General features: G+C 37.4%; 2 protein-coding genes and 1 non-coding gene across 3 annotated transcripts; 2 read left to right on the top strand and 1 right to left on the bottom strand.

The window, feature by feature from the left end:
• Window positions 1–18,342: 18,342 nt before the first annotated feature.
• Window positions 18,343–68,235, top strand: MTPN (myotrophin). The gene is made up of 4 exons (XM_003261380.4): window positions 18,343–18,769; window positions 43,474–43,587; window positions 44,412–44,495; window positions 64,975–68,235. Exons 1-4 carry the CDS (start codon window positions 18,698–18,700, stop codon window positions 65,059–65,061), a joined length of 357 nt encoding a protein of 118 aa, XP_003261428.1. The 5' UTR covers window positions 18,343–18,697; the 3' UTR covers window positions 65,062–68,235.
• LOC115838080 lies at window positions 34,309–34,415 on the bottom strand. The gene has a single exon (XR_004033135.1). It is a non-coding gene; the product is annotated as a U6 spliceosomal RNA (small nuclear RNA).
• LUZP6 (leucine zipper protein 6) lies at window positions 66,224–68,235 on the top strand. The gene is made up of 2 exons (XM_003261188.4): window positions 66,224–66,232; window positions 67,541–68,235. Exons 1-2 carry the CDS (start codon window positions 66,224–66,226, stop codon window positions 67,718–67,720), a joined length of 189 nt encoding a protein of 62 aa, XP_003261236.2. The 3' UTR covers window positions 67,721–68,235.
• Window positions 68,236–72,089: the final 3,854 nt, after the last annotated feature.

Below are 72,089 nucleotides of genomic sequence, written 5' to 3'. Positions count from 1 at the left end.
ATGTATGTTTCCTAGTAACCCATCTTTGCATTTTACAGAATTTGATTCCTTTGCCCCATATGTATTCTTCAGTAAGTAAATACAAAGCAAGACATTTCAGAATTATTAGCCAGAAGTGTTACAAATGCAGACATTTCAATGTGTGTAACTTGAACTGAAAATCCATTGCCCTCCAGCTACAGGCATGTGTTTGGAAGTTATCCTTGATGCATCTGAGTAGAGGTTATATTGTCTTCTTATTGCTACTGTAACCAGCACTGACAGGTTATCGATGCCTGCTCATCAAGACAGGTTGCTGTTTAATAGTCCATCAAGATTTTGGCTCTTCCTTTAAGAAGGTTTTATTTGTTCAACTCAGTATAGCAGACTTTGCCATCTAAATCTCTGTCTCCTAAACCACCTGGTTTTACAATGAATCCAGGGTCCATTTCAGCAACTGCTGTCACCTGTGTCATACTGACATTTGCCTTTTCTATTATATATTTAGGAATGCAAAGCTAACATTTCAAAGACTATTCATCTCAACCAGAGATGTGCCCTAAAATTCAGGTACTGCCAAAAGTGACTAGTGGTGCCTGGCACCAGAATCCACATAGCTGTGGTTAATAAAAGAAAAACCAGCACACTTTCCAATTGGTTCTATTCTGTCTGTGACAATACATTTGCCTCTATAGACCAAGGCAGTAAGAATAAACCAATAAGACATGATCAATGTTCCAGGCAATGGATATCCTAAATACCCTGATTTAATCACATTAAATCACACTGCATACATGTATCAAAATTTTACATGTTCCATGTACAAATACATATTAATTTAAAAATAATTAAAAATTTAAAACACCAAAAAACTGAAATATAATTTACAAAAATGAAGAAATTCAAACATCTCGGTAATGTTCTGCTCATAATAAACTTTACAAAAAGTCAGGATCCCCCTTATCTTTAAACTAAACATCTCTGTTTCATCAAGTTCACTCACCATCTTCCTAAAATGATTCATCCTCTCTCAGCTAAACCAGCCACGCTCTGAGTCTGCTGCTGCCACCAGGACCCAATCCTTGGTAGGTAGTTTCTGAAGGATCAGAGCTATAATTTCAAGGCCCCTCACAGTCTCCACCTTCCATAAATTAAGCCACTGAAGCACAGCCTACTCTTGTTTTAAACATGAAGCTGGATCCTTTGAAGCAGAGGTACCTAGGCAGCTCTAGCTCCACATTTATCATTCCAGTTGTTTGTCCAGCCCAACTGTTGTGGCCTTCCAGATTCGTAGCCACACACACACACACCACCTCATCCCACCCCCAACAAACGCACACACAACATGGCCTGTATGCTAAGATCTCTGACTCAACTCAGGTCTTAGACAATTACTGCTCGCTGACTCAGCATCTGCTGCCTAGACCTCAGTGTTGACACTGTACCTTACTTTTAGAGAGCTTAATCAGCCATGGTGAAGAAAAGGGCTCTTTGAGATCTCATCTTAAAATTGTTTAACTAACTATGGCCAGGTGTGGTGGCTCACACCTGTAATCCCAGCACTTTGGGAGGCCTAGACAGGAGGATCCCTTGAGCTCAGGAGTTGGAGACTAGCTTGGGCAACATATCAAGACCTCATCTCTACTAAAAATAATTTTTTTTAAAGAAAGAAGCTGGGTGTGGTGGTATGCACCTGTAGTCCCAGCTACTCGGGAGGCTTAGGCAGGAGGATGGCTTGGGCCGGGCATATTGAGGTTGCAGTGAGTCACGATCACACCACTACACTCCAACCTGGGTGACAGAGAGAGGCCTTGTTTCTAAAAATTAAAAAAAGTAACTAACTATAAATGTCTTGGCTGTTCATGACACTGAATCTACATTTAGATTATGAGCAAACAAAAAAAAGGAAAACAGAAAACTGACTTTTATACTCATGTAGGCTTTCTGTGTGGGTTTCTTGTTTTGTTTTGGTTTGGTTTGGTTTTCGTTTTTGAGATGGAGTCTCACTCTGTTGCCCAAACTGGAGAGCAGTTGCATGATCTCTGCCCACTGCAAGCTTCACCTGCTGGTATCAAGCGATTCTCCTGCCTCAGCCTCCTGAACAGCTGGGACTACAAGCGTGTGCCACCACGCCTGGCTAATTTTGTATTTTTAGTGGAAACGGGATTTCACCCATGTTAGCCAGGCCGGTATCGAACTCCTGACCTCAGGTGATCCGCTCACATCGGCCTCCCAAAATACTGGGATTACAGGCGTGAGCCACCGTGCCTGGCTTCTGTGAGGTTTTAATACCATTTTAGCACTGCAGTTGCTCTTGCCACATTTGAAAACTTTGTCAATAATATTTTATAGGTCATACTTTTTCCTCTCAAGAAAATCCCTGCCAAAAGTGCAGACATTTCAATGTGTGTAACTACCATCCATTCAACAGGTTCACATTACTATCAGGACTTGCCTTCACAGATTTATACCAGCTGAGTCCACCCAGTCCCTGAATCAACCAAGCCTATACCTGCCTTGGTTTTTGCAACAGCTGTTTCTTCTGCCTCAAATGCTCTGGCTGCAGAGCGTTTAGTAGGTTGGTCCTTCGCATACAAGTCTCAGCTCCGAAGGCCCCAGAGAGGCCTTCTTTGACTGCCCTGTCTCGCAGATTTTGCTCCCTGACAGCATGTGCTATTACCATGCCCTTCTTTAGTTTCTTCATAGCATTAGATATTACCTGAATTATCTTATTGATGTATTATTCATAATCTTCCTCCTTTGTGACATATTTATGTCCATGAGAAGAGGGATCTTACCTGTCTTAATCACCATTTTCTTCTTAACTCCTAAAACAATGTTGGCACTGAATAGGTATTTATTGAATTACTTGTAAATTCTTCTTGTGTTGACTGTCTTGTAGGCCTACCTCATTACTCTTTCTTTGCACCTGACTTTTATAAAACTTTTTACTGCAATGACTTGAAACTCCTTCAATTGAATTGGACATAAATCCTGCTCTACATAAGTATAAAATTAGCATTTTTATATAGAAAATTAGAAAACTTAGAAAAGCATCAGGAAGAAAGCAAATGAAAACCATAATCCCACAATTCAGTGAATGCCATGATTAATATTTGATTCCTTCTAGCACTTTCCTAAGTACACATGTCTATACAATACACTTATAAAACCTTTTTTGTTATGTTTTTCCTATCTCACATTAAGAGTTATACCATAGTTCATCAGTTCTGCTGAACGATTTCAGTGGCTGTCTATGGGGAGATAAGTGGGGTTGTGCAAGGAAGAGATTGTGGACTGCAATAAAGGATATTTTCACTTTTTACTCGGTGTACAATGATGTTTTCCTAAATTTTTAAAAAATAAGCGTGCATTCATGCATTACTTTTGTAACATGAAAATAAAAGGACATGATCCCAGCTATAACTGTCATGGCCATCTTTTAAGATAATTCTCTTTTTTTGGTGTTTTGAAGCAGACCTCAAAATTCTTTGGGTTTGAGTAATATGTAGATCCTGTTTGTAGGTGTTGCCTCGGCCCATTGCCATGTAAAGGTGGAGTGACGGAATATTCAGGCATGAATCTTGATTAATTCACATTCTTAATTATGCTGAGGGAATTCTCCCAGGATACCTACAATAAGCACTCCCATTCGAAAAGGGAAAGAATGAGACACAGACAGCCATCATTACTCTGTGGCACTCGGAATCCTGCCCAGCAGACATTGCAAGGGTCCTCTCAACCAGGGTGGGAACGTTCCTTGATTAGGCCTCAATCCTGATCCATGGTACCCCCCCCACCCCCACCCTCGCCACTAGCACATTGTTTCCTGTGGTCTTAGCTCTACCTTCTACAGGGTTTTGTACGGTTTTTTTTTGTTGTTGTTGTTGTTGTTTGAGACGGAGTCTCGCTCTGTCATGCCCAGGCTAGAGTGCAGTGGGACAATCTCGGCTCACTGCAACCTCTGCCTCCTGGGTTCTAGTGATTCTCCTGCCTCAGTCTGTCAAGTAGGTGGGATTACAGGCACCCACCACCACGCCCAGCTAATTTTTTGTATTTTTAGTAGAGACTGGGTTTTACCATATTGGCCAGGCTGGTCTCGAATACCCGACCTCAGGTGACCCACCCACCCACCTCAGCCTCCCAAAGTGTAGAGGGGTTCTTTTCCACTATGAAAAAAAAGTAAAACGTGGGGCCTGATTTACTATGCCAAAAGAGAAAAAAAAACTTAAGCTGAAAGCTGAGTCATGCAAGAAGCTGCCTTTCTTGTTGTTCCTAAACCGATAGCTACAGACAAAAGGTTGAACATCTCCACAGGTAGCCACTCTATGTTCACCATATCTTATATAAAGTGCTGATTTACTGACCACAAGACAAATACACAATTAACTATTGCCACATCTGCTTCTTTTCTCTTGCAGCATGTGGACTATCACACACTCCCTCTTTCCCTTCCAACCACTTTTCACCTTTAAATACTGAAGCCCTCAAAGTCATCTTTGAAGAAAGGCACAGACCACAGACTTCCTGTGATTCCACGTTTATTTGTTCCAGGTATGTCCTTAATCTTGGCAAACTAAACTTCTAAATTGATTGAGACCTGTCTCAGATACATTTTGGTTTACAAATTGGTGACCAACATGGGGAACTCTGAATGGAGGTGGCCCTGACCTTTAACAAATCTATCAATGCTTGGTACCAGCTTGAACTATCTTTATTGCTCAAACCAATGGGACAATTTGCTGAGGTGCAGAGCTTTCCTCTCCAGAGAATCCCTGATCTCCCCAAATTTGGTTGAGATCTAAGGTTTATCTTGCTGTACAACTCCTTTTCTGGAGTTTCACTCACTTCCAACAAGGAAAGTTTTTCTGTTTCCATGTTGATGGAGTGCAGGCAACTCCTTTCTGGATTTTCAGCTTGCTTCCAAGAGGAAAGGCAAGTTTGAGGTTTTTATCTGCTTCTAAGATGGTAGAAAGCAGCCTTGAGCCTAGGCCGCACTCCTGGTAAGTAGCTGAATTGGGATTTTCTCTTGAAAATTCTCCTTAATGACTAAAAGTTAAGATTGACAACCAGCTGGTCTTAATTCCTCTTTACCATTAGAGCGCTCAGTAATTATATTATTTGGTTTGTTATCGTTGCTTCAGTCTTTCTCCCATCAGATTTGACCACCTTTACCTGACTTGGTCAAATCTGAAGGAGAATTACAAATTATGGGAACAAGTCCTCTGAATTAGCTAAAATTCCTCACAGCTGAAAAACAAAAAAAATCACTGTTTCTCTGTTTGCTTCCTTTCTTAAAAAATTGTTCTTTTGTTTACTTTTCTTCAACCCTATTCCTTCTTCCTCTTTTGTCACCTTCGGTAAGAAGTGGAAAAAAAAATCTAGACAAGGCTCCTAATGACTTGGACCTCTTAAAGAACTCAGAATAAATGTGCCACTCACCCTTTTCTGAGGTGTTCTGCTTTCTTTGTGGAGTTTCAAGAGTCATGGACAGATTATTCTCAGGTGTAAGGTTTTGCTTTCTTGTATGGCATTACTTGACCTCTTTGGCTTTTTGGGGATACCGGAGATTACCCTGTACTGTAAGAGGATTTGACCTTGGTGTGTGTAACAGTGGACAAGAGCTACAGTGTTGGGAGTAGCTGAGGATTTTACAGAAAATGACCATTACTACAGCGGACTGCTTGTTTCTTTGAACATTCTCGAATATAAGAAAGTTGTACATGCTCTCTTGGCCCTGTTCCTTAAAAGGCTCCATCCTAAAGCCAGTCATCTAATGAAGCTTCAGTTAAAATACCACCTATCAAACTAAGTTATTTTAATAAAGGAAATTTACATAATTAAGGGAAACCTTTTCTTTTTTTCTTTTTTTTTTTTTTTTTGAGACAGAGTCCAGTTCACTTACCCAGGCTGGAGTGCAGTGGCAAATCTCCACTCACTGCAACCTCCACCTCCTGGGCTCAAGTGATCCTCCTGCCTCAGCCTCCCAAGTAGCTGGGACTGCAGGGATGAGCCACCACACCCAGCTAATTTTTGTATTTTTGTAGAGACGGGGTTTTGCCATGTTGCCCAGGCTGCTCTAGAACTCCTGAGCTCAAGTGATCCCCCCACATCAGCCTCCCAAAGTGCTGGGATTACAGGCATGAGGCACTGCACCCGGCCAAAATCTTTTTTTTAAGAGCATCTATGTCTCTGCAACTAAACCACTAGGAATTTTAACTAAGGGGAAAACAATGGCTTAAAGTTTATATAACAGACCTTGCCTTTGTTTAGATCTAAAAATGTGCTTTTGAGATGTACATTGTCTACCTTGTTTTACCTAAAGTTAGGTCTTTGGAGATCCAAATTTCGTTAACAATTGTGTAGGATATGGAAGAGGTAATCAATAAATTAATAGTCTAAAGTAGGGAAGAGAAAATTTTTGAAAACAGGCAAATAAAAAACTTTAAATCCATAAGATCTGTCTGTCTGAGTCTGATATGCCTATATGTTCATGTATAGTATGTGGAAATATTTCACTACCAATTATATAAAAGAGCTCTAATTAATTGGCCTAAAGAAAAGTAAGCATTTATCAGACTAATAGAAACTAATTCAGAGGCTTTTCAGTTCACATGACTTTAGTAATCTTTGGTAAGATTAATTTGGTAAATATAGTCTCAAAATTCCCTCCAATAATTTAAAATCTTAAAGTCATGTCATGTTAAATTAAGTAATCCTAGGTTTTTTACTGGGAGTAGGGTTACTAAGAGTTAGAATAGACCAGGCGTGGTGGCTCACACCTGTAATTCCAGCACTTTGGGAGACTGAGGCAGGCAGATCACGAGGTCAGGAGATCGAGACCAGCCTGGCCAACATGGTGAAACCCCATCTCTACTAAAATACCAAAAAAAAAAAAATAGCCAGGCGTGGTGGCACACACCTGTAGTCCCAGCTACTCAGGAGGCTGAGGCAGGGGAATTGCTTGAACCTGGGAGGTGGAGGTTGCAGTGAGCTGAGATCATGCCACTGCACTCCAGCCTGAAGACAGAGTGAGACTTGTCTCAAAAAAAAAAAAAAAAAAAAAAAAAGAGTTAGAATAACAGGAGAATAGGATGTTTTTGGTGAAGTTTACAAAAAACATGAATATGTGGTTTTTGCTTAAGAAAATGTAATTTTTTCTAGTTTAGAGGACTTTTCTGTAACCAAAACACCACTTCAGTTTTTCACTGCTTACAGAGTCCAATTAACAAGCACAAGGTCTGGTATAAAGAAAGTGACTTTTTATTCCAAAGCCAGCTTAGGGGAATAAGCTTCCTGCCTTAAGGATGCCACTTTGCTTTTGGAGGCAGAACACAGACACTTTTTAAAGGGGGCTTGACATGAATGGCACACAGGGAAGAAAGTGAGCAGGTGGGGGTCCACATAACTCTTCAGTGCCTTACCTGCTGGGTGGTTGAGCTGACAACTGCTGGCACCTTCCTGGACAGAACTAGGTTGTAAAGGTGCCCAAAACTCTCCAAGTGAGAGAGATTTTCATAGCAGGTATACTTTGGGTTGTAGATTGACCGTTGTCTCTCCAGGCAACCTCCTCATGGGTGAGAGTTCCACCCTGAAGCTTCTAAGCACACAGATGAACTTTCCCTGCAGGGAGTGTCTGGTGAAAGGAAGGTAAAAGGTTATAATTGCATTTCTAAAGGGCTAAGCAGAAAGTAGAGGGTGGGGAAAATGGAGAAAAGATAAAAGAAGAGAAAAAAAAACACAATAATAATTCATTCTCTTTTTCTTAGAAAAATGGAGATCCTTGATTGCATTGCTACTGGTGTGGAGATAAAAACCACTGTTCACATCCAACCATTTTTTTTTTTTGTAAACTGGTGAGTTTGTATTGATATTTCATGGTTAGAGTTCCAAAGTAAAGGCTATAGGATCTTTATTTTTATGGGTGTGTATGTGTGCTTAGGTGTGTTTACATGCACATACATGTGTTTTGTTATGTGTTGTGGCCATAAGGTACCAAACTGGTTTAAAAATAAAGGAGTATTCATTAAGTAAATAAGCCCAAAGGATTCTCAAGTTTATATAACTTAAGTAAATCTTTAATAAATAGGCAGGCTTTAAAATTATTAGTAAAATAATAGTAGAAATTTCTTTAGAATTGTCTACATACATTATTGCAAGCTTGTCCAACCCACAGCCCCTGGGCTGCATGTGGCCCATAATGGCTTTGAATATGGCCCAACACAAATTCGTAAACTTTCTTAAAACATTATGAGATTATCTTGTGTGATTTTTTTTTTTTTTTTTTGGTAATCAGCTGTCACTAGAGTTAGTGCATTTTATGTGTGGCCCAAGATAATTTTTCTTCTTCCAATGTGACTCAGGAAAGCCAAAAGATTGGACACTCTTGCATTATTGTTTAGATTTTTTGGTCAAGTGGTTGTGTATTTATCTCTGCTAAATATTATAAGGTGTCAAGATTTTGCATATAAAGTTATAAATGCAGCCCAAAAGGGAATTATCTTTGTACAATTTTTTTGATAAATAAGGCATTTAATATTGTTGGATTAATGAAAACAGCTAAATCCTGAGTTGTTTGCAAAACACACACACACACACACACACACACACACATTTATTTAACTTTAAGGTTCTTACTTAGGTATAAACACCTGAAATTCACAGGTTATAAAAATGGTTAACAGGGAATAACTTTAAATGATGACTATCACAATTTTCATAAGTAATCTAGGTAAACTACTAAAAAATTTATTAGGCAAATGTAATGGAATAAATGCTTGCAAATAAACTTGTAATATACCTTAGAATCTGAAATTAAATAATAAATATGTATTAAATGTCTGGGTCATTTCTGATTTTTTTAAAAATTACATTATAGGAAACCATTTTTCTAAAAGAAGTGTTCTTATTGGCTGGGCGCAGTGGCTCACACCTATAATCCCAACACTTTGGGAGGCCAAGGTGGGCAGATCACAAGGTCAGGGGTTCGAGACTAGCCTGGCCAACATGGTGAAACCCCATCTCTAGTAAAAATACAAAAAACAATTAGCTGGGCATGGTGGCAGGCACCTATAATTCCAGCTACTTGGGAAGCTGAGGCAGAAGAATTGCTTGAACCCAGGAGGTGGAGGTTGCAGTGAGCCGAGATCATGCCACTACACTCTAGCCTGGGTCACAGAGCAAGACTCCATCTCAGAAAAAAAAAAAAGAGGTGAGGTGTTCTTATTAAAAAAATAATTTTTGTCTAAGTCAAACATTATTTAAAGGTTATTTATAAAACAAGGTAAACAGAACCAGTAAATAAGAGAAATGTAAAGAAAATTATGAATATAAAGGGGGGTTTTTGGTAAAAAAAGTTAAAAGGAAAAAAATTCTATATGAGAAAGAATCTTGTGTGATGAATTTTTTGTCCCAAAATAAAATGACCAGTTATTAAAGAAAGTGGGATGAAACCGGAAGTCCAACCATGTTATAAATGGTTTGTGTAAGTCATAATAAAGTTTGTATAAAGAAATTATGAAAAAAAAACTTTATGTGATCAAGTTGGCTATAATTAAAAGGAAATTATTTATACTAGTCTTTCTAGAGATTTGCCTTTAATATTAAAAATATATATTAATAAACTGAAGAATTGTTTAGAAAAAATTTTCTTAAAGTATTAATTTATTCTTATAAAATTATGAGATTTTAACATTTTTAACCCAAAAGCTCAACTTTTATTGTGTCTCGCTGTTTTCAGCTTTCTCTCCCCTTTGAGAAGGCCTGAGATAATAACTCTCTCCTTCAACTTTTTCATGAGCTCTTATAATTTTTTTCCTCAGGTTCTAACTGTAGTTGTGGCCCAATGCTAAAAATGTTTTATCCCAAAGGTCTAATGAAAATGTCTTCTTCCAACATAACATTCTGTGCTCTTAGCTTTAAACTCTTCTATTAAATAAAAAACTTTCACTTATGACCTAGGCCACACTCTTCCTAATTATTCAAGTCCTAAAAAACTGAGATTTTAAAAACTTAAGGTTATTACATCCATGTAATTTTCTGTATTCTTTTTAAAGTCTTTGTGCTGTTAAGTTACAGGGGTTTGACTCCGGATCTAAAATGGACACCAAGTCTTGCTAATTCTTAAGCACTGACATCAGTTAAAGCCTTATCTTCAGACCTGAGAGAATATGACAATCAAAGTAAACTGCATTCATGAGACACAGGGTCTCATGAAGTTAAAACTATTCAACCCCTCTAGGCCCAGGAAGTAGTGTGAAATCACACACTGAGTGTGTGAGATTATAGGGCTGATTTTGGGAGAGAAAATTAGTTCAAAGTTTCTCTGTAAATTAAAAATTAATATCAACGGCACACTATGCAAGATGAGCATCTGAGCCCCTGTGTCAGATTGACAAGGTTTTCTTGGAGCATTAACCCACTCTTTAATTTAAAAAAAAAAAGGTTATTAAAAAGTTTATAGAAATTATATCTTATGGTCAAGATGATTAAAATATAATGGATTAGCCTGGTGGGGTGGCACACACCTGTAGTTCCAGCTATTCAGGACTAAGCTACTCGGAGGCTAAGGCGGGAGGATCACTTGAGCCCAGGAAGTGGAGGTTGCAGTGAGCTGAGATCATGCCACTGCATTCCAGCCTGGACAACAGAGAAAGACTTTGTCTCACAAAGAAACAAAAACAAAACAAAACCAAAAAAAAAAACACCAAAAAATAAAATGTAATAGATTTGTTTATGAAATTTGAGAGACAGATTTAAATGCCTCATGCTGTCTTAATATTATTAGGGCTTATTGTTTGAGAAAGTAAGTTTCCTTTCTCAAAGAATAAAAGTTTTTGCCTTTTTTTTTTTGAAATCTTTGAGTTATCACTTTGGCTAAATAAATGACTTATTTTACAAGACTTGTGACTCTATTTTGTGATACCAAGAGTTTTAAACTTTTAATATCTGACAGACTTTCCAAAATCAAATGATAAATTCAATCCTTTTGGCTTCATTAATGTTTTGATATTAGGTCCCCTGAAGTCCAAAAGAGACATATTCAGCTTATTTGGTATAAAAAAATCATACAGGAGGCATTGTCAAATATAAAATGGTGTTTAAACTTATTTGGATAATATTTATTTATTTATTGACTTATTTATGAGATACAGTCTCACCTACTCTGTCACCCAGGCTTGAGTGCAGTGGCACGATCTCAGCTCACTGCAACCTCTGCCTCCTGGGTTCCTGCAATTCTCCTGCCTCAGCCTCCTGAGTAGCTGAGATCACAGGCGTCCGCCACCATGCCTGGCAAATTTTTGTATTTATAGCAGAGAGGGGTTTCACCATGTTGGCCAGGCTGGTCTCAAACTCCTGACCTCAAGTGATCCACCTGCCTTGGCCTCCCAAAGTGTTGGGATCACAGGCATGAGCCACTGCAACTGGCTTGATTATATTTATATAAATGTGTCATTAGCATGTGTTCCAAAATTGTATGAGATTCCTGAGGTTCTGATATGTCTTAGTATATATCATCAGTAATAATTATAATTGCTATGTAAAACTGTTGTCTGCCACAGAAGTAACCAAATTTCCTTGTCATTTGTATCTTTACCCATGACCGTTCTAAGACTTTTGTCATCCATGATTGTTTTACTTCATCCTTTTATAGGGCGGTTTATAATCAGCTATAGAACTCTGAGGAGTACTCTTAAATATAGGTTTCTAATATCTTTAGAAAATATGCCATTGGAACAAAGAGAAAGAAAACTCCCAGAACTCTCATGGAGAGCTGATGTATTCAGGAGGATTGCTGATCCAATATCGAGCAGAACAGGAATTAATTGCACGGACTGAACTAACAGAAGATTGAAATCCTCTTTTATGGCTTTTTGTCTAAAACACTTGCTGATTCTTTCTGTTTTATTTTCTAGAGTCAAGGAAGTTTTCTCTTCTTTAAGCTGTTTACAGCTTTTAACAATTGAGTAAAGTATACTCTAATAAGAAAAATTTAAAACAATTCCATTGCAATTGCTTCAGAATTTGGAAACTATTTGGTGAATATCCTTAGTTTATGACAATGTAGTTCTTTGCATAAATTCAATAAGAATCTATTTTCTTTTACAACAGAACATAATTGGAGACACTGGTGATTTTATCAAGACTTTGATTGTAATGACATTTTCAGATGACCTTGAGAAAATGAGGCCGACTTATAAAGCCAATTAAAGCCCCTTGGAAAACCTGGGATCATACATTGTTATTTGCAGAGTCCTGACTTGTGGTAAGTAAAGAATGTCACTTTCTGACAGGCCCAGGAAACTCAAGTTTTCTTGGGACCTTGAAAAAAGAGGAATTCACCCAATTCACACAGGTATCTGCAGGCACAGTAAATTCTTAGCTGGGCTCAAGACTTTTAAAAAGCTTAAATCTTAGATTCCTTATGAAAAGCTTCCAGCAAAGCCAATTTTATAAAGAGAAAGAGAGAGGCTGCATGGCAAATGATTATTCTTGCTGAACTTTATGCAAATAATCAAGCCAAGTAAATAGAACTAAAACTTATCTGAAACATAAATTGGTCCTACTATGATTTTGTCTTTAATAAAATTTGAAAATTGGAGACAGAAAAATTACGTTTCAAACTAAACTATAGTACACCTGTTATTAGATTCTAGTCTTGCCTAATGTTTCTGATTTTTATTATTTTCCACAATTTAGACTGAATTCTAAAATTTTTCCTGACTACAATTCTCCAAACTAATGTTTTCCATTTTTTCCCTTGTTTTTTTCCTTTTTTGTCCACTTTTCCTGACTTGAAATCACTAGGAATTAAGCTGTGCTCTTCTTAAAGCCATGCAAACTGAAGCTAGACAACTTAAACTTTGCAAGAAAATAACAGCAACCTATTTATACACATAAACCACTTTTATACCTGCCTACTGATGTATGGACTTCAGTGTAATATGGCCTATATCAGTTTTCCAAGACTGTTTTCACTTTTTGTTTGTTTGTTGTTTTCTTTCTCTCTTCCTCTCCCATTTTTTTTTCTTTGTGGGATGGGAGACCTTACAACCTGCTAAAAATGAGCTTTCCTAACAATGTGGGACCTGTCTTTCTAGGAATAAACTGTCCTAGGCATGAGAGATCAGACAAAACCAGAGACTCATTTTCTTCTAAAATGCTTTCTCTGAAAGATTTTAAAAAGAGAAGGGCAGCAAAATGTGAAAGGAAAATAAAAACAACTCCAGTTCACAATGCTAAAAGAAAAAAAAAAATTAAGCTGAAAGCTGAGTCATGCAAGAAGCTGACTTTCCTTTTTGTTCCTAAGCAGACAGCAACAGATAAAAGGTTAAACATCTCCACAGGTAGCTTCTCTATGTTCACCTTATGTAAAGTATGCTGGTTTACTGAGTATGAGACAAATACACAATTGACTATTTCTCTACCTGCTCCTTTTCTCCGGCAACATGTGGATTATCATACCCTCCCTTTCTCTCCTCCAGCCCACTTTTCCCCTTTAAATACTGAAAGCCTCAAAATCATCTTTGAAGAAAGGCACAGACCACAGACTGTGCGATTCCACGTTCATTTGTTCCAGGTATGTCCTTAATCTTGGAAAAATAAACTCCTAAATTGATTGAGGACCTGTCTCAGATACTTTTGGGTTTACACCACATTATGCCTGTCCTTATCTTTTTTTTTTTTTTTTTTTTTGAAGACAGAGTCTTGCACTGTCTCCTGGGCTGGAGTGCAGCAGCGTGATCTCGGCTCACTGCAACTTCCGCCTCCCAGGTTCAAGCGACTCTCTTGCCTCAGCCTCCAGAGTAGCTGAGATTTTACAGGCACCCGCCACCACACCCGGCTAATTTTTTGTATTTTTAGTAGAGAAGGGGTTTCACCATGTTGGCCAGGCTGGTCGCAAACTCCTGACCTCGTGATTCACCCGCCTCGACCTCCCAAAGTGCTGGGATTACAGGCGTGAGCCACTATACCCGGCCTCCTTGTCCTTAAGTGAGCACTGGAAAATGTGTTCTCCTTAGAGTCTGAGCAGCATTCTCAAACAACTCTGTCCACAGAAGGTTGAAGCCCCACTCCCACTTGGAGTCTATTTACAGTTTCCTTTAGTGTTGACTGATAGCTATTTTGGCATGTCTCTCAAAAATTTAGCCAGCTTCTTCCATATTTGATTCGAGCTAGCTCCACATACCATGATTGTGTGTGTCTCCACTGCACTAAGTCACAACTTTCTCTTTTACTTCTTTCTTGTGGGTACCTTGAATCTATCAAGCTCTGTCATGGGAAGACCTGTGCCATGTTGTTCAACTGAAAAGATTCATGGGGTACCACTTTAATCTATTCGGAGGTTTTAGTCATGGGTGTGACTATCACACCCGTAATTTGATCCTTGCCAAGAGGTTGAGTTCTAATCAGCCTTTGTTGCTCATCTCAGTTTTGTTTTTAATGAATAATGATGAGAATCACTTGCATCTTCTAAATGTGCATGTCTCCAAGTTTATAGCTCCCTATAATCACTTTCATTCCTAACTGCAAGCTGGACAATTATTTTCTAAACTCATCATTTCCTGTAGTATTGAGACACGAGAATAGGGTCTGGAGGCAGGGAGATTAATTAAATCTTTTTTAATTATCTAAGGCCAATTCACACTGACTTCCTAAAACTAAATCAAAAGGAAAACCCCAACTTCCCATGCCCAAGTAACAAATGGACTCAAGGCTACTTCCTTTGCAACCCCCATCTTTTCTGGGTGGCAGATAAAAAATTGTAAGTACCTCTGACTGGTCCCCTCCTGCAGCCAGTCGGGCTGGTCACAGGCCAAGTCTTCCTTCGCATAGGAGTATAACTTTGTAACTTCACTTCAGCCTCTGATGCGTCACTTTCTGCAACCAATTAGTCGTTTGCATAGGGTGTAACTGTAACTTTGCTTCAGTCTCTGATTGGTCCCCTCCTGAAACCAATCAGACTGATTGCGGGCCACTACTTCATTTACATAGGCTGTACACCAAGTAACCAATGGGAAACCTCTAGAGGGTATTTAAACCCCGGAAAATTCTGTAACCAGGTCCTTGAGCCACTTTCTCCAGCCTGTTCCCATGCTACAGAGTGTGCTTTCATTTTCAATAAATCTCTGCTTTTGTTGCTTCATTCTTTCCTTGCTTTGTGCATTTTGTCCAATTCTTTGTTCACAGTGCCAAGAACCTGGACACCCTCCACCAGTAACAGTATTTTATATAGTCAATAGTTACTGATACATGCAACCAGCTTTCCATTTTCTGGCCTTTTCCTCTAGAACTACTAGAGCTTCCCCATATTATTAGTTTTGCCAAAGGTTTCACTCCTGTGAGTATGAATCACCATCTTTACGGCTTCTCCTATCACTTCCTTTGTTGTGTACTCCCCAGCCACTGAGCCAATGCCATTTATTTAAAGTTTTGGTTCTAGTAACATTCCCATTCTGACACTAATTTCTGTGTTAGTCAAGATTGGTTCAGTGTTCCTCTAGTAATAAACACCACAATTTCAATGGCTGAAAACAATAAAAGTTAAATTCATATTAATCCTATATATCCATTATGGGATGGTGACAGAGCTCTGCTCATTGTAGTTACGCAGGAACCCAGACTGTGTAGCCACTATCTTGCATGTTGCTAGTTGCTGTAGTAGAAGGAAAGAGTTCTGACGGGTCTTACAATGACAAGCCTGGAAGTGACTCATTTCACGTCTGCTCATAACTAACAGGCCAAAATTAGTTACATGATATTATTCAACTACAAGCCAGGAAGAGCAATTCTCTCTTGTGCCCAGAATGGCAGACAAAGGAATTATTTGTTTAACACCATGAATACTTACCAAAACAGGTAAACAAAAAAAGATAATTAAAATACTTGTGATATGTGCTATAAATGGGGGAAAAGCTGGGCTATGTAAGTAGTTGAAGGACCTATTTAAAGTGGGTGGTCTGGGAGGTCTCTCTGAAGGTTTGCATTGAAACCTCAAAAGTCAGAAGGAATGAACAAGACTTAGATGAAGAACATTCCAGAGAAGAAACAAGAAGCATAAAGGCCTTAGGGTGGAATGAGCTTGGTTTAGCTTGAAACTGACAGAAGACAAGATATTTCAAAATCAAAGAAACAATGGGGGTGGCAAGGGAGTGTCATGAGATAAGAGATACTATCACCTACCATCAGCAGTCAGTGCACAGAAGGCCATGAAGGCCATATCAAGTAGTTAGGATTTTAACCTACCTGCAATAGGAAGCCTTTGAAAGGTCTCAGAACAAGTGCATGTTTAAATTTTAAAAGAGTAACTCCCAAAGTGGGGAATTATCTAGAAAAGGATGAGTGAGAATAGGACACCAAATGGGAGGCTATCACAGCACATAGCATCATAGCAGTGTAGACAGAGATGACAGTGGCAGGGGTGCAGGATATGTGAGGGTACAGGGAGTAGTAATAGTGAAGATGGCAATAAATGGACATATTTTGAAAGATGTACTGATGGATTGAATAACAGAAAAGTTGAGAATGGGAAGAGCAATTATGACTCCCATGTTTCTGGTTTTAGTGATAGGGTGGTTGGCAGCGCCATTTACAGAGATGTGTGGGGGACAACTAGGTTTAACATCTACAGGAGTCCAGATCCTTTTCTGGACATGTTAAGTTTGAGAAATCCAAATGAGTAAGAAGTTAAATATAAGAATAGATCACAGAGGAAAAGTCTGGTTAAAGATTTTTTTTTTTTTTTTTTAGATGATCTTGCAGTGTCACTCAGGCTGGAGTGCAGTGGTGCCATCATAGCTCACTGTGGCCTCAAACTCCAGGGCTCAAGTAATCCTCCCGCCTCAGCTTCCCAAGTAGCTGGGAAGGCAGATGTCCGCCACTGTACCCAGCTAATTTTTTTAATCTTTATGTTTTGTAGAGATGGTGTCTCACTTTGTTTCCCTGGCTGGTCTCCAAGTCCTGGCTTCAAGTGATCTTCTAGCCTTGTCCTCCCAAAGTGCTAGGATTACAGGCATGAGCCACTGCACCCGGCCAAAGATATAAATCAAGAGCTCTCAGCATGATGTAACTCAGAAATCACACAGGTGGGAGTCTGTTGGAAAAGAGATGGAGATTCTAGGACTTGCCTAACAAACTCCCCCTTGAGATTTGTTTCCAGAAATCGTATCACTATTGGGTATGTGGACTTGTATTTCTAATTATCATTATCAAGGAGTAAAATTAACAAATGACAATCTAGGGAGCTGTTAATATTTGGAGGGATTTCTTTTGATTTGAAATCTATTTGCTATTCTATTCTAAATGATAGCAAAAAAAAATACATTTCCAAACACTACTGACACCCCCATTTTACACATGTGGAAAACTGAAGCAGAAGGGCGTTCAGTAACTTGCCCAAGATGACACAAAATTAGCAAGAAGTGGGACCTGTATAGCAAACTAAACAATTTGGCTCCAGAGTCTGTTCAGAACCCCTACACTGTATGGCAATGGTGGTAAAGTAGCTTGGTTAATGTGTTTAGTGAGTTACAAATAATAGATTATATATATGAGTTTTATATATAATAGTTATATATGTATATATATTATACGTATATTTCTAGCTCCAATAAGAGCTTTTATTGCATCTATGCTCATGTGCGCATGCCTGGATCATTAGGGTTGTGAGGAACAATTCAAGTGGTAGCTGTGCACTATGGCATTACAACTAAACCCTAGGAAGAACCGAACTGACTTCACCAGGACAGTCCTGAAGTTTCAAACCATTAAAAACAAACAGTAAATTTAAAAAACGCAAATTGTAATAGACAGTTTGGTTTGCTCCACTTTATGGCATCAAACTGAATGCCTGGACGTCATTTACTGGTCAGGAAGATGAGTTAATTTTTTTTTTTCCCTGCCACACACTAAAGTTTTTTGCTCCAGGGAACATTATACATAGTGTTAACACACTCAATTTACATTGTAGTTTTAGTGTTGAAGATTTCCTGGAGGGCAGGAATAGCGTTATTCCATCGTTTTTAGCCCAGTAGTACTGGATGACGGAGAGCGAGAGGGTGAAAGGGAGGGAGGGAAGGGGAAAAGGCAAGGAAGAAGGAATTCAAATCAAACACTCTTACTATACATTTTTAGAAGCTCAGCAAGATGCCCTCCAAGATTATGTCTTTTAAAAAGTAAAGTTTTTCCCATTAATGGTGGTGCAGAAGCGTCCTAATCCCATCGAAAGTACTCTCACTCTTCTTCCATTCGCTGTCTTGACCTCCCCTGAGCCTCCTTCATTCAGCCTCCCAGTCCCGCCCACTTGTCCCCGGCTCCTACCCTCCACTCCAGAGTCCCGGCAGCCTGTACATTGCGCATGCGCATTAGTGGCGCTCGCGCCGCGGACCCAGAGAGGGGCGTTCCGCGGAGGAGAAGAGGAAGAGGAAGTTGGGGGAGGGTCCTAGCGGGGAGTGAACCGGAAGTGTAAAGATTCCTGCCTCTCCTCGGCCGGGCGGAACCTGCTCTGCTGGGCCCGGTGGCCGCAAAAGAACTTTCTTTCTCCCGCCCGAACGGTCGCCGCGGCCAACTGCCTCGCCCGCCTGGCAGCCTAACCCGCCTTCTCTTCTTCTTCTCTCCGGCTTCGCACGGCCCTGCCTCCCTCTCGCCCGGCGGCATCCGCTTGCTGCTGCCACCGCCTCCTCATCTTCTGCCCGGCCAACCGGCCTGCCCCGCTGCAGTGATGTGCGACAAAGAGTTCATGTGGGCCCTGAAAAACGGAGACTTGGATGAGGTGAAAGACTATGTGGCCAAGGTAAGCGAGGATGAGAAGAGTAGGCGAGAATACGGAGGTGGGCTGGAGATGAGGCTGAGGAAGCTGATGGGAGCTGGACTGCAGGGATGGGGGTGGGCGGGAGGAGAGACTTCCTGGGTGGAGGCGGCACCAAGGAGAGAGGGGCGTCTAGGGAGGGGCTAAACTGAAAGAAGGGTCCAGGTAACTTGGTAGCCTTCTGTGTCAGGTAACTGCTGCGTTAATACAGTCAGGCGCTACCTGACTTCCTGGCCTCTTGGGGGAGGGGAGGAGTGGAGTCTGGCTCATCCAGAGTTTCTTCTGCGCACTGATCATTTGAGTTTGGCCCTCTTCTACACCAAAGTTACTTAAACCTTTCTTTGAATGAAGTAATTCTCCATTTTGGACTTACCCATTACTAAATGAAGTAACCTAAGTAATTAGGATCAGAGGAACATTTTTTTTTAACGCTGGGCCTGGTGTGAAGTTAAAGAATTCGTTGACCGTGAAAAGAGTACCGAAAATAGAAATAGTTAAAATTCTGAAACTGAGTATCACTTCACTGTGGTGTCTTAACTTTGGGTGTGTCCTTTTTCCTTTCCCCCACCACAACAAATACATATTTGCTTCAGGTGGTAAGGTTGTCAACTGGCATCTGGGAATGTTTAAGATATCTGAATAGTTTTTAAACAAGCATGTTAACTTCAGTTATTCCATTCTTCTCCCTGATTTCACCTGAAATGCTTACATGTGTAGTAAATAGCAATGCAGTTTAGTAGCAGTGTATTTGGGGGGTAAAATCATGATGAAGAAAGACAAACTCAAACCTCAGCCCCAAATATAAAACTGAATCCACATTGTGGCAGAGTGGGAAACTTAAAATTCCAAGCTAGCCTGCCTTTCCATCCTGAAACCGTGCCTTTGTAATTATGAGAGAACTTAACATGTGATTTTAATTTAGTGATACTCTAAAAAGAATCTTCCAAAACAAGTATAATTTTATGACAACCACGGATGGCATCTTGCTCACCTTCTGAAAGTGTGAGAACCCAGTCTAGATTTTAACTCTTCAAAGAATAGGACCTGACCTGGGTTTTTGCTTCAGAGGCTGTGTTAGGAAGCAAGTAAGCAGAAGCAGTTTCTTAAAACTTACAGGATTGTGCAAGGCAAACTGCTGAAGGTTTTTACTTTATTTAATGCCATTACAATTTAGACTTTTTCGATGCTGCTTACCTGCTTAGTTATTTGCAGTGGAGTTTTAGGACAGGCTGTCCTCTAGTCACTGCCTTCTCAGCTGGTAGCCAACTGAAACTTGACTTATTGTCTGTTTCAATATAAAGCTAAAAGGAAGAAATTATTTGATACACTTACCAGTGGTGGGACACTGCAATACTCTGGAAGTGAGTGGGCTTTTGTTTTCCTGTCATGGTGGAACCCAGGTTGTTTGATATACTTGAAATACAAAAAGTTGATTAAGTACTAACTGAACTTAGACCTACCAAAATAACACAATTTATTTAGTTTTTTCCTGACACATTATTTTATGTCATCCTTGTGAATACTGGGAAGTAAGTCCTATTATTGGTCCCATTTTACAGATTACTGAGATGCAGGATACCTAAGAAAAGTTATGGAGATGGTAAATTGTGAAGCAAGAACTAAACTGCTGACCCCAAAACTGAAACTCTTTAACTGCTCCACGCACTATCTCTCAGTCTAAGATCTAATTGTGAAAGCGTATCATACCAAGATTTCTAGTAGGACATTCCCAAGGTCCACATTCAGGCAGGTAAATTGTGCCCAAAGAATTCTCAACTGCACAAAAATATTTGTATGAAAATATGTGCCAATAAAGATGGATTAATTTATTTCCAGTTAGTTTTATAATTAGGTTAGATTATCATGTTCAATTTGATTATTTTCCCTATATTACTACCATAGCCTGTTCTTCATTAATGTAAAAAATTTGCATAAGAGGGAGGGTAGACATTCGGAGAAAGCAAAAGGAAGTATTGAAAGTTGGACTATCCAAAAAGATATGACTATAACTGTAATGTAATCTGATGTACAGAGCATTGAGCTTTATCCTTTCTTAGTTTTGAAGATTTCATAAAGTATCTTTCACTTTGTTAATGAGAAATAATAACAAGCACTGAAGTTTGTACTGACTCAGCTCCCTTATGGTGCCCATTTATACTTTCAGGTGCTTATTACAGTTTTCTTCTGCCCCACAGCTATCTTCTCTGCTTATTTATTGACTCACCTTTTTCATCTACCAATTTGTGAACAATCACTTTTTGAGTTTCTGTAATGTGCATCTATCTGAGTAGGTATGTACAAAGAAAATACTAAAGAAACACTTAGACCTGTCTAGTCTTCATTCTCAGGGGTGAGAGTCTATTTAAAAAAAACTCCTCAACATTCCTGTGAAGATCTCTCATATTGTTAACATAAGAATCTACCTGTAAGAATAAGATAAGCATTTTAGTATGCCCCTCCTCTTCCTCTTTTTTTTGGAAACAGGGTTTTTTTGTTTTTGTTTTTTGGAGACAGGGTCTTTGCTTTGTCGCCCAGGCTAGAGTGCAGTGTCGTGATCATAGCTCACTGTAACTTCAGACTCCTGGGCTCAAGTGGCCCTCCTGCCTCAGCCTCCTGAGCAGCTGGGACCATAGGTGTACACCACGACACCCAGCAAATTTTATTTTTTGTAGAGACTGGATCTCACTGTGTTGTACAAGCTGGTCTCAAACTCCTAGCCTCAAGCGATCTTATGGCCTCGGCCTCCCAAAGCACTGGGATTACAGGTGTGAACCACTAGGCCCAGCCCGTTTTTCCTTTATAAATTAGTATTTTTAAAAATCAATAATTACACTTTTCTACCTGCCTTTGACTTCTCTATTGAAGTTTGAAGTGTCAATATCCCTAAATCATTGGTTTTAGGTGAGTTCTTGAACTTAGAAAAGTCAGTTCAGTTCCCAAACCACTGAAAATTGTATTTTGAAATGGAAAAGATAGTATTGAGAGAAAAATTTAGATTATTTAGAGAAAAATTTAGATTACTACATTAAATGTTTCATGTATAACTTTAAGACAATATCTGAAGTAATTTTAAAGTCTTTCAATACTACATTTGGCTTCTTGACTGACTTAAGGACCACATTTAGTTAATTCATTCATTTTTACGGGGCGTCTTTCAGATCTTAAACTCTTTAGTAGTCCTGGGATGATAGTAAAGGAGTTGGACACAGTTTTCGGGAAACATAAGCATCTATATTTAGAAGACCTACGTGAAAAAAAAATTCAGACTTTTATAGTAGTATGCAAATTATAAATAACATCTCATTTTCATAAAATTCAGTTGTCCAGCTGGAAAACAAGTGAAAGCCAGAAAATAAGGTATTCATGAGCAGCTATAAGAGATATTCATGGCCCCATTTTTGATCTGGATGTTTCTTTTGGGTGACATTATTTTTGACTTTGTCTTACATTTCTGCCTTTATGTTCTCCTGTTGGAGTTAATTCTAGCCTCACCTGAATTTCAGACTGCATAAGCTCTGTTCAGACAAATTCCAAAGTGAGCTGCTTTCCTCTCAAAAACTGTTTTTATTCCTCTTGTGTCTCCATTTTGACTAATGGCATCAAGACCCAACCATTTTCCCAAACTGGAAACTGGGAAATTTTCCTAGATTTCTGAGGGTTACCAAGACTACCTTCTTAGTCTCCCTCATCCATTCCTCACTCTCCTTTCTTCTTACTACTTTAGATCAGTTGCTGCTGCTTTGCAGCCTGGACTATATTTTTCTTGACTATAAGAAAATAAGAAAGAAAATATAGTCCAGGCTGGAAAGAAGCAGCAAAAATTGACCCCTTCCTGGTCAGTTTACACAGTTTAGGTGAAGGGATCTTTCTGTAACATGAATGTAAGCATGTAATCTTTTCCAGCCAATCTCCTTCACTGCCCTTAAAATATTAATACTTTTGTGATTTCTCATTGCTTATTTTAAAAGGGCCAACTCCTCCTTGGTATGGTGTACTAGGCCACTATTATCTCATCTGGGCTTGCCTCTGTAAGCACTCTGCTCCAGATCCTACCATCCTGTTTCTTCCTTGTAGATCTTTACATGTGTTCTTTCATCCTCCTTGACCAAGTCTGCTCACCTCAATCCCTAACCCCCAACCTGGTAAACTCCTATTTACCCTCCTAGGGTAAGTATCACCTCTTCCAGAAAAACATTTTGACTTCACATAGAGTGCTGCTTCTTTTACTGTTTTGCTCATCAGATTGCTGTGATTTTGTTTACATGTGTCTTCATTAGGCTCTGAACTCCTGGAGGGTAGATAATATATTCTTTTTCATCTTTCTGTCTCCAGCATAGCGCCAAGGAATTTTACACATTAAAAGCATGTTTCTAGTAAGAAATTCATTTTATTCTTAACTTAGCAATAATTTCAACATACTTCATTAATTACAGAATAATAATTACCATTGACTGGATGACTTACATTGTCAGGTACTAGAAAGCACTCTGCAAGATGTTTTACCTAAGTTTTTATTTGCTTCTTACCACAGTGTTTCAGTATAGGTAATAATCTCATTTTAAGGATGAAGAACCTGAGGCTTAGAGAACTGAAGTAACTTGGCAAGTTACAAACTAAGTTGCATAACTGGAATTTAAACCCAGAACTTTCTGAATCTACAGGCTGTATGTGAGTGTGTATGTATTTATAACCATATCAGTTTGCTTTAAAAATATTTTTTTTTTTTAGCTAACAACACTTTAGAATTGAGAAAACGAGAAAGAGGCTTTTAAGAAGCAGGTACGACTAATTAGCTCTGACTGTGAATGAAGACAAAAATGGCAATCATTTTAAAAATTGTAAATGTGACAATTCAGAAATAATTAGTATAGAGACAAACATCTCTGTAAACTTAAACTCTCATTAGAGACTGTCATTGCTCAAGACGTGTCCATAAGAGTGACTGATAGCCTGCAGAATGTTTTTTTGTATTTATAGTCACATATAATCTAACCTTATAATTTATGTTCCTAATTGTGATCCTACACAGTCCAGAAAAAGTTAAATTTTGTTTGTTTGCCTTAGGAAGAAACAAAAATAACTAAATTATTGAGATTGCTATTCATAGTTATTTAAATAAAACAAGTAATACTTTGAAAAAAGTATGTTTTTAAAATTTTATGTATTTGAGGATTGTGATGCAGTATACAGGTATTATTTCATTTACTTATCAACAGTAAGCCATGAGCATTATTAATAATGTTAACCCCACTTTAGAGATTTTAGAGGCAGAGATTAAATAACTTGCTCAAGATCATAAAGTTCTTAAGTGGTGAAGCTGAGATTTGAACTCACTTCCTTGGGTTCTGAAGGAGTTTCAAAGCCCCATGCTGTTAACTACTTCAGCATACCCTTGACCTTCATTTCTCAATAAGGCCAGAAACTAGGGGGGTACTATAGTAAATAGTGAAAATAAACAATCACAGCAGGATGATAATTATCCATTGAGACTACTAAAAGGTGAGCTTTGTGGTGGATTTTGGGGATCCAGCACCCTTACAGGTGAGTGCTTGTGAGTTGCATTGATAAATAGCGCCTTATAATCTTCAGCAGGTCTGATGTATGTACTCTCTTGTTTACATGTACTTCTATTTCACTTGCTGTGAAATAGAAGCCTGGTCTCTAACTTCCCTTTCTCTGTGGTTTCCTTTCCCTCCAGCCTCCATTCTAATTACATCTGCCGTTGACACTCTAATAGGTTTGAAAAGCAACAATTGTGCACCATGTGAAAGGATAGAATCTCTTGAACCTGAGAAAGATATCAACTCTAATCTTTAGAAATTCCAAGACTTATTGAGATCACTTTTCACTTTCCTAATAAAATAGCCAATTTAAAAGAGGCCCTGATTCAATCTACTTTGCATTTATTGGTTTTAGGCAGCTTCCTTTTTTTTTCTTCTTTAAATTATTAGTTCCTTTCTTATAAAAATGTATCACTATGTGTTGCCCTTTCTACAGAAGGGCTGGTGACCCATTCAGAAAGCATATGTCAGCTTGTATAAGATACAGGTGCCCTCAGTAGACAGAGAAACATTAGTATAGATTCTTTTGTAATTATTAATGCTTTTAATCATTTTAAAAAACATATAAAATAGAGGAAGATCTTTTTTTACATTGGAACATAAATGTTCATTCAGATGTACACAGGCTATATAAAGTGTTTTGGTTTGAGAGTCTAAACATTTTCCTTTTATTAGTGCAGATAATTAAAAATTTAATGAATTAAAGCTGGTTTAAATTATAAAAATATTATGTGCTTGTTATTTAGAAAAGCAAAGCTGTATTGGATAAAGTAAAATATCCCATTGACTATTTTTCCTACCTATGTGGTTCCTCTCTTTAAAATATAAAATTGATTAGGTGTTTTTAAAACAGAAAAGAATAAAGAAGACAAAAATTGGCCAAAATTTTACTATTTAGATAACTCCTAACTTTTAAAAAGTAAAATTAAATTAATTCAGATGTGGATTTTAAAATGCCACAGTTAGGACTGAAAGGTAGAGATCTCCCCTCCCCAGTGCCTGTGAACAAATCAGCCATTCTCAACAGGTCCATATAATTAATTTCAGAAAAACATTGAAAATTTACTTACTCATCTGTTTTTCCCGCTTAAAAAGTTCTGTAAACACTTCTGCACTTTGCTTTCCACATTGAAATGTATTTATTCTTCCCTTTTTAAATGGTGAATAGTATTTCATTTTCTGGATGTTTATTTAACTATTCCTGTATGATAAACATTTTGTTTCCATGCATCTTTGCAATTAAACAGGATTGTAGTGATCACCTTTGTACATATACCTTGACAACTTTTGAGACTGTATCTGCATTACTCTCTTCATGTGTTTCGTCAGCTTAGGCACACATTGGCAGACATGAGACCGATGGTTCCCTCACACCATCAACAGCACTGGGCATCATCAGACTTTTTAGATTTTGCCATTTGGGTAGGTGAAAAATGATTGTTTATGTCTTTTGTTTATTTTTCTTTTAGTTGGTTGGTCTGTTTCTTATTGGTTTGTATAAACTATAAATTAGGGAAATCAGTTTTTTATCATGTTTTGCAAATATTGTTCCCAGTTAGTCTCTTGACTTCATTTATTTTCTTGTTCTACAATGGCCTTTTACTTTTTGTGGGGGTTAAATGTATCACTTTTTTTCTCTCTTGTGACTTGGATTTTGTATCCTGTTTACAAAGACCTATTCTCCTCTATAAAATTACAAATAAATTTGCTCTTCTGGAACTTCATTTTTTCTTCCATTTTGGACATTTGACCTTTCCATTATTTATTTTGAAGTAAGGCATGAAATAAGTATATAGTTTTTTTCTGACAGTTCTCATACCATTTATTATTGTAGTTCCTCTTTATTAATAATTTGAACCATCATCTTTATCCTAAACAGATTTCTTTTTCTATGTATACCAAACTGATTTAATGATGTGTAGTTTCAAAATATGTTTTAGTATCTCCCTTTCACATTCTTTTTAGGATTTTTGCAGGTGATTCCTTAAAATATTTTTTCCCATAATCTCGAGAAAAATATTAGGATGATTTGAACCTACCTGAAACTTAACCTGTATCTTTTAATAAGCATTAAGCTTTTTTTTTTTTCTGGAATGCTGGGATCGTGTGATCTGTGGAACATAATACTTTAACTTTTAATTCTGTATGAATCATCGTAGGATAGGAGGATGTCATGCACTGTGAGAATGTGCCATATCAAAGAGTCAAAACAGAGGGAGTGTGTTTAGATAACCAAATCACAGCAAAATTGGTAATTAAAGTTAGTGTATGGTATTACATCACAGTCCACCTTGTAATAAGAAAAATGGCTGAAAGTAATTTTTTTGCAGCTACGTCTTTACTAAATAGTTCTGATAAGCTTAGAAGCTTGATTTTTTTTTTCAGTCCACAGAAACTTACCAGTGTAAAGAGGAGCTGTGATTACTGAAAGGAAAGAAACCAAAATGTAAGAAGCTGACCCAAGAAAGTGAAGGGCAAAGAGCCATATTTACCTTAAAGTTTCAGAGGCCCCAGGCAATAATTAATATGTATAAGCATAACCTTGAGCTTCACAGAAAGTTTAAACTTGGTTACTTTTCCCTTATTTACAAAGTCAGAGACGTATAACATTTTAGGAAAATTTCAATTTGACATATAAAAAATAATGAGCATTTTGATACTTAGGCCTAAAGTAAGTATCTGAAAAATACTGAAAAATGGAGGTATTAAAAAAAAATTGTATGCCAGGCATGATGACTCATGTCTGTAATCCCAGCATTTTGGGAGGCCAAGGCAGGAGGATCTATCACTTGAGCCCAGGAGTTCAAGACCAGCCTGGGCAACATAGCAAGACTTCCATCTCAACAACAAAAAAATTGTAGGTAGTAAACACTTTAAACATAGTACAATAGACGCTCGTTATGGCACTATCCTTTAGGGATTTGGAATTGCATTATTGGTGAAACCATAGCGTAGAGGCTAAATGTGTTGGCTTTGGAATTAGATGTTCCAGGTCTGGCCTTCTTACTAACTAGACACTTTGGGTGAATTAAGCACTCAGAACTTGAGTTTCTTCAATTGGTGAAAATGGGAATGATTGTAATACCTACATGGTAAGTGTAAACTGTGTACCATTGTGCCTGGCATATGGTGAGTGCTAGTAAATATTAGCTGTTGTTACTAATTAGCATCCTCATAAATTTGTTTAGAAGCAAGATTACTTACAGAGCAACTAGTCCAGCTCCCTTATTTTATAGATAAGGAAAAATTAGGTGTGAAAGCCCTTGACCAGTATCATACTGCTAATTGAGATTGAAATTTAAATTCAGTTTTCCTGAACTTGGATGAGGGTTGGGTGGTTGGTTGGTTGGTTGGTTGGTTGGTTTTCCACTACACCATTGTGTTTCCTAATGAAGTCATCTTATGCTAGCTGTTACCTCTAATAAATTATTCTTTTTTGTCCCACAACATCTGCTTGGCAAATTTCTTCTTCTTCTTGAAGTTTTATATTCATGTCTGTTTTGTTCTGCATAGCATTCCCTGACTGCTTGTGCAGTTTATTGTTTCTTGGTGACATCTAATATAGAACTTTTTTGTTGTGTTCATGTTCTGTTGTGGTTTCTAAAATTTGAGAGCTTATGGGCTTCTGGCTTGACTAACAAGTTATTAGACTTGAATTTGAAAAACAGCGGCTTAAGAAACTTAAATCTTGTTCTGTGGGGTATGTCTTTAATTTTTGAACTGCTAAAATGAGTTTTGTCTTAATGACTGGTTAAGAAAAAACCAAGGGGCATTTATAAATATGGATCAGTTATTACCATTTAGTCACTTGAATAGTGGCTCACAAACTTGAGAATTCAGAGGTTCTTCTCCACTGCCCCCTCCAGCCCCCTAAAAAAAAGTCTTCAGATCTTTAAGCTACACTGCTTATAGTGGGGCATTTTTCTGTTGACAGGGGTCATAGCACTTGAAGCTTCTTCCTGTGCTTGAGGAGTTCCCTACTTATATAGTATGAATCTTGATCAAAGGCAAGGTCTGGTGCTCACTGCAACAAAAGCCAAAAAGGGCAAATAAATTGCTTTCTCTTGCCTACACGGGAAAAGAGCTCATAACCCAAACATGACTAATTGGATGTGTCTATCTAGAGCTGATACAAATGCTCAGGCACAATAAAAGATGTAGTGGCAGCAGTAAAACACCACTTTCCAAAAACAGCAGAAGTCGTTATGTGCCACTTGTAGCATCTCTTCTGTGCCCAGGTGGTTCTTGTGACAGATTTTGATTTCACAGACAGTCCCGGACTTAATTTTTTTTTGACGTTGTGATGATGCAAAAGTGATACACGTTCAGTAGAAGCTGTACTTCGAATTTTGAATTTTGATCTTTCAAAATCAAAGCTTTCAAAGTCAGAATCATATCACTGCTTAGGGATATGCATGATGGTACTGTCATGGTGCAGGGAGCTGCAGCTCCCAGTCACCCACTCAGTCATGAAGGTAAATAACTGGTACCCTGCTGTGTATTGTAATGCCAGCTGTTTTTGCCCAATGGTAGGCTAACGTAAGTGTTCTGAGCACATTCAAGGCGGGCTAGGCTAAGCTGTGATGGCAGGTTAGGTGTATTAAATGCATTTTCAGTGTAACCCAATCATAAATAGAGGAGCACTTGTATTTCTTGCTTTTAAGCATCCTTGTTTTCTGTCCATTTACTGAGCTTTATTCTTCAATCCTCCTGGCAGTTCTGGAAGCTACTTTTAATATCTGTTAATGTATTACATGTCTATTAATCAGTCTGATTTGGTTTCTGTTGCTTGAAATTAAGAACCCTATATTAATTTTTACCTGTTTATCTCACCTAATATTCTGTGGGTTTCTTGAAGATAGCAATTATCTTTGTATCCTCAACAGTTATCACATTGCCTGTTATCTGCCATACAGTTTTGTTACATTTGTATTTAATTGGTATTTGCAGAAACTATCCCTTCCTTTGTTGTTTTCAAAGTTGGTTTACCATATACCACTTTGTATGCTAACAGATGTTCTTAGTGTAAATGATGTTCTTTCATTTCCTCTCTTAGAAATAGCTCTAAATTTTCAAGCTCTTTGTTGTTTTAAACCCAATGAACTTTGTCCAACTTTCCACACTGTTGTAGTGACAACAGTTGTATTAGTATAACAGCAACTTCCACTTGTAACCTCTCATGACTATCATTTTAGAATTTCAGTCAAGAATTGTTAACACTGTACAGTCTCACTGAAAGTAAAGATAGTTTTGTGCATGTTTCCTTGTGAAAAATAAGAATCATCAGTACTTTTACCTTGGTATTAAGAAACAAATGTTAAAACCTATACTTAATGCCACATTACTTATAACAATATAAAAGCATATGGACCCTAAAACTAAGTCCTTAGAAGACATTTTTTATTTATTATTTTGAAGTTCTCTATAAGAGATATTACACTTTCATTTTGGATTTCGGTAGACCTTGGTTTGATTCCCAGCCCTGTCCACTTACTCACCTTGACCATGTTATTTAATTTCATCAAACCTCAGTTTTGTATCTGTAAATAGGGGTTGTGATAATAATTCATGTTGTGTACAAGTTTTAAAAGATAATGTAAATGTAAAATTTGCAAAGCAGTGCTTAATACCCTGAAATTCTGTAGTAAGTATTTGCTGTTTGTATAATAATAATAATTGTCTGTATAGATCTAAGAGGAGGTTTAGGGAGGCCAATGCTTAATAGCAAGAGTTGGCAGACATTTTTTGTAAAGGGGCAGCTAGTAAATATTTTAGGCCTTGGCCGTCACACAGTCTCTATCATAACTATTCATCTCTGCTGTTGTGCAAAAGCAGTCATAGATGATACATCAATAAATGAGTCTGTCTGAGTTCCAATAAAACTTTATTTACAAAAACAGCATGCTGGCTTTGACCCATGAGCCGTAGGTTACACACCTCTACATAACATTGAAGTTAGTAAAACTACTTTGTCTAATATAAGTTTCACTTTATTCTCAAGTTTTTGAGATACAAAAAAATTAAAATGTATAATATAAAACTTATTTTGGAGGTCAGCATTTTCAAAAACATTATTCAGAAATCTTTATGATTCAAAGATATTGGACTGGAAAAGCAAGGCATGGAAAGCTGCTTGTGGATAGAGAGAAGAGAGAGGGAGTTTGAATGAAATTCTCTAAAAGAAAATGCATAGAATTTCTATACTAAATTTGAACCTTAGGCAAGAGGCCTAGATTTCTGAAAATGAGGAATCACTACTTGTAATATACAAATAGGAACTAATTTAGATTCTTAAACCGAAAGTAGATTCTGCGAAATCCTTTCAGCTGCATGAGATCATCCTTCACCAAAAACGTTCCAGAATTTTCTTCCCAGCCCTAATGTGAGTCCTGACCCTGGCTTGATTTCCAACTCCAGAAGTGAAAGAGAAGGCTAGTTAGCAGTTTTCACTGGTTCATTCATAATTCATGCAGCAAATACCATTTGAGCACCTACAGTGTCAGCCACTGAGATGAGTTTTCTTTGGTAGGTTTAGTTAAAAGGGTTAGAGAACAAACAGCAAATAAGTTGGTTGTATGAGTTCTGAATACATTATTTCCCTTATTTAATACATGAAATATGGATAACACTTAGAAAGCAGCTATACGGTTTGTTAAGATAAAGTTATATTTGGTTCCTTTCTCCTCTCTTCCCTCCCTCCCCTCCAACTGTGGAGCCGTGAATTAGAATCTTATAAATGAAGCTACTTTTTGATTGTCAGTCTTTTTTCCAAATTGACATATTATGACATAATGTTTTAAATGGATTTTCTTAGTTTTGATAGTCTTTCTTTATATAAACACGTGCTTTGTTATTAAAATTTTAATTTCCCACAAGTAAGCTTTTAAAAAATACTTCAGCATTTTCAATTAGAAAATGTCTAAGTGTAATTAATTGCTTCTAAACCTTCCAAAGAAGAAAAATTGTGTGTATTTAATAAGTAAATCAGCTGAAAACTAAAACTAAAATTTCTATAATTTGAATGACTGAAGTAGTCATTTTTGAAAGAAAAAAAATGCCGAAGTTGAAGTTTCCAAGTAAATGTATAGGTGGGATAAGAATACATAACAAATGTATTGTTATTCATTATTTAAAATGAGTTCATATTTATATCATTGAAAGTTTGATGCATTTGGGAGGATGACATCAGCAAGAGAAAGTTCATTTAGTGTGATGTTAACATTTCAGAAAATATATCAAGTAAGAGCAGGTTGATGTTACACTTTCGTCCTTTCAGACCTTTCTTTCTTTCTATTGTGCCATCTGTCTGTTTTTCTGTATTGTAAAGTTCCAAATAAAGTATTAATGTATTATCACCTTTCTTGTTTGCTTTGCCCCCTCAGTGGTAGAGTTTACATATAAACCCATTGCTGTGTTGTAATTTATAATTGTGGTATTGTTTCACACACTGGTATCAGTCACCAGTACAGTAATAGGTGCTTCATTTTTGCAAAGTTATAACCTAAATAAGGACTTTTAACCTGGGGGATTGGGTAGGGAGGAGGACAGAGAGAGAGTATTAGGAAAGGAGTGACTATATTATAACATTCATCTCAAATGGATCTGTCATTTTTTAAATATTAAACACTGCAGTCTTAAGAATTCTGAATTTCCAGTGGGGAAGGATAATACTTAACTGTAACTGAAATTATTGGGGACATCGACTTAACTATATAGAATTTTGTAAATTTAATACTTTTGCTGCTTTCTACTGTCAAGTGTCCAATATTTAGTTTACATGCTGTGGTACAAAGTGGTGACACATATGCTAATTTAGTCTACTATTTGTTAGGTGGCTTTTGGGACACTGAGCTCTTGTGACAGTACAGTATGTACCTATACCTTGGAACTCAGTGGCAGCAATGTGTACATATCTTACAGATCAAAGAAAGAGTATTATTTGTTTCTTTTCACCTGAAGAAAGGTCTAAAAAACATTCTCTGTAGGAGTCGACCATTTCATTTAGAAATAGCATAAAGAGTACTATTTTATTGTAGTGTTTATTATTCAGATAAACCTAATGCCATGTAGTAGAGGCCTGTAAGAAGTACTAATCCAGTGAATAATCCCCACCAAGCCACACAGTGGAGGAGCATGTAAAAGATTTTGCTGTTGAAGAGAAAATCTGAAACTACTAAAAACATACCCCTTATTTGTTAATATGTTTATGTTTCATATTAAAACCAGTTAGGAGAGTAAGGGAGAAAAAATTGAAAACAGCTGGGAAAAATCTAGTAAACAGTGGCAGTCTTTTAAACCATGTAATTTCATATTAATTTAACCACCTCCAGATTGGTTTTTCACAGATTTGGTTCTGTCCATAAGTAATATTCTTGCTATTAATAGAATACTTTAATATTTTAACGTTTATTTTCAAAATGGTCTGCAATTCTAGTATTGAGTTCTTCTTTGCTCCATCAGTAATTGAGGAGATTTAGTATTGGTTTGGTTGTGTGTATGTGTTTTGTGTGTTATTTTTGTTCATTCATTTTTTTTTCTTATGTTTACTTTGTGCTAATGCTTTTAGTATTAATTTTGCTTTATTGCATTGGGATTAGATAATGGGTTCTGTAAGTATTGAAGTTTTCTTTGTTCTGTTATAATTATATTTTGTTGATATTCAGTGAAATAGTAACGTACAATTTCCATAGAGTACAAAGTTTGATATACATTAACAATATCATTAATTATTAATCATGCCTGCTGTGTCCTTACCTGCCAAAGACTGAGATGATTATGATAGTCTCTCTGTACAGTGCTATTTTTGTCAGTTGTTTTCTTGCTGTTCTTCAGATAATTCATAACTAGCTTTTACATTTTTTCATGTAAAATGAACATCTTTCCCATTTACTTTTTTTACTTTGATTCTACTTTATCATGTACTAATATTACTCTTCCTAGCTTTTTAGATTTATTTGCCTAGTATATTTTTGACCATTAAACAAATTTTTTTCACATTTTCATATTTTGCTTTTAGGTATCTCTCAGTAACAGCTTCTGGTTGGAAATTTGTTTACTTTTATTTTTGTTGTTGTTTAACAAAATTCAAGATTCTTCTTTATCTTTAAATTTGACGTTAAGAGCCTAGCACATTGAACCTGTAATCCCAGCTACTGGGGAGGCTGGGTTGCTTGAGCCCAGGAGTTCAAATCCAGCCTGGACGAGGCAGTGAGATGTTGTCTCAAAAAAAAAAAAGAAAGAAAAAAAAGGTATATATCTCAAACTCTCTCCAAATATCATTGCTATAGGTAGTTTCTCTCTGTAGTCCTCTGGAATTCGGTGTTCTAAGGAAGCCACAAATATGAGACCAGTTTAATTTAATTTTTTTGGTGTTAATGTGATTTTGACTTTTTAATTTTGGGGGTCTTTTTGCTTTATCTAAAGAAATTCTAAAACTGTATTTTTGAGGTGGGGGGAAATCAACTGAATTTTTGTCTGCAGTACAGTGAGTGCTTACAATCTATAGGCTCAGGTCTTTCCTGAGTTCAGAAAACTTCAAAACTTGTTACCGTTCTGGTTATGTATCATTTATAAGTTACAACTTTACACTCCTAATACCAATCACCTTTTTCTTTAAACATTTGTACTACTTTATTACCTCGGTATTCTGGGAAAATTTCTTAAGTTTGTTCTCAAGTCTTTACTTAATTAAGTTTTCTTAATTTGAATAGTGTTTCCCAACTCTACTGACTTCGGTACAAATTTTAATTTTGCAATTGCAGTTTTAATTTCCTTGCTATATGTCACTTTCTCTGCAGCTTCCCTTTCCTATCAGCCTGCACCTCAGTTTGTTTACTTTGTGTGTTTGCCTATTCTCTTCTTAAGACACCCTTACTTATTGAGCCCATGTCTTTTGGATTCCATTTTGATTACTCTGTAGATGTTTTCTAAAGTTGTTTCTTTTTTTTTTTAATTAAAAACCAAAAAAATATGGACTGCTTCATGAATTTGCATGTCACCCTTGCAGAGAGGCTGTACTAATCTTCTGTGTATCATTCTAATTTTAGTATATGTGCTGCCGAGGCGAACACTAAAGTTTCTTATATTAAATCATTTCAGAGGTATGTATTTCCTTAGAGTTTTTTTCTTTATTTTCTTTTTCTACTACATTTTAGAGGAAAGAATTTTCAATATATTTCTTTTGCCATGTGATTAGTTTTTACACACCTATCTCCATATTGGTTTTCTTTGTTACCTATCCTTTAAAGGGGAAATACTATTCAGATTTAGGGTGTGCTAGTGGTTAGGATGTGAGGATTGCCTCTGACCACACTTAAAACCTGCTTATGTACTAGAAGAATCCTAGTGCTGGTGGTTTTGTTCACCTGATCTTTTATATTCTCTATTGCCTAAGGCATAACTTCATTACATTGTTTAAAAAAACATGAAATCATGAAGGCTGGAAAAGAGAATCTTTTTTTTTTTTTTTTTTTTTTTTTTTTTAAAGAAAAAAATGTTAGGCTTAGCCCAAGCTTAATTATCTCTTCATGGTAGCTTGATTAGACCCCTCCCAGGCTGAGCTACATCTCCTTTTCTGTATTCCCAAAACAAACTCATAGCCTGTACTGCAGCTTTAATCACATGATATAATTTAATCACATTATATGAATAGTTTACTTGTTGTCTTGCCTTTTATGGCTACAGATCCCTTGTCGGGAATGACTCCTTTTTCATCACTATCTCAGATGCTTGCCACAGTTCTCAAAACTTCATAAGCTATCAGTAAATGTTTTGTGAATGATTGAGTAACCAAATTGATGTCTTTGGGAAAATATTAGAATAAACCATTTCATAAGCATAAAATACTAGAAGGAAAAAACAACTTGGCATTGTAAAGAGGAAAGTATACTATATAAGTTTGATTTCATTCTATTATTGCAGTAAAGCAGGAGGCAATACACTTAGTTTATCTTGATCTTAAAAAAACAGATGTTCCATTAAAAAAACAAGCAGATGTTCCTCCTGAATAATACTGACAAACTAGAAAAATCTTCCCTTGCTTGTAGTACTGTTAAAAAAGCAAATAACTCAGTGGGGATAGCCAGGTGGCATATATTAAAAACTCCAGGGATATTTCCTATACAGCCAATAACATTGCTCTCAGAAATTAGATCTAAGACATGGTCTATTTAATATTTAATTTCTCTTCTCTGGATGAAAAATAGTTGATGGCACACTCACCAAATTTTCATGAGAATAATATCATCAGGTAGAATCAGTGAATTTCACCATTTATTTTCTTCAGAGTCAGCTTAATCTAATTCTATACTTTACACTCTAACGTCTTGACCCACCCGTGTATAGGTTTCAGTAACAAAGCCAGGCATAGGCAATGATTGTTAGCGTTTACACAAAGTACATAATCAACCCATAAGTACTTTTCCGCCAATCTCCAAGGCAAAGGGTATCTGTGACCCAATTTTAGTGACATTGTAGTACAGAATAATGTGTGCTTAGGAATCAATGAAATAATGTAACTGTTACGTTCTATAAAATAAGAATTTTAGTGTTACCGGGTATTTGATATTTATTGCATGTCTAGAATTAGAATAAGTAAACTATGGTATATCCACTTGATAGGATATATGTATCTTTCAAGAATGATTTCTCATGTGAGAGAATACATAGTGTGATTACAACTTTTTAAAGCAATTATTTTCATAGAAAAGGATTAAACAGAATTATAGCAGAGTGGTAACAATGGTTGTATTTTGGATGGTAGGCCTTGCTAAAATATTTTTTAATTTCCAGATTTTATTTTATAAGTATGTATGTGGTGGCAGTGGGGTGGTTTATAACACTTATCAGGGGATCAGTTAGAAATCATGCTATACTGATTTCCTTTCTTTGAAGTTTCTACACTGTTATAATCTGAAATACTTTACTGAAATTTGAATGTTTGAAAGATATCCTTGAGGGAATGATGGAGAAGGATGATTGGATGAAAGTGTCATGAACTAGATTAGGGATCAGCAAATGATAGGTCTCTCTGACCCATTAGTGACTCAAATTCAGGATAATAGCAAACCAATGAAAATATTTAGTTGTAGTTACAGTGTGTTGTGACTGCTAAACACAAGTAATAACCTAATGTAAAATTGCTTGTGCCATGTGTCTGCAAGGGATAGAACCATAACTAGTAAACAGTGAATTTTCCAGTACTGAGAGCAGGAATGGACTGATCAGCAAGGTTCTGAATTGCCTTTCATTAGAGGTACTCAGTTATAGGTTGGGCAGACACAAGCAAGGATTAAAACACAGAATGGGCAGCTGAATTAGATGACATTCAGAGCCCCTTCCAACACTGAGATTGTATAACTTTCAGAGACCTACCACTTTGTGAAGTAGTAGCTGTTTGGTAGGCAACAGGTTGCACTGTGACAAAGCTGTTATAAGTGACTGTAGGAACTATTAAAATAAGACTGCTATGCACAAGTCACCCACAGACATTGTAGGCAGTATATAAACAAGTAAGACGTTGTTCTTTCATTGTCCTTTCTTTAATGAAGTTTTTATTAAAGTATATAAATAACATACCTGATCGAATAGAGGTAAATGTAATGAAAGACATAAACAAGAACTATGAGGATTAAAGGAAGGGAATTATATATCAAGAATATCAGGAAAATACCAGTAATATTTAATTTTTTTAGGTTGAAAAACCTGTCCAGTGCCCAGTCCTAAAATGCCACGTATTTTAGTCCGTTTAGGGTTGCTACAAAGGAATATCTGAGGCTGAGTACTTTATAAAGAACAAGGTTTATTTGGTTCATGATTCTGTTGTCTAGGAAAGTTTAAGATTGGGCACCTGCATCTGTGAAGGGTCACAGGCTGCCTCCACTCATGGCAGAAAGTGAAGGGGAGCCAGGTGTAGAGACATCACATGGTGAGAGGAAGCAAGGGAGAGAGGAGGTGCCAGGCTCTTATTAACACCAGCTCTCACAAGAACTAATGGGATAAGAACTCACTTATCCCACACCCAGTGAGAACATTAATCTGTTCATGAGAGATCCTGCTCCCATGACCCAAACACCTCTCTTTAGGCCCCCACCTCTGATATTGGGATCAAATTTCAACATGAGATTTTCCTGGACACACATCAAAATTATAGCACTATGCTTTGGCATTGGAATAAATGATATAATAATTAGGTTCTCCTCTGACGTGGAACTCACCAACTGATTGATGTAAACTGGTCATGCATTGTCACTTTTTGTTTTTTTTCTTTCCAATTTTTTAACACTAAGAAGAATTGAGGTTAGGACCAAGAAAGACTCAGAGAAGCTAATCTCGGGTTGTCAGAATGTAATCTTAAGGCCTTTCTTGGGTTCCATTTGGTTTAGAATTTCACGTAGACTTTCTCCTTTCCACTGTAATCTAAATCCTCATCTTACTCTTAGAAGCACCAGAAGTCAACCCATCCTAAAGCATGTTATGGTTTCTATGGTGGTTCCAGATAGAGTGTATGTATTTAATTTAAACTACTCACCAGAATATACTATGAAGTAGTAGTGTTTCATATGTGTATTATGTATATACATTATATATGTTAGTTAGATTACATATATGGAATACCATATTTAAAGAAAATAATAGCTTCAAAACAACTTAGTATTTTTTTAATATAACACAATCTAGGTTGTGAATTTAATAACTGACAGACTTCATGTTGCAATGAAAAGAAAGAGTTTTAAGAGTAAAGGGAAGCTTTGTATTTGCAACATGGAGACCCTTGACCTCAGCAAAATGGTTATGGTAATTGTGTTGAAGGTGGAAGCCAAACTAGAGTGGACGGTGAAACACTGGAGATAGCAAATATAGACAATCCTTTTGTAAAGTTTAGCCCTGGAAGGGAGGAAAGAGAACAGTAACTGAAGGGCAGATGTCAAGTCCAACAAGAGGTTGCTGCTGTTTGCTTTTTTAGTGGAAGAGCTGTGAATGGCACATGCTGGTGAGAAGGAGCCAGTAAAATAGGAGAGGTTGAAAACACTGTCAAGAAAAGAAATAAACATGAAGTTTTCCCTAAATAAAGGAAGAAGGGACGATATACAGAACATAGGTGAGGGATGGCTTTTGATAGGATGAGAGGATGAGTAGTTCCAAGAAGGTGTGATAGAAGGTCCTGAGGGAGATCATGTCTGTAGGCAGTCTTCTGTATAAAGGATATGGGCTCATCTGCTGAGAATGAAGGGGAAGGAGGAGACAGAAAAGTCTAAGGTCTATAATAAGTAGAAGAGGTTTAAAATAGTATCTGTGGAAAGTGGAAGAGCCAGAGGAAAAGGAAAACATGGTAACGTTTCCATGTGAGCTAAGGAACATGTTAGGATTGTGTATCTCTCTTCTCTATCCCCAGAATTTGGGAAAGAAAATTAGGGTTTCATTTTTCTCTGTAGCCGGTAATGTTTTATGAAGTTAGAATGAAGATTACAGAATAGGTATCTTTATCTCTGCTGATGTCACTAAGGCCTAGAGTATAGGCTGGAGGCAGTGAAGAAAGGAACTATATAGAGCACTATCTTCCTTTCCTATTTCATCACCACTGTTGGACCTACCACCCATCAAGACTGCTGAAAACCTGGTGAAATTGTCATTCAGCACCCCCTAACCACAGGATCTACAGATAAAGACAGCTTTAATTCTTCCTTTTCGAAATGGATGCCTTTTATTTCTTTTCATGCCTGTTTGTACTGATTAGAACCGCTAGTGCAACATTGAAGTGGTAAGAACAGACATCCTTGTTTTGTTCCTGATCTTAGGAGGAAAGCGTTCAGTCTTTGACCAATTAGGTATGATCTTAAATGTAGGTTTTTTGTAGGCCAAGGAAGTTTCCTTCTTATCCTAGTTTGCTAAATTCTGATCACAAATGCGTATTGGGTTTTTTTTTTATAATCCATTGAGATGATCAATCATACGGCTTTCTCTGTTTGTTAAAATGGTAAATTATATTCATTGACTTTTCGAATATTAAATCAACCTTATTCCTGGGATAGACCCCACTGGGTCATGGTGTATTATCCTTTTTACATAGTGTTGGATTACGTTTGCTAAAATTTTGTGTAAAATTTTTCCATCACTTTTCATGAAGAATATTGGCATACAGTATTTTCTTATAACATCTTTGTCTTGTTTTAGAATCAAAGTAATGCTGAACTCATAGAATGAGTTGAGATAACATCCCATCTCTTCCATTTTCGGGAAGAGTGGGTAGAATTGGTATTATTTCTTCCCTTAAATGTCTGGTAGAATTTACAGTGGTGCCATCTGGAATCTGAAGGTTTCTTTGTGGGGAGGTAATCTGTTGTCCGATATTGGCACCTTGTGTCTTCACTCTTTTACTGATGACGTTTGCTAGAGGCTTATCAGTTTGTATTGATCTTGAAGAATCAGCTTTTGATTCCTCTCATTTTTCTATTTTCTGTGTCTTTGATTTTTACCCTGATCTTTATTCTTTTCTCTTGCTTATTTTGGATTTAATTTTTTTCTAGTTTCTTATGATGGAAATACAAAGATTATTCATTTGAAATCTTTCTATTTTTCCAGTACAGGCATTTAGTGCTATAAATTTCTCTATAAGTACTGCTTTGCTAAGGCCCTGCTGACAAGGATTTTTTTCTGTCAGTCACACAAAGCCTTTTCAGACTCATCGTCTTTTTGTCTGCTAAAATAAGAATTGTAATGTAAATGTCTGAAGGGATAAAGGAGAAAGTTTAAACTCACAACTCCATTTCATAGGCATTTTGCACTCGTATTAAGAGTGCAAGGGAGGATATAACATTTTTTATTTTTTGAGACGGAGTCTCGCTCTGTCGCCCAGGCTGGAGTGCAGTGGCACAATCTCGGCTCACTGCAAGCTCTGCCTCCCGGGTTCACGCCATTCTTCTGCCTCAGCCTCCCAAGTAGCTGGGACTATAGGTGCCCGCCACCACGCCTGGCTAATTTTTTGTGTTTTTTATTTGAGACGGGGTTTCACCATGTTAGCAAGGGTGGTCTCAGTCTCCTGACCTTGTGATCCTCCTGCCTCGGCCTCCCAAAGTGCTGGGATTACAGGCGTGAGCCACCGTGCCCAGCCCTGAAGGATGTAACATTTTTGATTCACGGAAGTATCTTTGACAAAGATCTTATTGATGATTTATTGCACTTACTTATTTGCTTTGCCTCACTCTAAAGACTCGTCCAGTTAATCCTGTCCAGCTAATATTAATAGAAAGGAAATGTTAATAATGGGAGGAAAACTAATTTTATCCGAATTGTTAAGCATTCTTTGCCTCAACAACATTTTTGTAGTTGTGAATAAAGACTAAGGTGGTATGCCAGTTCGCCCTTACTATTTAAATTTGATTTTGAATATAAAGCATGTTACAATAAATGTCTTTAATTATTCATATTTCAACCATTATGCAGAAACCTGCCTTAATCCTGTTTTGAATAATCTTTTGTCTAGCATAAGCCAGTACCAGGAATCCACAAAAATAATAGTGAACCTTTATTAAATATAATAGCCTTCATTAAACATTTATTAAACGATGTGTCAGGCACTATGCTAATGGGTTATGTCTTCCAGTGAAACACTGAAACCCTGTGAAGTGTAGGCATTTCTATTCCCATTTTACAGATAAGGAAACTAAAATTTAGAAAGTACCTGGTCTCTGGTCCCACAACTAAGTGGTAGAGTTGGAGTGCTAACCTGGTCTCCAGTGATTTTAGGCACATTATACATCCTTATGTATACATTATATGTATACATTATATTACATATATAATTATACATTCCTTCTATATCCTTCTGATTTACAGGAGGCCCTGTTGTGATGCATGTATCACATATTGACTTAAGTAAACAATCCATTAGAAATTATTGCTTTGAATTATTGAAGTAGTCTTAACTTAGAAAGATTGTTTTATCATGTAATATTTCAGAGTAGGAAAATGCTTTCTGATGAAACTCTTGATCCTCCAAAAAAATATATATTTGAAATACACATATGGGCTGGAATTTGGAAACACTCTATAATTTAGTTCCCTTAATGCTTCACTGACACCACTGGTTGCTATGGTAGACAGTTGATATCACCCTTCTCTCAGAATGCTTAAAAATAAGTAAATTCATATTTGAGTATACCTATTATGTACGTAGATAATATAGATAATAGCTAACCATATTTCTACTAATATTAGCTAGTGTGATAAAATTTAAGTGCCTGACATGGACCGTGTAGTTTAACCCCCACAACTCCATGAGCCGTAGGTACTGTCATCTCTACACACAGAAAGTAAGTAACTTGCCCAAGGTCTAACGGTGATGGAGCTCCTGTTCTTAACTCCCACATCATACTGTAGGAAAATATAAAGAAGAAAACATATAATTTCTACTCTCAAGGAATTTGCATTCTGTTGGGAAAGAAGGCATACACAAAGTTGTAAGGGTACCATATATTTAAATACTAACTGATTCCTGTGAGTTTTACAAGAAAGAGAGCTTACCATTATGGAAAATTTCATAGACAAAGTAAATCTTAAATTTGATTGAGGCTTGTAGGACCTGTAGTATTTAAATTAATGGAAAGGAAGAAGGGAGCAGGCATAAGCGACAAAGGGGAAAGGGAGTTTGGAGGAGTTTGGAGTATGTGTGTTTGAAAGAATGGTTTATAGTGGCTGTAAAATGATAGGGCTCTGAACATCTTGATTCAGGGTATGGCTTGACGAGTTGACCAAACTATGCTAAGTGAATAATATAGTTGTTGAGAAAATAAACTTCGTTTGTCTGAGTCAGGGTCTCACTCCTATCACCCAGGCTGGGGTGTAGTGGCGGGGTCATGGCTCACTGCAGCCTCAACTTCCTGGGCTCAGGTGGTCCTCCCACCTCACCTCCCAAGTAGCTGGACCATAGGAGCATGCCATCACGCCTGGCTAATTTTATACTTTTAGTAGAGATGGGGTTTTGCATGTTTCCCAGGCTGGTCTTGAACTCCTAGGCTCAAGTGATGTACCAGTCTTGGCCTCCCAAAGTGCTGGGATTACAGGTGTGAGCCACCACACCCGGCTGAGAGAATATAGGATATTTTGCTCCTCAGTAAAATCTGAACTCTCCTAAGAGGGAAGGGGCAAATACCAAATTAGAAACAGCATGTTGGTACAGAAAGAGAATGGGTTTAAATCTCTGCTCTGTTACTAACTGAACCACAGTAAAAAGTTACTTAACCTCTTTCAGCTTTAGAGTTTTCTTATATTAGATGGAGGTTTTCTCTTCTTGGGGTAGTTTGAAGATTAGAAGTAATGGGTGTATCACAGTGCCAGATGTATTGCAGCTGGTCCATAGAGAAGGTAGTCATCATTTTTAGTCTCTGTTAATCTTCAGTGAATGAAAATGACTTTTTTAGACTTAAGTTCATTTTTCTGGCACTATACCTGCATTCATCACCAGGATTGTCATGTTCTTCTGAAAGCCCTGAGTTTCTTTTTTTGTAGCACTTGTATTTTGAAATTATATGTTTAATTGTGTGATTATTAATATCTGCCCCCCAACCCCAGATGGTAAGCTTCATACAGTCAGGAGTCATGTCTGATTTTGCTGACCACTGTCTTCCTACTGTCTAGCACAGTGCCTGCCACACAGTTGGGCTCTACTGAATGTTAAATGAAATGAGTTCATAATACCTAATACTGAAATTACATTGTGATATTGATGGCTGCCTACATCAAAGTGGGAATACTTCCTTTGAAGAATTAAAATACATGTAATATGAACTGTGTAAAATCTCAGTGCTTGAACTCACTGGTCTTTTGTGATCACATATTGACATTATGCTGATTGAACTCCTTAGAAATGGAGGACAGTAATGTATTTCGTTACATTTATCATTATTGTATATTGTTTTCAGCTTAACTAATTGGCTTGAATTTCCATCATACTGTATGTTAACTCTTGTGCGGAATTTCATTTCAAGTTTTTGGTTATTTTATTTTGCAAGAAATGTTAATTGTTTCATGAAACTCTTACGGCTTTAAGAAAGTAAAAATATCAGGTGCCTCATTTCACTTCTTCAGTCTTCCATTCATATAAATATTGTTTTCATTTGCTTTTCTTACAAGGGAGAAGATGTCAACCGGACACTAGAAGGTGGAAGGAAGCCTCTTCATTATGCAGCCGATTGTGGGCAGCTTGAAATCCTGGAATTTCTGCTGCTGAAAGGAGCAGATATTAATGTACGTAGAGGACGTGATCATTCTTGAAAAAATTTTCTGTTAATATGCTATGGGTAATTGTTTTCTGTAGATTATAAAATAGCTATTTGTAGAAACTTCATTCTAAATAAGAATACAGTCAAATTATGCCAAATTGCCTATAACTTAGAAATACAGCAGTGGGATTTTTAAAAATAAGCCAAAAAAGCTGACTTTTTTCAGCTGACAAAAATCAAAGGTTAGGATGTTTCCCCTGTGGCTGTTACTTTTCAAGTTCTAAAGCTTGGGGAGTTAGCACTATCTGTGGGTAACAAATGGCTATGATGTAATACAGCATAGGACTCTGCAGTCATAGGCTAAATCTAAACTGGATTATTGGACAAAGGTGAATGGGCAAGTGGTCAGATAAGCGCAGTCATCTCCCAACTTTAGCCTTTTGTAGCTTCTGTATTTCAAGGGATGCCATGCTATCCGGCCCTTTTACCTCCTCTTTGGCTGTGTTTTACCCCTGTCTTCCCTTACTGGACCACACTGGCATTTCTACAGTTGTGGGGAATCAAGGCTTAGAGAGGCTAAATAATAGTACCACAGTAAGTGGCAGAGCCAAGATTTGAGCCGAGGTCAAAGCCCTGCTCCCTGTGCTCTACTACTCTGACTCCTAAGGAAAGACATTGCTCGTGGGCTTGGGTCTCTGGTAGCTCTAAGAGACTAGACACTTGACTCTGTGGATTTATTTATTTTATAGAAAGGCAAATAGGTAAATCTAGTAAGAGTTTTCTAGTTAAAACTAGAAAGTAGGAAGAAAGGAAAAACAGATAAGGTTATCTCTGTTTATTATTTCATAGGCTCCAGATAAACATCATATTACTCCTCTTCTGTCTGCTGTCTATGAGGGTCATGTTTCCTGTGTGAAATTGCTTCTGTCAAAGGTGAGGTCAATTGCTAATAGTATTGCTTTTTCTATTACTGTGTTTAAGCCAAGTATTTGATTGTTAATTTATTTGAATTTTGTGTGGCAGCAGGGACAGAAAACTGGAAGCAATATACAAAATTGAGGTGTAGTGTTACTCAAAATAGCTGGCCCATAAACTGTTACCAGTTTGTGGTAGGTAAGGAGCTTGGGTGAATATAAATCAGCAGTCTTCTTTGTCAAGAAGATATTTTACACACATACACACACACACACACACACACACACACACACACACCAGCTTGAAATAACCATTGTACTTGATGATATAGAAGAATGTCATTTTGGACAGTAACACTTTGTGGACTGGCACCAAGTTCATACACCATGCTTTGAGTAGCACTGGTTTGAAATGTATGTTTCATTTTCTGGAATACATACCGAGCAAAATGGTTAGAGGTAGTTTGCTGTAAGTAAGGACTCTCCAAGTTATTTGTTTTCTTGATATGCTTGAGATAGTGGTAAATTTGGAGTTTTCCTACGTTTTTTGTCTTTGCTATTATAAGCCCTTAGATGGAGTTCAAAATCCAGACTCAGAAATTAACCATTTAGTTGCAGCCATTCTAGCTGTATTAGATGGATCCTACAGATGTTGGAAAGCAAGAAAACTTCAGAAAAATTACCAGTTACAGTATTATCACTAGTATTTAATCCCAGCCTTGTCATTTTATGACCATACTCTGGAAAGTGTTGTTTATAATATTTCATTTGGGATCTTAAGCCCCGCTAAAAGAAGCAAGAGAAAAACAGAAATGAGTAGATGTATATAAAGCATTTTGCCACAGTGCCTGATACATAGTAAGCACTCAATAAGTAGTAGCTTTTATTATAACTAAGGCCGAAGAGGATTTTATGCTTTGTAGTGTCAGCTTCAATAAGATATGAAGAAAATTGGGAAAGAAGATAGCACATTTATCTCTTAACACTTTATTGACAACTTTGTAAAGATTGGTTCTAAAAGCAGTTCATTTGGGTCCTCTAAATAGAACTAGGGTTTTTTCTACCCATAGCTTCATGTTAACCACAATTACTGGATTTCTTTAAATTTGTTTGTTGTTGTTTGGGTTTGGGTTATATATCAAGAGCAATTTTTATACCTTACTGATATGAATGATGCATTTGTCCAAAAGCCAAAATAAATGGAAATATTACTCTTTGCCGCTAGTGGATCCAGCATCTGTGATAGGGTGTGCTCACAAAGATTTCCAGTCACTGGCTTTCTCTTTACTGTTCATCCCTCCCCAAGATCCGCGAAAGGATTACAAAGTACCTTTGAAAACTGCTAGATAATTTCATCCCTGGGAAATATTTTTGCTTACTGTATCAAAAACAGATTTGCTGTTTATGAAAGATTTATATAATTTCAATATTGTATTAGTTAGGACTGTCTTGCAAGTAACTGAACCCACCTCAGACAGGCTTAAACAGTAAAGAGATCTTATTAATTTATATAACTGTACAGTTGAGGCACAGCTTGACCCTGGATTTAAGACACATGACCATGATCTGATTTTTTTATTTTTATTTTTGGCCTGTCTCAGGTCTCTTCCTCAGCATTGGCTTTATTTCCATGGCTTCAGCCTATCTGCTAGCTCTCAAAAGAAATGGAGGACTCCCTCCTTACCCTTCTTTCCCTCTTTTTCCCTGACCTTTTTTTACCCAGCCAAGGGTTTTGTTCTCTGAAAATAAAAACCTCCATGGGATCGTTTTTTGCTTAGGTCCCTGGTCATTTACTAAATGAGCTGCCCTAAATGTACTCTTTCCTTCTAACCATATCTCAAACTGTAGATCAGAACAATTTTTCTTTGTGTTAGACCTCTCTGTCCTCCTAGGAAAAACAAAACAGGATATAATTTTTATGCTATAAAGAACCCAAACCATTGTTCTGTATTCCTTATTCCCAAAACATGAGGCTTCAGGTCATTGAGACCTTGTGGTTGTAAGTTTCCATTGTTAGAGTTGAAAACATTAAATGAGTTCCTGGAAAGTTGGCTTGATTTGCATGTACATTAAGCCCTAAGATGTCATCCCAGAAGGTTCTGTGTGTGTGTACTGTGTTGCTAAATTATTGATTGTGAATTGTCTTACTTTTAACTAGTTTTTTTCTTTTGCTTATGCCCATTTTGTTCTTTTGTGTCTGAACTTTGACTTTTTTTAGCCAAATAAGTGACATTTGGAGATAGCTATGTTGGTAGCAGACCATTTGTAACCATGTAGAGCTGTTGTTTTATATGAAAGAGATTTTCTTCTTTTTGAAATCAGCATAGTACATTTTAGTTCTGCTTTTTCAAAATTAATTACTTTGATTTTATTATTGCATAAGCTTCTTTAATGGATACCCTGTAGTTTTGTTAGGCAGATTTTTTTTTGAAAATTGATTATATTCTTTCAAAAATTCTTAGTTGCTAAAATAGAGCCATTCCAGTGCATCTTTTGAAAGTTATAATCAGTGTTTATATTAAGTCTAATTTGTTCTGCCTTTTATCAAAAGTAGAATTCTTATGGATTATTATGAATTCACTTGAAAAGACTTGGTTTAAGAACTTTCCAGATTCATTGACATTTCCAATACATTATCCAGTTGATTTATCCTTAGCATAGGAATAAAGGCAAAATAATAAACAGGGATTTAGAAACTCAGTATTATCACAACTAATAGGGGAGAAATCAGAAAAACAAACATGATTGCTAGAATATTTGAAATCAAACTTTATATGATATGCTGTATCATTTATAATTTATTATAAACCCAAATACTTAGGTATTATTATCTCTTTTAGGGATAAGGAAACCATTTATCTCAGGGCGGTCTTAACTGCTTGAAAGTCAAATACAATGTAATGGAATCAAGATTTGTTCCAAGATATAGGATTCAGCAGCCTGTGTTCTTACTATTACTTGAAATTGCCTTTCAGAATTACTGTCAGGACAGTTAATGAGAAATGGAACATGTACATATCTGCAGGTAAAAAGACTTGTGGCCTCATTTTTAATTGGCAAGCTGGTAAATGAGAAAACTGTAGAGATTGACAGATGGGAGGCTTCCATTTCAAAGGTTAGGTCTGAGCACATTCTGTGGTATTCCCTTTTTGGCCCCAATGACAGAAAAGATGTTTTTAAAGTGAGGTGATCAGTATCTGCTTTGGACCAGAAGAATTGGATCCATCAAACAAGAAATTATAAAGAAACCTTGAAAGACAGAAAACAGGCAGGGTAGGGCCAAAGAAGAAATTCCCAAATATGAGCAAGAGAGTATTGTTGCAAAAGGTAAGAGCTGATCCAAGGCCACGCCCAGAGGTGCCCAGTATCCCCAAGCAACAAATGGAGTGATAAGTTGGATGCATTTCAGGAAGAAGCATATTAAACCCAAAAGGAAAGACTGAGATGCTAGAAGGGGAACGATAAGCAAGAAGTTAGTATGAATTAGTATGTGAATAACTCTAAACAATTATTTAACACTGACGTTTTTAAAAAATAAGCTAGAACCAAATAAGGTAAATAATATGAGATGATCAAAGCTTCTGGTATTTTCACCAAATCCAGAGTACCTGAAAAACATGGTAAAACTAGCAAGAAGAAACAAGGGAAAGGAGGCAGATAATTAATGCAGGCTCAAGAAGCATCCTCGAAGAGGTAGCAGCAGCAGAGGAGTAAGAGTGTGAAGAAGCTGATGTGAGTGTATGAAACAGACACTCATAATAGAAAAGTGGCAACTGACCAGTACAGCAGTCTGTGGAGAGGCCAAGCCCAATGCCTGTTTTTATCAAAGCAATAATAGGCAGCCTGTATAATCATGTGTCATTTAGAATTATAATTATCTCAGTGAAATAAGGTTCCTCTTTATTTGCCCTAAAAAATCTTAACCAGGAAATTTTTGGAATGAAAAGGATACTTAAAAGGTGGTATTAAAAAGTCCTTCAGTTCAAAAGTTGGCAAACTTTTTCCTAGTCATACCCGTTTTGCAAAGGTATGCCTTTGCAAACTACATGGTCACTGATGTAACATTGCCACAGACAATACATAAACGGATGGGCATGGCTGCATCCCAGTAAAACTTCATATACAAAAACAAATATCCAGGCCATAGTTTGCCAACCCCTGCTCTAGCTCATAAATAGTTTGGAATTTATAAGGCACATTGTTTTAAAACCCTAACCCTCAATGGTAAGATGATGCTTCCTAAGTGCTACAAGGTGAGTGTGTATCCTTCTGGATGCTTTTATTAGAGTATGCTAGCACTTATTTTTGAAAAGATTTTTTAATGTAGCCAGACAAGAGTTTATAGGACACTTACCTGGGATTTTCACTGCTCATTACTAAACTGGTCTTTCTGATTAAAATCTTAAACACTTGAATAATAGCAAGCTTGCACAAACACATTAGAAGAGGGCTAAACATGAAATCATATTCTTGAATAGTATTAACTGATGGACTTTCCTAAGTTCAGAGTTCATTTACAGTAGTCCCCCTTTTCTGCAGTTACCCGTGGTCATGGTGAGTACGTTACTAAGACACTTTGTAAGAGAGACACCACATTCCCATAACTTGTATTACAGTTAACTTTTATTAACATGTTATAATTGTTCTATTTTATTATTATTGTTATTTCTTACTGTGCCTAATTGACAAATTAAACTTTATCATAGGTATGTATGTATAGGAAAAAACATAGTGCAGTCATGTGCCATATGACGTTTCAGTCAACAGTGTGCTTATGGAGATGCTGATGTAAACAAACCTTCCTCACTGCTGGTCATACATGATACTTGGTAATGACTGTGTTATATGTTTATGTATTTACTATAGTATGCTTTTTATTATTATTTTAGACTAGAGTTTCTTCTACTTATTAAAAAAAAAAGTTAATGTAAAAGAACCTCAGGCATGTCCTTCAGGAGGTATTCTAGAAAAAGGCATTTTTATCATAGGAGTTGACAGCTCCATGTATTCTCTTGCCCCTGAAAATCTTCCAATGGGACAAGATGTGGAGGTGGAAAAAGTGATATTGATGATCCTGACTCTGTGTAGGTCTAGGTCTAGGCTCGTGTTTGTGTGTGTTAGTTTTCTACAAAAAAGTTTAAAAAACTTTTTAATTAGAAAAAAACTTATAAAGATATAAAGAAAGAAAATATTTTTATACAGCTGTACAATGTACTTGTGTTTTAAGCTAAGCTTTATTACAAAACAGTCAAAATGTTAAAGACATTTAAAAGTTTATAAAGTAAAACAGTTATAGTGAGCTAAGGTTAATTCATTGCTGAAAAAAAATTTTTCTTATAAATTTAGTGTAGCCTAAGTATACAGTGTTTGTAAAGTCTATAGTAGCGTGTAGTAATGTCCTAGGCCTTCACCTTCACTCACCACTCGTCTCACTCAGAACAACCTCCAGTTCTGCAGGCCTCATTGATGATGAGTGCCCTATACAGGTGTACCATTTTTATCTTTTATACTGTATTTTTACCATACCCTTTCTGTGTTTAGATACACAAATACTTACCATCATGTTACAGCTGCCTATAATATTCAGAACAGTAACATACTGGATATAGGTTTGTAGCCTAGGAGCAAGAGGCTGTAACATATATCCTTTGTGTTTAGTAGGCCATACCATCTAGGTTTAGGTAAGGACACTCTATGATGTTCACACAATGATGAAATCCCCTTGTTAAGCGACATGTGGCTGTATATATTAGGGTTCATTACTGTCTGTGGTTTCGAGGCATCCATTGGAGGTCTTGAAATATGTCTCCTACAGATAAAAGGAGACTACAGTATTTTTCACAGTTACATATAATTGGACATCTTAATCTAGTTTTGACAATTCTATAAGAGAAATAATAGTAGTTTGCCTATAGCATTAATACACTATCATGTGGCACATTTATTTTCATTTTATTTTATTTATTTTTTCGAGACAGAGTCTCCCTCCATCCCCCAGGCTGGAGTACAGTGGCGTGATCTCGGCTTGCAGGTTCAGGCAATTCTCCTGCCTCAGCCTCCCAAGTAGCTGGGATTACCACACTCAGCTAATTTTTATGTTTTTAGTAGAGACAGGGTTTCGCCATGTTGACCAGGCTCGTCTCAAACTCCTGACCTCAGGTGATCCGCCTGCCTCGGCCTCCCAGAGTGCTGGGATTACAGGCGTGAGCCACCACGCCTGGCCTCATGTTGCACATTTCTAATGTTAACATAATACATATAATATTGAAGATTACATTTTCTATAATACTCATTAAAATTCCATATAATGTACATAATTCCTTATAATTTTAATAAAGAATTTTAAGAAGTTCAGTATTCCTAATCCTAAGGAATACTATTTCTAAATAATCAACTATGGGGTATTGTGGGGAAATATCCTAAATATTTACTTCTTTTATCAATCATTTAAAGATGTTATATTTGCTATAATTTAGAATTTAGACAGATAAGCTTTCAGTCATTTATGCTGGTGTGTTTACACTCCATGCCTTACATGGTATATACTGCTATTAAAAATGACCTCTCAATCGCCTATAGAAATATGAATTCTTATAAATAAATAGAAAAAGTTGTACCCCAGCATGAGAGAATCAAAATCCCATGAGTTGAGAATTTAACGAAAGTTTCAAAACATTGTAGTTTTATTCTTAGATTACAAAAATAAGCTGACAGCATACTTAATTTGTTATTATAAGCCATCATTTTGTTACTAGTGACATTTAGCATACTGAGCTGTACCTGAGAGGAGAAAGCCCAAAAGAACTGCTTTTTTGTTTTCCTTTTTTTCTCCGCTTCTGTGTCAAAAGAATTTATCTCCTCAGGAAGCCAACTCTAATCTTACAACAACTATATATAATATACCACTGATGGTTATGCAACGCTAATTTTAGTGACTCAGCTGCTTCAGACCACTCTGTAAGTTAACTATTCCTGGCTTGAGAACAAAGGTATACTCAACTGCATTCTTACTTAAAGGAAGTCAAAATGTTTTATGTTTTATGTATAATTGCTATAGAGATTTAAAAATACTGAAATTCAGTCTGCTGAGGAAATAGAAAAAACCACCTTGTCTGGTAACATTCATGTTTTTGATAAATGTATTTTCTGTGCTTTTTCTTTTTAATCACGCAGCCAGTTAGTAAAACTTGAATATCCCTCTCAAGTATCAGCATTGTTGACTCCTCAGGGAAGTGTCTGTGGTACAGAATGTGCTACTTGAATTGGGAATCAAATGTGTAAGATATAAGGGCTGAAAGTCAAAGCATAAGCAAATTGGTGTGCCTGCAGGCAGAACAAATATTTACTTGAATTACTATTTGTTACTTGAATTACTACCATACCTCCAGTAAAATCTGAATAGCTTCAGATATTCCCCCACTCACATTTTAGGATTATTTGGAACCCCAAAATTCTGTTCCATATAACATGGTCAAGTTGGGTTTCAAAAAAGTTTTAGGACTGGTATTCCTCAACGAGCTCAGCAGCGCCTTACTGAATTGTCTTATTTTTAAGAAACTGTCATAAAGGGCCTACCAGAGTGATATATCTACAAGATTTACCCCATAAATAACTGAAGAACCAATTGTTAGACTGTTTTGATAGGTTTCACAAATCTAATACACAAGTATGCCCACGGTATAAGTTCATTGTCGTTAACTATTTAGCTCTTTTAGACTACAGCACATCATTTTAGCTTCTGTTAGTGATCTATGCTATGTGCTGGGGTGCCACACACCTACACACACACAAGTTTAGTTCTCAGTTCTGCTTCTTAATAACTCTGTGGGTTTGAGCAAGTTTCTTAATATCTCAGCCTAAGCTTTCTCTTCTGTAACACAGGCCTGTACTTATCACATAGAGTTGATATGAGGATAAAAAAGCTCACAGTTAGATGACATTTCCTATGTACACGTACAGTTTTGAGGGCTTTGTGTATATTAACTTATTTAATCACCACAGTAGTCTTATAAAGTAAGTATTTTTTTTTATCCATTTTACCACTGGGGAAACAGAGGCACAAAATGATTTAGGAAATTTGCCCAGCATCACACAACTAGCAAGAAGGGGAGCTGGAATTAAAATCCAGTCAATTTTGCTCTAGAGCCTGTGTCTATAACCATTACATTATACTGCCTCTCAGTATAGCCAAGTACTCAAGTGAGATAATGTGTATAAGCCACTCGCTGAAATGCTGAGCACATCATGAATTCTCAGCAAGTACAAAGACTGTTTAGGATTGATGTGCTTCTCAGGAAAGGAAAGACTTGCTGTAGGAATGAGGGTTCCCTGAAGAAAATAAACTTTATGAGAAGAACTTTGTTTCAAGTGTGGACATACTTTTTTGTCTGAAACTTAGGATGTACCACCTCTTAAGTAATATAACAGTGGCCGGGCACAGTAGCTTATGCCTGTAATCCCAGCACTTTGGAAGGCCGAGGCGGGTGGATCACCTGAGGTCAGGAGTTCGAGACCAGCCTGGCCAAAATGGTTAAACCCCATCTCTACTAAAAATGCAAAAAAAAATTAGCCGGGCGTGGTGGCAGTTGCCTGTAATCCTAGCTACTCAGGAGGCTGAAGCAGGAGAATAGCTTGAACCCGGGAGGTGGGGTTTGTAGTGAGCTGAGATCATGCCATTGCACTCCAGCCTGGGCAACAAGAATGAAACTCCGTCTCAAAAAAAAAAAAAAAAAAAAGTAATAGCTCAATATGTGACTGTCCTTGAAGAGGAATAATTTGAGGGCTCATTTGTGCTTTAACTCATCCTATTTCCATAATGAATTTTTCTCTGAAACCTTGAAATGATCTTTCTATTCATGCTAAATATGATTGCTATAGTGATATTAAAATCATATTTTTACTAGGGGTACCATAAGAACAAATCCAAGACCATTATATATGCAACTGAAAATGAACTATAGTTAACTGTGTTCAAATAAGGAATAAAACGAAACATAAAATGTCTCATTGCTCACATGTGTGTGAGTCTCATTTGTTAGTTTTTGTCATTTGAGTAAGTTTGAGCAGCTGCTTGGAAAACTTGAAGTACCTGCCTCTTTAGATTTTAATTGACATTGTAAGAATTGACTTTTTGGAAAAGCTAAAGAGATTAGACAACAGCGTCAACACTTAGCCCACTTGGTAAATTAAAGTTCTCAACAAATGCTTTGGTTCATATGACATTCCCCATTGCATACTTAGCACGTTGTTGGACAAGCAGAGTGGTGCAGATAGAGGAGCTTGGCAATGAAGTTAGTAAACCTAGATTTAAGGCCTGGTTCTGTAACTTCATAGCTAGTAAATCACTTGACATCTGAACTCAGTGGGTTTAATAGTATTCATACCCCAGGATTATTCTGAGAATCAAAGAAGGTAATGGTCTTTCCTATTTTTAGTACTTGCCACACTATGAAATACATGAGAACTAGTCTCTCATTCTCCTTAATGCCCTAGAACAGTGGGCAACAAACATTTTCTATTAAGGGCCAGGTAGTAAACATTTGGGGCTTTCTGTGCCTTATGGTCTCCATTACAGCTTCTCATCTCTGCCATTGTGATGCAAAAGCAGCCATAAGCAACATGTAAATGAATGAGCCTATGTTCCAGTTATACCAAATATATACCAAAGCTATATCTGCCACTTAATAGAAACTCAGTAAAGATTCACAGAATGGACTTGTGAATTGAGTGTCTATGAAAAGATGCTGTGGTGTCAGAGTGCGCAACAGATGACATGTCGTATGTGTGCCATCCCACAGTTCTTTCATTTTCTGTAAGATACAAATAAGCTGCAGATATCTAAAGGTAATAAATTCCAAAATCTAGTCTTCTCCCTAACATTTTGGGGGGAGAGGCCATGGGTAATTTTCAACTAAATGTGGTATAGTATACAAAATTTGGAGTCAGATGGTTCTAGTTTTCGTATTTGTTGACTGACCTTGGGCAAGTTTCTTAACAGCTTGAGAGCCTGTCTACAAAATGGAGTTAACAATGCCTACTTCAGGGGACTGCTGTGAGAAAAATGTGGCTACGTATTTTTACTGTTACATTAAAAACTCAAAACTGCTACGAAAAATGTAAGGGAGGTAACAATCACTGTGTTTTGTATTGTATTAGGCCTTATAGCGTATCCAGAAATTGTCTTTACTCTGTCTCCTGTATCAATATGTAAATTAAAATATGAAATTAAATGTGCTATGAAATCATCCTGCACCAGTCGATAAAATTGCAAAGTATGTGTAATTGTAGGTATTTGAACAATTTTTTATGTCACTAAATACCAAATCCATTTTTAGTAGTTTCTGAAATTGAATCATATGTTTAAGTTCTATGGTAATGGTAATATTTAAGTATATATTTAAACAGTGTGAGGTTTTCAGATTCTGAACATTTTCTCATAGTACCATGGAACTACAAACAGTTGCCTCAAATCATGAGATAATGGAGTTCTTTGTGAGTATAGCACAGTTTCTCAAGACTGTTCTAAAATGCATATAAATTGATTCAAAATAATTGACAGTATTCTTTCTAATGATACAGTAGTACATACTTAGACAAGATAGTACTTTTAAAAAAATAATTTTTCCTTTTAATTTGGACGCTTGTGTTCACTAAGGGTAAGATTTCTGTTACTATGACCCAGATGTGAATTTTTTTCATTTGTTTAATATTTATTGAGCATCTGCTGGCCACCAGGCATTATCCTAGGTATTAAAGCCACAGGGACAAATATAACAGGACCCCTTCCTTCATGGAGCTCAGCCTAATTTGGGGAAGACATACCTGTTAACAGTTAATTACAGACTGTGGTAAGTTCCCTAAGAGAGGTGGAGTTTAGTCATGAGTAACAAAAACCCTTACTACAATGATCTAAACAAGAAAGTCTGAAGGTATGCAGTCCAAGGCTAAGTGACTGGCTCCACTGTGTATGTTGTTGATATCCCACACTGGGCACCCGCCCCGCCACCCCCCGCCTTTTCCCCAATCCTTATGGTCACAAGATAACTACTGAACCGCCAGGCATTGTATCTGTTGACAACAGGAAGAGCGGGGAAAGAGCTAAGGCCAAAATTAGGTCAGATAGTCACCTGTAGCTTTAAGGGAGTATGAGGATTTCATTTATTTTCAACCTCTGTAGTAGAGGAAAGCAAAGAAGAACAGGTTGGAAGTGGGTTGTGTCAGATGCTGAGTGAGCTACAGTATTGACCTGTGATCTCCAGGGCACCAGCTGCCTGGGAAATCCCAGCAGGCTTCACAGAGAATCTAACAATTGAATGAGAGGAATTGGGTGGTTCCAGGGAAAGAACAAAGAATGTCTTTGATCCTTTACGTTTTTTGAAGTCTTCATGAGACATTTAGTATCAAAAGGAAGTACACACTGTATTCATTTAAATACTGGGGATATAGGAGTTAACAAGGTAAACAGATCCTCGGCTCTTGGACACCTCATTTTCTAGAGGGAAGACAGAGTAACACCTCATTTTCTAGAGGGAAGACAGAGTAAACAGGCATACAAATAAATGTAACTTAATTTCAGGTAGTAATGTACTGTGGGGAAAAAAAAAGCCTTTATAAGGGTAAAAAATAATTATTTTGGATAGAAAATTTCTTAAGGGTATTACACACTTTTCTCTTAAGCAGCGTAACAAGACATGATGATTTCCTTGAAGCCTTACCAGCATCCAGCCCTCAGGGGTCTGTTGAAGCTTTGGTTAATTGTCCTTACATTAGCTAAGCTTTAGCCGGGCTCAGTCTTGGTTTCTTTCTTACTATAGTCATGTCAAGCTCTTGTCAGACATTACTGTTGTTAGTGTGACTGTCTTCAGTAGGCCTTCTCTCCTTTCTATTTTCTGTTTCTGATTTTATTTTGACTGAGAAAGTCTGTGTTTGAAATAAAAATTTCTGAGTGAGGACACCAGCATGCTTCTATGGAATGATAAAGAGCTTGAACTCTGTAAAGCTGTTTCAATGGTTTTTTAAAGTTTTATATTCACTTCCTGTCAGTTCAAATCAACATAAGGTTGCTAGAATCCTGACCTGATAAGTATCTGTCATAAAATGTTAAACTAGAAACATTGCAAATATTCCTTGAATTGCCTTTAATCCTCAACTGCAGTCTTAGTCCTTTCAGACATTCGTTTTGTATTTGATTCTAAATTGCTTTTTTTCCAAAGTGAGTTGACCATTCAAAACCATGGTTGCTAAAGAAAATTTTCTGAAGTAATTGGTTATATTCCAATGGGGAAGGGTATGTGTGTGTTTATCTATGTGTATATGTAGATAGGTAAATCCATATGCATATATAGAGATAACACACAGTTTGCCCTCCATAGCCATAGGTTTTGCATCCATGGATTCAACCACAGATCAAAAATAGATTCAGAAAAATAAATTAATAGCACAATAATTAAAAATAATATAAATTAAAAAGCAATACAGTATAACAACTGGGTGACCCTTGAACAGTGCAGGGGTTTAGGGTTGCCAATCCCTGCACAGTCAAAAATCCACATAGAATTTTTGACTCCCAAAAAACTAATAGCTTACTGTTGACCGGAAGCATATGGATGACATAAACAGTCAACACATAGTTTTTGTATGTATTATATACTGCATTGTTACAGTAAAGTAAGCTGGAGAAAAGACTATTAAGAAAATCATTACAAAGACAAAATACATTCACTATTCATTAAGTGGAAGTAGGTTACTATAAAGACCTTTATCCTCATTTTCTTTGCTTCAAGTAGCTTGAGGAGGCGGAATTGGGGGTTGGTCTTGCTGTCTCAGAGGAGGAAGAGGTGGAAGGAGGGACAGGAGAGGCAGGCACACTCCATGTAACTTTTATTGAAAAAAATCTGCTTATAATTGGACTTGCACAGTTCAAACCCATGTCGTTCAAGGGTCAACTGCATTTATATAGCGTTTACATTGTATTAGGTATTATAAGTAATCTATAGATAATTTAAAGTATACAAAAGTATATAAAGTGTGTATGTTATATGCAAATCCTAAGCCATTTTATATAAGGGATTTGGGTGTCGAAGAGGGAGTCAGGAACCAATCCCCCTCACACACAGAGGGATGACTATATATGTAGTTGACTGTATTTATATTTGGTTCGAGAGAGACAGAGAGAGGTGTGTGTGTGTGTGTGTGTGTATCCAGTTAGCACTTGGAGATCTATATATATATAGAAGGGCTAATTTTTTGCCTGATTTTATAAATTTTGTATGGAAACAAAGCTGCTTGTTATTCTGTCAATTTGTCGGTATAACTATAATCAGCATCTTCAAAACCTTGACAAAAGCCTTTTGTCAAGATAATGTCAGATAACCTCTGTAGGAGTTTGAGAGTTTCATCCTTAAAATGTTACGAATCCAGTTCTCTTGGCCTATTTTTACGTGCTAAGAACTGATAATGTACAGGGGAATTAGGCTGTCTGAAGTAAGAAGTAGATAAAGGTGACAAGCAGGTAAAGATATGTTCTTGTTGTTTCAGATGGGTATATCTTATCTTTCCAGCTAGATTGTAAATTATTTATGGGTGGAGATAGCATGACTTGAAGTTTTTTTAAACATTTTCCGTGTTTGACCTCACGCTATCAAATAATACTTGATTATCTGCAAGTGTGGCATTTGAAGATCAATAAATTACTTGCAATGCCTTAAAAACGTTTACTCCCTAGAATGACAACCTGTTTGGGTCATTTTAACTTGGCCATAGCAACAACCTTTTTCTCCTCCAGAAAACTTCAGAAAAATCAGCAGAATTATGCTCTAGGCAAATGAACCTAGTTCAGATTCTAATCAGATGTCAGCAATAAAGGGACTTCTATGTTGAAATTACCTGAAAATAAGTGAGTATGTTATATAGTGTGCTAGTAGGCAGGCAGCCTGTTCACAATGGAAATGCTTTGTTGATCTATTCACAGCAGTCTGTCTTTAAATCTGCCTGATTTAATACTATAATTATTTTATCAAGTTCCTTATTATATATTTTTAGTTCCTATTTGTATTTGTTTTTTTTTGTTTGTTTGTTTGAGACGGAGTCTCACTCTGTCACCCAGGCTGGAATGCAGTGGCACAATCTAGGCTCACTGCAACCTCTGCCTCCTGGGTTCACACGATTCTTCTGCCTCAGCCTCTCCAGTAGCTGGGATTACAGGTGCCTGCCACCATGCCTGGCTAATTTTTGCATTTTTAGTACAGACGGGGTTTCGCCATGTTAACCAGGCTGATCTTGACCTCCTGACCTCAGGTGATCTGCCCACGTTGGCCTCCCAAAGTGTTGACATTACAGGCGTGAGCCACTGTGCCCGGCCTGTATCAATTAATTTGATAAACATTTATTGATTACTTCTTATTGGGCCTGTGCAAGGCCTTGGGATCGCAAAGACTAATAAGCCTTGTTCCTGCCCTCAACGTAGTTAGTCTGGTAAAGGGAGACAAATATGTAAAACAATCAGTGCATTGAAGCATTGTGGTTGCTGTGACAAGAGTTATATGCAATGTGTAAAGACCTGAAGGAAGAAGAGGGCAATTGTGGTCTTGGAAGTTAAGGGGATAGTGTGTTATGAATAAGAATGTCATTACAGCTCCAGGTACCACAATTGTAATTTCATAAAGCAGTTGACACTTGAGCTGAACCTTAGAAACTTAGTGTCTAAGAGTCCAGTAGAGAATTGGAGCACCATCCCAAGCAGAAGCAACAATGAGAAAAGTCACAGGGACAAGAAACCATGATGTACTAGAGTACAGTACGTTGTTTGGCACAGCCACACAGTCAGGTAGAAAGGATTTAGCAAGGCCTATGACTAGAGAGGTAGGTAGTGAACAGATTATGCCTTTATGTGTCATGTTATTTATCTTTATTCTATTTCATGAGAGTGTCATTAAAGGCATTTAGGTATATGAACAGTATGATCAGACTGGCATTTGAGAAAGAACACCCAAACATGTGGAGTCTGAATTAGAGTTGTGTAATAAAAAAGGCCGGGCGCAGTGGCTCACGCCTGTGATCCCAGCATTTTAGGAGGCTAAGGTGGGCGGATCACAAGGTCAGGAGATCGAGGCCAGCCTGGCTAACACAGTGAAACCCCATCTCTACTAAAAATACAAAAAAATGTAGTCAGGCATGGTGATATGCACCTGTAATTCCAGCTACCCGGGAGGCTGAGGCAGGAGAGTTGCTTGAACCCAAGAAGCGGAGGTTGCAGTGAGCTGAGGTTGTGCCACTGCATTCCAGCCTGGGTGACAGAGCGAGACTCCATCTCAGAAAAAAAAAAAAAAGAAAAGAAATCATCGCATCAAAATGTTTATACCTGAACTAAAAAAGTGATGGTAGCAATGGAGAACCAAGGACAGATAGGAAATGTTAATAGTATGGTCTGAAGACTAGGTAAACAAGAACTGCATACTGTCTCCACATCTTCTGGAAGATGGTAGTGTTCTTCACCTTGTTGGAGAATCTTGAAAAAGGAGCAAGGTTTATAGGAAAAGATTACATATTCATTTTGGGAGAGGTTGAATTCACGGTGTTTATGGAACTTAAAGTAGGTTAAGTCTCAAAGCCAGTCCTCAGAATGAGGACAATAAAGGTTGGACATGGATGAGATGATTAGGAAGAGCATGTTGAGCAAGTTATGAAGAGTGTTAAAGACCTGAATCCTGTATAAAGGACAGCCAGAGAAAGTAAAGGAAGGCAGGGGAGAGTAGATGGAGTTGGTGCGGGAGGGAGAGGCAGGCTAGACAGGAGAATGTGGAGATGATACTGTCTTGAGAGGACTATAATGAGTTAGGAATATCACTGTTCAGATACCATATATGTTGACTAGACTTGGCATTTAGAGGACGTTAGTGACTTATTTCAAAGTGTTTTCAGAACAGTATAGGTCAGGTTGCAAATTGTCAGTCATGTCTGATTTTTCCTTGTGCTTTAGAAAGAAAAGCCTAGGTTGTAGTTGTCCACGTGGCAGCCTAGGTAGTCCTTGTGTCTCAGCTTTCCTTGCAGTAATTATGGCTGTGTGTCTAACTTTTAGGCTAACGTGATATGCACAAATGATGCATGTCACTTCCAAATCATTACAAAATATGAAGCCACTTGCTGTGGACTTTTCTCCCTATCTAGAAGGCCAGAAGCAGATGTAGGATGAGCCAGCTCCAGACATAGGATGAGGAGTGTACCCATGGGAGATCAACAGAATGGAAGGAACTTAGGTCCTTAGATGACCTTAAAGGACAGAGCCACCTTGCCAACCTCTGTGTGCTTGGCATTAAGACTGTTTTATGAGCAAGAAATAAATTAACTTAGTTCAATTCATTGTGTTTTAGGTTCTCTCTGTGGTAACAATTTACCTTAAGAGTAACAGATTGGTTCATGAATTAGTCTGTTCTCACACTGCTATAAAGAACTACCTGAGACTGGGTAATTTATGAAGAGAAGAGGTTTAATTCACTCACAGTTCCTCAGGCTGTACAAGAGGCATGGCTGGGGAGGCCTCAGGAAACTTACAATCCTGGCAGGAGGCAAAGGGGAAGCAGTCATATCTTCTCATGGTGGTAGGAGAGAGTGTGAAGGGGGAGGTGCTACACACTTTTAAGCAACCAGATCTCATGAGAACGTTATCACAAGACAGCACAAGGGAGTGAGGGGTGGTGCCAAACCATTAGCACCCATGATCCAGTCACCTCCCACCAGGCCCCACCTCCAACATTGGCAAATATAGTTTGACTTGAGATTTGGGTGGGGACACAGAGCCAAACCATTTTAATTCATAAGTTTGTGGGACTGGGGAAAACTCAGACCGCTACTGTAAGTGTTACCTTCTGATTCAGTCATTTGTGAGGATTGCATAGGGTTGCAATATTGGAACAACAGAGAGAAAATGACTAGTCATATTAGTCTGCTAGGTGCCACCATGAGCAGTATTTACCTAGAAATAATTTGAACATCACTTACTGAAGAATTGATAAAAACACAGTTTTTACAGACCAGGATATAAAAGTTAATCTTGACAAAATAGAAAAGCTGGCAAATTAGGAGGTGGAGAGAGTGATGGGAAGGTTGAGAAAGTATCTGATAAAATTACTTCATGAGAATTGATGGAACAAGAAATACAGGTTTAAATAAATATCATTTACATTTATAAAGAACAAAATATTGTAAGTATAAGAAATTGAGAAGATCTGGGGAAGGGTGGTAGTGGTGAGCTAAAGGCCTATCTATGTAGCAGGAAGTCAAAAGATAAAATCTAAAGTTATAGCTCAAATATCAGCATGAGTATATTATTTAAAGCTATGCAAATAATTAAAAACAATTTAAAAAATTGTTTCTTCAAGGAAGGGATAGGGCCAAATATACTTAAATTCTTCAGTTACTTCAAAACTGGTTCATTTTTTTTTTTTTTTTTTTTGGAGACTGAGTCTTGCTCAGTTGCCCAGGCTGGAGTGCAGCATCACGATCTCATCTCAGCTCACTGCAACCTCCGCCTCCTGGGTTCAAGTGATTCTCATGCTTTAGCCTCCGGAGTAGCTAGGATTACAGGCGTGCGCCACCACACAAGGCTAATTTTTGTGTTTTTAGTAGAGATGGGGTTTTGCCATGTTGGCCAGGCTGGTCTCTAACTCCTGGCCTTAGGTGATCCACCTGCCTAGGCCTCCCAGAGTGCTGGGATTACAGCTGTGAGCCACTGCGCCTGGCCCTAAATTTATTCTTCAGTATTTTATCCTTTTTGATGCTATTACAAATGGAATTTTTAAATTACATGTTTGAATTGTGAACCTTTTATCATTATGAAATGTCCCTCTTTGTCTCTAGTAATTTTTTTTATCGTAAGGCTTCTTTTGTCTGATATAAATATAGTCACTCTACTTCTAATTACTCAACTGTTTTTAAAGAAGTATATACGTATACATATTTAGAACAGAAGAGTAGAAGGAAACACTAAGATGTTAACATTAGTTGTATCTAACGTATAGAATTATGAGTTTTCTGCGATAAGTTTGCATCATAATTAGGAAAAAGGTGACGTATACATTTTAAAAATATTTTATCTAAATACTTCTGGTTGCAAATAACAGAGATAGTCAACAAGCAGAAAAGGAATTTTTGAAAAGATACTGGCCTAGTTGCAGAATCAACAGGAAAAGCTGGGCACCAGGTTGAGAAGAGATTGAGCTGTGGCAACTGCAGGGCTCTGGGTAGCAGGAACTTCTCAGCTGTTTCATCGAGGTGGTGCCCCAGAAATGAGCTCTAACTTCTTATATTCTCTCTTTTGATCTCTTCAATCAAGATTCAAATTCTAGGAGAGAGTATTCCGCTTTCAAATCTTTGAAATTTGGTGAGGAAAATAAGCATCTCGGTTTTATAATCCTAGGACTATAGAGGACACTGGGAATGGTTAAGGAGAACAGAAATACAGTTATAATGAATATGATCTAGTATTTGGTAGCACAACAGGGCTACAGTAAATTGTTAACTATTGTTAACAACTTACTGTTTACATTTGTTAACAATTTACTGTGTATTTTAAAATAAGTAAAAGAGCGGAATTAGAATGTTCTAACACAAAGAAATGATAAGGGCCCTGATTTGATCATTACACATTGTATGCCTGTATCAAAACATCACATACCCCATCTATATATATAACTGTTATGTACCCATAATAATTAAGAATTAAAATTTTAAAAAGCAAGAAGGGACAAATGATTCCCCAAGATGAAATTAGGGTGCTGCCATCAAATGGAGGGAAAGAAACTCTGGTACCTAAAAAGCAACAGAAATTCACTATAATATGGAACTGTTAATGCAGAATTATAGTTGATAATGCTAGTCATAAAAATAGCCATCAAAATGAATAAGAAATAACTTTTTTGAATACAGTTATCCCTTAACCATTGTGGCGGGACTCACAGCACTGAAGTTCTCATGCACTGACGTCTCTCCCACTTGACCCTGAATTCCATGTCTTCCATGAAGCAGTTAAATTCATTTAGAAAATGAGGAAATAGAGACTTCTGTAATAATACTGAGGAGGACTTTGTGATAATTTAACATTTCCTAAAATGTCATCTCCTCCTTGGTTTACCTAATCAGCCTGTACTTCCTTGTCAAGACAGCTCAGGCATTTTACCTCATCCCAGAAGACTTTCTCCCTTAAAACGCCCTCCTGCCACATCCTGTTCTGATTATGGGCCACTCATCCCTGTTACTGTTCTCTTCCCATGGTGTTGTGTTGGTTGAGTTGTCTGATTCTCATACCAGCCAGACTGGCAGACTCTTGTCTTATTTTTCTTTGATTCTCCAGTCCTTTACACAGTATGTGCACATTAAACATTCAGTAAATATTTGAGTGAATGCATGGATTTCCCAGAGAAAAGGATAAGGCGTCCCATCTAGAGCCCACATGGATAAAGGCATGAAACACGGCAGGAACTGGTGAGAAATTCTGTAGGATTAGAGCATGGAGCGGTTAACTGGAGAAGAGACTGGTAAAGTTGACCAGCGTTAGCCTCTAAAGGACCATATATGCCAATTTAAACAATTCTGTAGGTGTCAGGAACAAGCAGAAGAATGTGTGAGATTTGGCAAGGGGAGTGGGTCAGGACTCTAGAGATTGTGTGGTGAATAAATACTGGCTGGAGCTAGAGCTGGTAAACAGAACCCTCAGATGGTAGGATGTTGTCTCTGGGAGTTAAGAATCAGACCTGGTTTGGGAGCAGATTAACCTACCATGCACCTAGGCACTTTTCCAGGTGCTGGAGTACAGTGGTGAATTACTGCTCCCATGGAGCTTTCATCCAGAAAGGGCAGACAGATAAAACAACATACAGGCACAAAAGGGCACATACACACTCTCAAAACCAGAATGCCGTGTTGCAGATAAAATGTTCCAAGGCAGCACTCTCCAGGTTAAGCGTTCAGAGCAGTCTGGTGTCTGCACTGAATATTTCCCTACAATATTGCAGGGAACCTTATAGTCCACATCTCAGGCATTTACTGCAAAGTTTTTACAAGTAAAATGACGAATACAGTATATGTTCTTGATGTATATAATACTTAATGCACTCTACAAAAAGTGTTTCAAGTAAGAAAAAAATAATTTGTCACAGGAATACTTTAGCAAAGTGATTTACTTTTTCCCCGTTTCATACTGCACATAGGGATATTATTTTTAAAGCCTAATTAGATAAATATATGATAGTATAAATAAAAGCCAGTGATTGCCTGGGTTAATTTTGTACCTTACAATTCTTAGTGCCTGAAAAATAATGTGGCATTTTTACAATTAATCCATAACATTGCTAACTTGTTTTTCTGCAGTAGAATAGACTCCACTAGTAAAGGAATTTTTAATTCTTGATGTAAACATTAACCTGTGCCATGCGATCTAGTCTTACATTCCCTTCCCCCAATTGTGGGCTTATTTAATGATAAGGACCCTTTCCTCTCTTTTCCAGGGTGCTGATAAGACTGTGAAAGGCCCAGATGGACTGACCGCCTTTGAAGCCACTGACAACCAGGCAATCAAAGCTCTTCTCCAGTGATGGATGGATGGACTGATAACTCCGGAAGAATGACTCTCCTGTGGCCTCACACTGCTGCCTGTCTGTCTGTCACTCTCTATCTGCCAGCTTCTTCAGCTAAATACTTTAAGAGGGGTGAGGGGAGAGAGAAATTCATAACAAATCAGACTACCAGAAAAAAAAAAAAAAAAACAATTGTTTTGGAGGAGGGGCAAAAAGAACCATGATCAGGCTTTTACTGGGATTCCTGATCAAGTAAGCCTCTTCCCTTTCCAATAAAAATACACCTTATACCCAAGGGAGAGCAAAGACAAAATATACCAGTAACATTTGACCTTTTCAGCTCCCTAGCTAATTTATTAGATTGTGTTGAGGTCTGATTCCACAAAGGCCAACTCTACATATTTGGTAGCCCTAACTGTCTGAGCAGTAGGGGCTGCTGTGATGTAAACTTAGGGTGCTGAGATAAGCAATTAGCTCTAGCCTTCTGCCTTAAGAATGCACTCTACTGGGGATTTCCTGGCATAGTTAAGAGCGCTGCCTATAAGGTTGGTGACCAAATCTTTCCTCGGTGACTTTAAGCTTTATGTGAAAGCTTAGTTAAGGTGAGGAGGGGCATACTCCTAAATTGCTGGATGACTGAACTTTGGATTTTCTCTCCCCTTTCACATGGATTTCATATCTCTTTAGATAAAACTGACTAGTTTTATTTATAAAATCTTAAGTTTTGGAAGTCTAAAGGAGAAACCATTCCAGTATGCATATTTTTTTCTCCTCTAGATTCATACATTTATATAGCATTGAAACACTTTCAAACTCCTGCTGGTAGTAAAAGGGGATTTAAAAATAGAATCATAGCCATAAGCCTGGTAGTATCATATAAAGAGAGAACAGTTATCTTAGTACCTATGGATTTTCTTTATTTGCTGTTTGAATGGATTGACCTTGGTTATGTGTTGAGAATTAAGGAACATTCTTTGGAATGCCTCTCTCAGACCCATCTTGGAGGCTGATTACTTATTGCACCAAAGCCATCACTGGGGTGAGATTTACTGTTTGGACAAATTTAGCCCCATCCCTTCAAAAATACACTTGTAACCAGGTTTCCCAGAGTTGTTGATAGGCTTCTGCTGAACATATGCCAACCCACCTGCATAATATATTTTTGTTGCTTTTATAAATCATGCATCGCGTAAAGTGTGACAACTTCAAAATGTATTCTCTGTTCTTGGAATACAGTGCCCTAAAATGGTGTTCTTACGACCTGCAGAAAATATTTACACATATTTCCAAATATTTATTTCATGAGCAGTACAGCTAATTAAAATATATAAGCTTAAATTTTATATCTTACATTTAAAATATTAAGATTCCTTTGACTTGCCATCCATATAAGCTTGCTAAAAATATTAAGAGTTTTTTCTTAGCCAAGTCATGCAATAATTGAATGTACCTCAAATTTTTAGAGAGGGGAGGGTGGGTTAGGGACTGATATTCAGATTGTGGATAATAATTGAATTGATTTTTAAAGGCAACGTAGCATTCTACAGCAGGGTTAAACTATTAGCAAGAACAGTCACCCTGGTTAATAACAAGTTTTACTGATCAGTTGCTGGTTGGTTGGTTGGCATGTGGGTGTGTGGGTGTGTGTGGGTGTGTGTGTATTTTTCCCCATGAGTCCTTTTTTTAATCCTGTGGCTTTTTCGCTTACAACTAGCCTAACCCTGTAATTTTCCTACATCCAAGAAAACAATCACAAAGTAGTGGTTTAAATACTTTGTTGTATTTGGCTAATTTTGCTGTCTTAATGCAGCCTATTAAGAGTTGGGTTAAAAATCAGTAATCAGTACTTTATTACATCACTGAACTAAAATATGGAGACATCCTCATTGAAAATGGAGGGCACTCTATCAGTCTATCACTATCAACGTAGTGCAACAGGGTGTTTTGATACCTTTGTTTTCACCTCTTGACATAATGCTATTTAAAGGCTTGAATTTTTCCCTTTACATAATTTTCACCTTTACTTTCAAAGTGTTTTGTTGTAGTTGGCTGTTGCAGAGAGTGCATTGTCCTATCATTCCTAAACCTGGTCTGCTTTCTACATTCATGGTATGGAAACCATGTGATTCTTTGTACAGTTTATCCTGATGTTCCTTGTAATGCAGTAGAGGCTATTTCGCCTTCCCTCTTCTTTCTCAACCTTTTTGTAAACCCTATAATTATGAAGCGATTGCTTGAGAAAATAACATATAAACATAGAATAGAATAGACTGACCAAGATGGTTCTCAGTTTCTTTTTTTAACTAGGTTATTTATAATGTATTTCTGAACCACTTGGCAGACAAATTCACAACACTTAATGTTCATATTTTGAGTAAAGGAAGCTAAAACCATGTTTGCTTTCTGGTACTACATGCATTAGCAAAAGGTTAAGTAAGTTTTGTTCTCCACTGAAGTAATACTTAACATCTCAGAAGAAATTTTGCATGTTCTGTAGTTTTGTATTAAATCAGTCATTTCATATGCACTGTATCAAGTACAAACAGGTAGTTTACCTGTTTATAGTAGTGTACTAACAAAGTCTCCCTTGCAGCTTCAGACTGTTATCTATAGGCTTATCGTTCAAATACAGCACTTGAATATCCCAAGTAGTTCTACGCATAGCTCACCTTTCTAAACCCAGTTAAGCACGGAAGAGAGGTAGTAGGTAGGTGCAGTGTGTGGAAGCTGCAAACAAGTAGGCCTTTTATTCATTGATTTCTTTTCCCAAGTACTGGATTTTTAAATCTATATGTATCTGTTTGATTTTTTTTTCTAATATTTCAATTGAGCTGCTGTTTTCTTCCATGCAATATTGTATACTCAATTGTGTATAGAAGAAGCTGGTGAGAGTGCCCTCCTACATAAATAAGCAATTGCAGTGTTTTGCATGCAAAATATAAAAAATTTAAATTGTCCTGATTCTATTTTGTAAATGGAGAAACAATCATATCTTTCTAAGCAGTAATGGAGGAAGACTAGTGCTTTGTGCATTTTGATATATTTGAGTTCATTTTTTCCACAATGTCATACTTTTGACGCAATTGGGTTTCTCATAAGTATCCTAGTTCATGTACATCCGAATGCTAAATAATACTGTGTTTTAAGTTTTGTGTTGCAAGAACAAATGGAATAAACTTGAATTGTGCTACAGCTAATGTGTCAGCAGCATTTTTCTCAGCTATTGTCACTTTCCTTTTGTAGTCATCTCTACAACTATACCAGAAGCTTGATTGACTCAAACATTTAGTTAATCTTATCTCAGTTCTAGGAAAAAATGAGTGGAGGGAAAATAAAACATAAAGATTTAATTGAAATAAACCTTACCAGTCTTTGAAAGGATTTGCTTTTGTGTCAGTCTCCTGACATTGTTTGTTTTACTATAACTTCAGTAACGCTCCTGGTTGACGGGGAGCAAGGTGTAGCCAGCACATCCCAGATCGTCAGGATCTTCCGAGGGGTTGAAGAAAATGGAGTTGTGGTTAAACCTCTGATCCTTTCATTGCTCATCGAAGTTTCTCCACATTTTTTGGAGATCTGCATTTCCCAAACTCAACTATGAGCACTTTTTTAGAGTGTAATTTTTGGGATGAGTGATAACTTTGAACCTTAAAACTGAACAAAATTAAATCCAAAATCAGTTTGACCAAAATCAGTTTGATTGTGTTGTAATCCTGTCAACACCAGAAGACTATTGTGCAGTTTACTTTTAGTGATAGAAAAAAATATATATGTGCAAATACTAAGTTACAGCAAAAGCTCTATTTTAGAACTTTCACATCGTTGACTGAAGTATAAATGGGGACCATGTGCGGCTTTAGGTGGGAGTGTTTACAGAAAATTTTTTTAAGTTCTCATTTTAAGAATTGGAATCTAGGACCGGCGCAGTGGCTCACGCCTGTAATCCCAGCACTTTGGGAGGCTGAGGCAAGGAAGATCACATGAGCCCAGGAGTTCGAGACCAACCTGGGCAACAGAGGGAGACTGAGTCTCTACAAAAAATTAAAAAACAATTAGCTGGGTATGGTGGCAAGTGCCTGTAGACCCAGCTACTTGGGAGGTTGAGGTGGGAGAATTGCTTGAGACTGAGAGGTTTGAGGCTACAGTGAGTGAGCCGTATTTGTGCCACTGCACTCCAGTCTAGGCGACAAAGCGAGGCCCAGTCTCGAAAAAAGAATTGGGGTCTATAAAGAAAGTTTAAATCTGGTTAAATACATTTTAAAGGGAATAGAGTCCCCTTATATAAAGATTGAAGAACAGACCAGCATATGTGGATGGAAGGTACACATCTGGTGGAAAGAAAGAGCTTAGAGGGAAATTAGTTTGCCGTTAGAGAATGGCTGTCATAGAGCTTTCATGCAGCACAGTATACCAGACCACCATAAGATTTTTTTTTTCTCTTTCTCTAACATCAGTGATTCACAAAATGTGTTCTCTACACCAACAACATTGCCATAACTTGGAAGCTTGATAAAAATGCAAGCTTTTGGACCCTAGCCAAGACCTACTGAATCAAACTCGGGCTGGACCCAACAGTCTATGTTGTAACAAGCCCTCTAGGTGATTCTGATGCGTGCTGAAGTTTGAGGACCATTGAATAAGACCCTAAGAGCAAGAAATAGTCAAATAGCCTATAGATGCCATCAGGCATGACTTCCTAAAGAGAAAGTAAATGGAAGCCTTTAACACGTGAAATGTAGCAAAACTGGCCAAGTTTTGAAGCTCCAGATGCACAGGAAAATCGTTAAAAATGAGTTTCAAAGGTATATTCTGGCCAAAAGAAGTCGATAAAATGTAACAATGGTTCCAAAGATGTAATACTGGTGAAAATGACCCTTAGTTATTCTTAGGGGGTTTTTCCGCCTTATGTCCCGAAAGCTGGATTCCTGAGACTCAAGCCTTACCCTTACCTTACCTTTCCTTGAATTCCAAAATAAACTGAAGGGTGGAAGCCGGGCACAGTGGCTCACACCTGTAATCCCAGCACTTTGGGAGGCCAAGTTGGGCAGATCACTTGAGACCAGCCTGGCCGACATGGGAAAACCCCATCTCTACCAATAATACAAAAATTAGTTGGGTGTGATGGCACACGCCTGTAGTCCCAGCTACTTGGGAGGCTGAGGCACAAGAATCACTTGAACCCAGGAGGCAGAGGTTTCAGTGAGCCGAGATCGCACCACTGCACTCGAGCCTTGGCAACAGAATGCAACTGTCTCAGAAAAAAAAAAAAAAGTGGAGGGCTGGGAAAGACATGCAAAGAATTCTTGGGACCTATGACATGAACTGCAGTCTCATGCTTTTTATATGCAGGTCATTGTGGGGTGCAGGACTGGCAGGCAGAGCCACTGTGGGAGGAGGCCAAAGGCTGCTTTCTCAGCCTAATGCCCGTTTGCCATCACAGTGTGCTGTGAAGATGGATTCCCCGCTGCAGTGGGTGTGCTGCTGGCTTGGAAACAGCAGCCTTGGGGCCAGGTTCCCTGGAGTGGCGTGTCCCAATTTCTCTGCACAGTGGAGTGGCTTTTGCCCTCCATTTTTCTTTATGGGTGGCCACTCTTCCTATCCAACTAACTAGGTCCCGTGTCAGGTCCATGATCTTACCCAGATACCAGCCAGATCATCACACATCAGCCATGGGATATTTTTCTCCAAGGCTTTTACTTCCTTAAAATATGATTGCTGATTGAGAAGAGAATTTAACAACAGCTTTAATAGCACCTGGCCCTCGATAGACATTTCACTGTGTTTGTTCTGAACGATGATGTAAAACCATTATACAGTAAAATGTGAAAACAGCTTTGATTCAGTAAATCCTACCCTAGAAAAGACTATTAGAAGAGCCTTGAGGCTGTGTCCATGTACCCAAATATTGACCATGGAGCCTCGTAAGTACTACTGATACTGATTACAAACTGAAATCAATGATGTGAAGACAAATATCACAGAGTCACAACAACTCACTGAGGAAATGCTGAGCATGGGTCAAATGCAGGTCACTGTGAGCCATCATGACACATACTCAGGCACAGCTATACATGACAAAGCAAAACAAAGCATTGTCTGGCCACTCCAGCAACTTCTATGATTCAGCAGCTGAAGCAGCAAGGATGGTCTTATTTCCACTGTTTTGATAGAACAGTGGATCACGTGTTTGGCAACACTCGTAGCAACAGCATCTTGTCACACAAAGGAAAATAATACATAGACAATTCCTAGCCACCAGATGTTGGTTTTGAGAATACTACTAGATAGACTTTTTTTAAATAAGCTATATTTTTCTTCCTTTTTTTTTTTTTTTTTTTTTGAGACAGAGTCTTGCTTTGTCACCCAGGCTGGAGTGCAATGGCACAATCTTGGCTCACTGCGACCTCTGCCTCCCGGGTTCAAGCGATTCTCCCTGCCTCAGCCTCCTGAGTAGCTGAGATTACAGGCACCCACCATCACGCCCGGCTAATTTTTGTATTTTTAGTAGAGACGGGGTTTTGCCACGTTGGCCAGGCTGGTCTCAAACTCCTCACCTCAGGTGATCTGCCCGCCTCGGCCTCCCAAAGTGCTGGGATTACAGGCGTGAGCCACCACGCCCATTTTTCTAAGGTTTTACTTACAAATCTGGAAGTGTCTTGTATACCTATATCCTCTTCCTAGTATCTAATAATGTTCCATATGTTTATACACATCCCCTGTGGCAAGCTACCAAATCTAACTACGTCACTGCTACTTTGTGATTTGCTAGTCAAATTTCATTAGGCTTGAAAGTTTTCAGATCAAAACTAATTTATGGTAATTTTTCAATTAATAGTTAGTTCATGAGATTAGACCACAATACTATGAATCTAGAAACTCTGTAATATAACCATTCATATTTAAAATTATCACTTAAGGGAGTTAGGGTTTTATGACATTTTGATGTTAGTTTCACCATTTTAACTGAACATTTACTATGATCTGGGGACCATTCTAAATATTTTATGTGAACTGACTCATTTGATCTTCCTAATAATCCTATGAGG

Source organism: Nomascus leucogenys, chromosome 13 (genome assembly GCF_006542625.1).
Source record: "Nomascus leucogenys isolate Asia chromosome 13, Asia_NLE_v1, whole genome shotgun sequence".
Classification (NCBI taxonomy): Eukaryota; Metazoa; Chordata; class Mammalia; order Primates; family Hylobatidae; genus Nomascus; species Nomascus leucogenys.
Note: the sequence above shows the minus strand (reverse complement) of the source record. Positions and strands in the feature narration are given on the sequence as shown.

Bases quoted from the DNA above. Each gene is read 5' to 3' on its own strand.
- MTPN (XM_003261380.4), top strand. From the start codon at position 18,698: ATGTGCGACAAAGAGTTCATGTGGGCCCTGAAAAACGGAGACTTGGAT. The intron at 43,588-44,411 runs GTACGTAGAGGA...ATTATTTCATAG, and splicing joins TGAAAGGAGCAGATATTAAT to GCTCCAGATAAACATCATAT. The intron at 44,496-64,974 runs GTGAGGTCAATT...TCTCTTTTCCAG, and splicing joins TGAAATTGCTTCTGTCAAAG to GGTGCTGATAAGACTGTGAA.